The sequence below is a fragment of the Musca autumnalis genome, unplaced genomic scaffold (assembly GCF_047663935.1).
Source record: "Musca autumnalis isolate F117 unplaced genomic scaffold, ASM4766393v1 scaffold_3, whole genome shotgun sequence".
Taxonomy (NCBI): Eukaryota; Metazoa; Arthropoda; class Insecta; order Diptera; family Muscidae; genus Musca; species Musca autumnalis.
The window spans coordinates 41,615,668-41,687,756 of record NW_027411866.1 but is presented as its reverse complement, the minus strand read 5'-3'; the positions used below and the strand labels follow the sequence as shown (position 1 = coordinate 41,687,756).

General features: G+C 36.5%; 5 protein-coding genes across 6 annotated transcripts; 3 read left to right on the top strand and 2 right to left on the bottom strand.

Annotated features, from left to right (window-relative positions):
• Nucleotides 1-28,521: 28,521 nt before the first annotated feature.
• On the bottom strand, nt 28,522-33,504 carry LOC141397039 (uncharacterized). 2 transcript variants are annotated; one of them, XM_073972855.1, is made up of 4 exons: nt 33,311-33,378; nt 32,930-33,254; nt 32,365-32,553; nt 28,522-29,851 (listed from the first exon to the last, which is right to left on the bottom strand). In XM_073972855.1, exons 2-4 carry the CDS (start codon nt 33,188-33,190, stop codon nt 28,574-28,576), a joined length of 1,728 nt encoding a protein of 575 aa, XP_073828956.1. In that variant the 5' UTR covers nt 33,191-33,254; nt 33,311-33,378; the 3' UTR covers nt 28,522-28,573. The 2 variants fall into 2 exon arrangements, with proteins under 2 accessions (XP_073828956.1, XP_073828955.1); XM_073972854.1 differs by having other exon boundaries at nt 32,930-33,504.
• A 343-nt stretch (nt 33,505-33,847) lies between these two features.
• Nucleotides 33,848-36,389, top strand: LOC141397037 (uncharacterized). Its single transcript, XM_073972852.1, has 5 exons — nt 33,848-34,491; nt 34,557-34,763; nt 34,844-35,293; nt 35,356-35,376; nt 35,437-36,389. Exons 1-5 carry the CDS (start codon nt 34,153-34,155, stop codon nt 36,385-36,387), a joined length of 1,968 nt encoding a protein of 655 aa, XP_073828953.1. The 5' UTR covers nt 33,848-34,152; the 3' UTR covers nt 36,388-36,389.
• Nucleotides 36,390-36,777: 388 nt separating this feature from the next.
• Nucleotides 36,778-44,762, bottom strand: LOC141397040 (uncharacterized). Its single transcript, XM_073972857.1, has 2 exons — nt 38,318-44,762; nt 36,778-38,249 (listed from the first exon to the last, which is right to left on the bottom strand). The coding sequence occupies exon 1, from the start codon at nt 43,539-43,541 to the stop codon at nt 42,156-42,158; it is 1,386 nt and encodes a 461-aa protein (XP_073828958.1). The 5' UTR covers nt 43,542-44,762; the 3' UTR covers nt 36,778-38,249; nt 38,318-42,155.
• A 3,667-nt stretch (nt 44,763-48,429) lies between these two features.
• LOC141398157 (uncharacterized) lies at nt 48,430-65,832 on the top strand. Its single transcript, XM_073975388.1, has 14 exons — nt 48,430-49,340; nt 49,400-49,777; nt 49,843-49,869; nt 49,926-50,864; nt 52,049-52,564; nt 52,645-52,701; nt 52,806-53,186; nt 53,519-53,545; nt 53,616-54,563; nt 58,531-58,839; nt 58,908-60,181; nt 63,008-63,311; nt 64,057-64,377; nt 64,451-65,832. The coding sequence occupies exons 1-14, from the start codon at nt 48,507-48,509 to the stop codon at nt 65,726-65,728; spliced, it is 7,593 nt and encodes a 2,530-aa protein (XP_073831489.1). The 5' UTR covers nt 48,430-48,506; the 3' UTR covers nt 65,729-65,832.
• Nucleotides 65,833-68,187: 2,355 nt separating this feature from the next.
• LOC141397038 (uncharacterized) lies at nt 68,188-70,847 on the top strand. The gene is made up of 3 exons (XM_073972853.1): nt 68,188-68,669; nt 69,135-69,428; nt 69,488-70,847. The coding sequence occupies exons 1-3, from the start codon at nt 68,391-68,393 to the stop codon at nt 70,763-70,765; spliced, it is 1,851 nt and encodes a 616-aa protein (XP_073828954.1). The 5' UTR covers nt 68,188-68,390; the 3' UTR covers nt 70,766-70,847.
• The last annotated feature ends 1,242 nt before the right edge of the window (nt 70,848-72,089 follow it).

The window sequence follows — 72,089 nt, the reverse complement described above, 5'->3', positions numbered from 1 at the left end:
TACAACGACATCAATATTGTTAAACGTATCGAGATGCAGCGATTGCGTTGGCTAGGCCATATCATAAGAATGAGCGATGATGAACCCGCTAAAAAGGCGTATGAATACATGCCACATGGCGGTGCACGCAGAATTGGCAGGCCAAGGAATAGATGGCGCAAACAAGTGGATGTTGAGATGAAAAAGGGGCGGTATTCCAGAGTGCAAAGCAACAAATAGAGAGGAATGGAGATCTCTTCTTAGTTCGGCCTATAGAACAAATGTTCTGTAATGGGCCAGCTAAGTAAGTAAGTAAGTAAGTTCTGTTCTGGTTCCTTTATTAGAGACGTTTATATATTTTTTATATTGTCTTCCCATCAGTTAAGATTCCGACATGTTCTCCAAAAGCACTCCATTAAAAAACTTCTCATAAATGTACTTGCAGGGACCGCTAGCAACTGCTAATCAAATGTAATGAACGAAGTGCTTTTTCGCGACACCGGATGCTGTTAAAATGTTAGAAATGGATGTCAATCGTTGGATTGCATCCGAATACGCATAAAATGTGGGGAATGGAGTGCCTTTTTCACGACTCCGTTAGAACTGCATCAAAACATGCCGCGAAAGAACTAGTCTACATTGCACTACTTCCAATTAATTTTGCTGGGTAATTTAACATTTGAGGTTCCCACTGGTCGCAAAACATTTGGTATAGCCGCCATATAACGGTACCTCCCATTTTTATACCCTCCACCATATGGATGGTATAATTAAATTTGTCTATCCGTTTGTAACAAATCGAAATATTCGGCGGATACCCTATAAAGTATCGATCTAACCATGTCCGTCCGTCCGTCAGATAGAGCGTCAAAATTTGGTACAGAAATTTTTATTACTTCCAGGATGGTTGGTATTGAAAATGGGATATATCGGTCCACGTTTTGATATAGCCCCCATAGAACGGTACCTCCCGATTTTCGGTATTTTTGAGGTTTTAGCTTCATTATCCCACCAAAATGGCTGAAATTTGGTATTTAGTCATCGTTGGGTGTATAAAACTTTCCCCCTGAAATTTGTTGGTATAGGTCCACGCCGTCACATAGCCCCCATAGAACGGTACCTCCCGATTTTCGGTACTTTGAAGGTTGTGGCCACAATAATCCACCAAAATGGCTGAAATTTGGTACTTAGTCTTGGTTGGGGGTATAAAACTTTCCCCGTGAAATTTGCCGGTTTAGGTCCACGCCTTCATATAGCCCCCATAGAACGGTACCTCCCGATGTTCGGTATTTTAAAGGTTGTGGCCACAATAATCCACCGAAATGGCTGAAATTTGGTATTTAGTCTGCGTTGGGGGTACAGGTGCATGTCTTAATATAGCCTCCATACAGCGGTACCTACCGAATGTGGTTATTGAGCCACATTTTTAACGAAATTGCTGAAATTTGGAATTTTATCTTCTTCATACTCGAAGGAAAATTGTTCCATTTTACTTCAATACAAATCGTGGTGGAGGGTATAACAAGTTCGGCCCGGCCGAACTTAACGCCGTTCTTACTTGTTTTATTTTGAGGGTATTAACCGAACTAGCAGTACTTTGCGATTTGAGGCTTCTAGCGGTCACTACAGCCACTCAAATTTCAATATAGGTCCATGTTTTGGTGTAGCTCCTATATAACGTTACCTCCCGATTTTTGATATTTTGAGGATTTTAGCTACATTTTTTTGGCCGGACTACCTGTAATTTAACGTTTAGTGTTCCCATTGGTCACAGAACTACTCCACCAAAAACTGTTAACATATGTACATGTTTTGGTATAGCCCCCCATATGACGGTACCTCCCGATTTTAAGTGTATTGAGGAGTTTGAAATTTGAGGTTCCAACAAAAATTCTCCAACAAAAAGTTTCATTATAGGTCTATACTTTGATATATCTCCGCTATAAAAACAATTTTGATACATTTTCGGACCTTAACGCTTTTTTTACTTGTGTTTTTTTTCAGTAACATAAATTGTATACCCTCAACCTTTAGGCTAACTAGGGCCAAAATGTGTCTCATCCAAATAATGGCTTTAGACTCCAAGTATGTTTGGACGAAATCCGTTTCAGACAATTTGGAGTCGGGTACCTCCCACAAAAAACATTCGGAAAAGTGCAGTTTGGGACCTGCTCTCAAATCGTTTTGATTTTTTGCAACAACTTGTATTCGCTGTACCCCTTACTACGGTACAAGTTTTTATTCGGGGCCAAGTGCATTCTTCCTGAAAAATGGCCCGAAATCTGTAAAAAACCCCTAACTCTCAAACGGATCAACCGATTTAGTTGAACTTCGTTTAAGTTCAAAGATGGGCAATATGGGTCCACACCTTTCGGTACCTTCCCCCAAAAAGTTAAAAAAAATGTCACTAAAATAGTACGCGCTATATCTGTTGAACACAGCAACCGATTAGGTGCAAATGTTGGATCTCTTAATATTTTGTCCAAATGTAGTTTAACTTCGAAAATGGTCCATATCGGTGTTCTCCTTAGGGTACCTCCCCCACAAAACTTCAACATTTTTGTTAAAGTGCAGGTTAGGTTCTGTCCGAAGATCCTTTGGAAATGTATATCGATGCTACTCCGGTCCTGTTTACAGCGGTATTATAACTCTGTTCCTTTACGTTCAAAAATCTTCAAGTTTTACCACTTTTTACTCGAAAAGCGTTCCTTTACTTCACACGGTGCTCTTGAATCAAATTTAAATGGAAGGTGATTACACGTAGGAAGTTTTTGCGGATTCTGAAACTACAATGAGAGAAAAATCAAAAAAACTAAAAAAATCGCCGGAGCACTTTTTAAATAAATCGCGATTCAAGTTGACATTTTTAGGTGTTGTTTAGGTTTTTGCGATTTTGCTTGGAAACCGCAAGTCCTATCAAAATGGGAATAAAGAAAATGTATAAGAAATGTATAAGTAAATGACAAAAAATTGGCTTTGCATATGAATGCTATAGCATCCACGTCCGCGAACGTGTTAATATTATTTTCGTAGGTTTTACAACTTTTGAGATATAGAAGTTGAAATTGGGACAATTAAAATTCAATTCAATTATGTATCGTCTCCTTATAAAACAATGTCATGACTGCAATTTCCCAACTTAAACTTATATATCTAAAAAATGGTACAACCTAGAAAAAATTACATAAGCCAGTCTTGTAGAGAATTTTCACAGCTATAAGATTTTCTCAGGTTCCATGCCGATAAGACTTGCCGTATTCAAACAAAATCGCGAAACCCTCACAAAAAAACCTAAAAATGTAAACTGAGCTTCTTTATCTCAAAAATGGTACAGCCTGAGAACAAATCATAAGCGTCACTCCTGTAGAGAATTTTCACAGCTACAACATTTTCTTTAGCTCCATTTAGATAGGACTTGGGGGTTTCAAGCAAAATCGTGAAAACATAAAAATGTGAAATGTGATCGCGATTTATTTAAAAATCCCTACAGCGATTTTTTCTTGTTTTTGGATTTTTCTCATCGATGAACATTGCTGTTTCAGAATTCACAAAAACGTCCCCTGTGTAAGCGGTTTTCATTAAAAGTTAGTTAAGGCGCACCCTTCATGACATTGTTGTATAAGGGGGCGATACAGTCCCAATTTGAACTTCAATATCTTAAAAATGGTAAAACCTACGAAAATACCTACCGTAAAGGTGAATCTTGTAGAGAATTTTAATAGCTACCACTTTTTCTTCAGTCTCATTTTGATAGTACTTGCTGTTTCTAAGCAAAATCGTGAAAACGTAAACAACCCCTTAAAATGTCAACTTGAATCGCGATTTATTTAAAAAGCGCTCCGGCGATTTTTTTTGTTTTTTGATTTTTCTCATCTATGAACATTGTAGTTTCAGAATCCGCAAAAACTTCCCAGGTGTAAACACCTTCCATTTCAATTTGATTCACGATCACCGTGTTCAGACACAATACAATTCATATGGGAGCAGTTTACAACTTTTACTACTTTTGCCGGTTTTACCATTTTCAGAAGTAAAGGAACAGACCATATGTTTTTCGTGGGCAACTCCATCTAAGTTATACGGCGACCAACTGAAATGACTGGAGGGTATGCTATCTATCGAAAAAGAATTACTCCTTAAATTAGATCCAATTCCAAAATGGACTATGCCCATGCATTCCTTCAGGTACCTACTCAGCAACACTTTTGATCCCTAATCCAAAATTTATTTTTTCGATAAATAATAATAATAACACTGTGCGACACGAAAATTATTAACCATATTCTGACACCGCAACGTGATAGAAGACCAAAAATCAGAAGACACGGGTCTCGTCGTTTTTCCCTATCACTTCAACTTTCTCGGTTATGGGCCCCCATAGACTTAAGGCCTTGATGTCAAAAGGTATCATTTTGTCAGGAACATATTTTCTAAACCGCTAAGAAGTTTGGTTTACTCGTAGAAGAAAGGTTGTAGAAAAGCTGTAGAAAGTTGTTTACTAAGATCTAAGATAAATTTTTCTAGTTGGTTGTTTGCTTCAATTTTGATCGGTTGGATATCTGTAGACAAAAATCCGAGAAAAAATTTTAAGGGAAATTTTACCTTGACGATTTTGAGCTTCTTTAAGACGAGAGTTACAACTTTTCTTCAACAAGTAAACCCAAATTCTTAGCGGTTTAGAAGATATGTTGCTGATAAAGATATGTTGCTATCCTTTTTACATCAAGGCTTCAGGTCTTTGGGGGAAAATAACCGCGAAAGTTGAAGTGATAGGGAAAAACGCCGGGACAAGTGTCTTCTTATTTTTGGCCTTCTATCACGCTGCGGAGTCAGAATATTGTTAATAAACTATGACTCAAAAAATTACACACAGTGTAATATAATTGTTCAACAGGCCACAACCTTCAAAATACCGAAAACTGGGATGTACTGTTCTATGGGGGCTATATAACCCACTTAGCGCCGAGAATTTTTTTTTTGCGAGAAAATTAAAATTTTATATGAATTATATTTTTGAGACTTTTTAAGCATTTTCTAACAAATAACTTTTTTTCTCTAAAACGTACAATTTTCCTGCAATGGGCCCTTCTTTTAAAAGTGCAGAAAACTTTGAATCCTTACATGCCAATCCCTTGGTTTTTGACTGAGAAAATACTCTTACTGACTTTAGATGAATGTAACATTAGGTCTGTACGATAACCCAAAAGTTTGTACAAATTTGCACAAACTTTTACAAAATGCTGTTCGATAACAAACTTGTAAAGTAAAAGAGAGCAAATTTGGAGACAATTGTGAGAGAATTTTGGAGAGTTTTGTTTACAAGTTTTTGCAAGGAAAATTTTTCTTGTAAGAATTTGCAAGTTTGATCAGCTGATTTAAATTCGAATGCTTTGTGTCGGACTTCTTGGCAAAAACATAAACAAACGTTTGGTTATTGAAATAAATAGAAATAAAAAAGGGACAAAATATTAAATAAATTATGAAAAACGTTAATGTAAGTAAAACAACTTATTTTGTAGTTTGTGGTGACTATTTTTTATCTTATTATTTATTTTTTAATCATTTCCGCCAACTTCTTCTTCATGTTTATCAAATCAGCTGACTTCTTGCAAGTGTTGGCAAATTGCTGTTCGATAACAATCTGCAAATTTTTAGCTTCGAGAGAGTAAAATTAGTGGAGAGAGGTTACTGAGAACCTGCTGAGTATTTGCAAGTACTTTTCACTTGCGGAGTTATCGTACAAACCTATTTATGATCAAATTTGTATCGCATATTTAAATTTTCCCTCAAAAGTCGAAAATGACAAAAAGTCGATTTTTTGAATTGCTTGCGTTTTAGGCCAATTGCGTGGAAATACATAGGCCAAATAAAGCTTTATGGAATGAAAGATAACAGACAATACAATAACGATGTGTTACAAACAAATTTAATTATACCTTCCATATTATGGTGGAGGGTATAACAACAGGGTAGGAGGGGAGAAAGACAGTTAAGAGGTCTCCTTCTACCTTCTAGATGTAATAGAGAGATGGAGAAGAGAAGGTGGTTAGTTGAACTTGCTTAATCTAGGATGACTCGACCCATAGCTATTTAAGGCTCCTACTGTAGGTTAACAGGGCTGCAGGGTCTATGGAGGAAAAATAAGAGAGAGATGCAATATCATGCACAGTCCTCGGCAGAGAAGGTACCCGTTTGTTTCGCTCTTTCCACATCCTCACATAGCCTGCTATACTCAATGTTGTTGTCCTCCCACTTACTTGTCATAGAGCTGACGCCGCAATGACCAGTAATGACCCCTTCTATGATTCTGATTTACGTAGTGTGGGAAGGAACGTAATTCTGCGCCCTGAGATTGCCGGTCAGATTGACTTATATACCTTACTGAGTTTGTTGATGAAGAAGGAAAGCGGAGGCTTGACACAGTCATCCTCCCGAAGGTCCAAAGACTGGGAGCCTTGTCTTGCCAATTCATCAACTGTCACATTTCCCTCAATATTGTAGTACCCTGGTACCCAATAAAAATTAACGTCTATTTTATACGTTTTTTAAGATAGACCTACAACTTTGAACATTCTTAGATTTAATAGTGTATAATCCTAACGCCTTTAAAGCAGCCTGGCTATCCACGTATACCGTGACTGTAATTTCCTTTAGGAGTTCAAAGGCTTTCAGCACTGCAAAGACTTCTGCCTTAAAAAAAAACACTGCCATTGTCGTTAAGTTTGTACAAGCGTCTGATGTTCAGCTCGTACACACCAGATACCGCACTTCTTTCATCTTTGACCCATCGGTGAACTCTGTCACTTAGTCCTAGCTGACTACATATCCGCTGTAGAACGCTAGCGTGTCCAAGCCGTGAACAACGCTAAAGATTGAGCTCCTTAAGCTCCTTGAGAATAACCAGGGATTGGATATTCAGTATGCCATTTTCTGTTGCCTGAGGATTGTTGTTTGGTGCTCCAGTAGTGAGAACTAACGCAGCTCGTTGCACAGTAGCTAACCTATACAGGTTAGAATTATTGCTCAAAGGGCTACCTCTAGGTCAATATGGGACAGACCACTGTGCTATACAACCAGTGAGTGTACTACATGCAGTCTGAGACCCCAACTTTTGCCTATGGAGTTCTTACAGCAATAAAGTGCATTTAAACCCCTCTTGGTGCGCTCCTCAGTGTTCCTCTTCCGTCCTAGCCGATGGCCATCCAATATAGGTGACACAAAATCAGCAATATTTGTTTTCCTGGCGAATAATACCAACTCCATCTTTGCTGGATTCACATCAAGACTATTATGATGTGCCCAGCGTCAGTTCAGACAGCTCTAGAGCCGAGTGTATGGATTCGATCTTCACATTATTGAACGCTCCTTATATATCTAGAATGGTGGCCAAGGTATGATTTGAGGTATCCATGTTATTTTCTATATAACCCACGACCTTGTGTAACACTGTTTCTGTAGATCTCCCCATGCTCCGAGTTGCTTATAAGGTCACGATTTATATAAAATCGAATCTCCAAGTCGAGCAACCTTATTATTGATTTTAGTAGAAAGGAGGAAAGACTAATCTGTCTATAGGCCTTCGGTAATGAGTGGCTTGGTTTCCCAGCCTTGGGAATATGAGTAGGTGCATCAAAAGCCCTAAAAAACTTTGATGTTCGGAAGTGATCCGGACAGCTTAAGACTACCGGTTTTTTATCTTGATTGACTTTGGTCTAGTCAACGCTGTCTTTGAACTGGTGACTGGCTCCGGGTCAGGGAGCGGAATCCGTTCGTTGGGTAGTGAATCCTTCTCAATGTGAGGGTACTTCATTCCAAAGCGCGTCAAGAAGCGAAGCTTCAACCCTATCTCCCGGAAATCGACCTATGAAATTTTCTCCTGGGGGTTTATCCACAAATTTGGAGCAATAAATCACAGCTCTTTTATAGCCCTGTCTGTACTTTCTCTCCCGGTCCATATTATTCTTGGCAGTTGGGGATGTAAGAGAATGACGCATTTCTTCATCCATAGCTTTCCGCTGAGGCTATTAAAATCCCAACCCCATATCATTCAGGAATCCACAAGACTATCTATAAGGAAGCTGCTCATGGTGAAGGGGCACTTGATAAACACGCTTTATCTGGAGAAGTGGGGAATGTTCTTTGACGAAACACACCTTGATAGATTTGAATATCAGACCATGTTCCTCCATGGGGGTGTCAATTTTGTTGTTGTTGTAGCAACGCAAATATGTTCATTCGTATATTTTATTCAATTATCTGGATCGGGATCCTCTGTGCCCAGATTCAAAAATTCTGCAAACTGGACTGGCAGTGTCCATAAAAAATCAGAAGACAGGTGAGTGCAGTTAGCAGGGCAGCTAAACACATGCGGGGAATGTGTTGGGTATCGTGACATTAATACTGCCAACGCAACTGCACCAGTGTGAATGAAATTCAAGACTGCCTCATAGGTTCATTGATGTTAAGGTTCTCGGTTATACCTTTGAAACTATTTGTACAAATCATGAAGGTCTCTCCTGACGTGCCTGTGTGGGGCAAGCCTGTCCATTAGATAGTGGCAGGGCTGCTCACGGCGGTACTGCATCGACAAAATTTTGTTGTGTTGATGTACCGGTAAAATCTTAATCTCCCCACTGGTCCACTGGTGGTTTTGAATATTCGTCCACTGCGTAACGCCATCATTTACATGCTACACTAGTGCCGCATAACTTACCACATACCGGCCTATTGACTTATAAGAGGCAAACAAAATTTCTTTGTCAGACATGAGAACCCTGTTCCTACTTCTGATCTTGTCGTAAATAGCTGCGCCATGTATGGGCGACTTACTCGTAAACATGCTGTTGAACGTTACACCCAATATTTCGGGGTAGTTAGTGTTCGAAATCAGGACAAGGAGGGCTTCATTTTAGCCGTCCGGTGTGACAGTGGATATAGCGGCGCATATTTTCATATTCCTCAGATGGATGAACTATACTAAATCAGCTATGTAAATAATATGTAATCGACAATAGGACTCGACGCCAAGATTGTACAATCCTCCGCATACATCGCAATATCTATGCCGTCTGGAGAAAGGTAGAGTTTAAACAGTTCACCCGCCTAGGGGATCTCCCTGTTTAAATCTACGTATTTTCGACTTCTTCTCGAATTCCACGTATATAACTGAATATAAACATTTCAAACACGGCTGGAGGTAAGTATTTTCTATATTCTCGAACAGTTTGGAATAATTGGTCGGACGATCTGTTCAGTCCTTATCCGATATGTGTGCATATGGCGTGTAATGCTGTTGTGCTGCTGGGAATTTTCCGCCGATGTTGGGCAACTGTAAAACATCTTCTAATCATGGGGAGGAGTAGTGATTGTGGAATCGTTCATACCGGCGTCTGTACGATTCATCTCTGCCGGCATCTTTGTTGTTGTTGTAACAGTGTTTTTATTATGTTTATATGTTCGTTCCTCTGTTCAATCTGGCTCTGGGTCTATCTCCAGTTCCAGAAAAATGGCTGTTTCGATGGGATGTAGCCACAGATCCACTGGAGTTAGATGGGTAGGTTTGGCGGGGCAGTTAAAAAGGTGTTGTGTGTCGTGCGGGCCCATGCCGCATACTGGGCATATGTCTTGCACGGCGCGATCGATTTCCGCCCAATACGAATTTAGGCGACTGCAATATCCCGAGCGTAGTTGAGCCAAAACTACTTTGGTTTGTCGTGGCAGCTGACGCTCCTCAGCTGCGATAGATGGAGGATGTACTCCGAGTACTTTATTCACACTATAATTGCTTAAGGCCTTGGCAACTGCGTCCGTGTGAATGCTATTCAATCCTGCTTGATATGCTTGTTGATCTAGGGGTTCTCTCCTATATTGTTGGACCGTCGTCTCTAGAGTATGGATATCCTTCCTGATCTCCCTGAATGGGCCGGGCCTACCCACAAGATGTTGATTGGGATGGCTCACACGATAATATCCAAGCGGGTACTGCAACGAAAGCATCTCATTGTGTTGCTTTACAGGAAGAATTTTTGCCTCCTCATGTAGATGGTCCACTGAAGATTTGAGGAGGCACCCTGTCGCTGTTCTCAGGGCGGCATTCTGGCAAGTTTGAATCTTTTTCCAGTTCGTGTCACACAATCTCGGGGACCAGACTGGAGCCGCGTAGCTTACCATAGACCGACCTATCGCGTTATACGTGGCCAACAAGGTTTCTTTATCTGCACCCCAAGTGCTGCCGGCCAGGGTATTGAGGACCTTGTTCCTACTTTTCAACTTGTCGCAGATAGCAGTGGCGTGTGCGCACGACGTGAATGTAGTGTCGAATGTGACCCCTAAAATTTTAGGGCAGTTTGTGGTCGGAATTCTGCTACCGTCGACCACGACATTCAACTCACGTCCTAACTGCGCTGTCCATGTGGTGAACAGAGTGGCTGTAGATTTTGTGGCGGAAATGTGCATATTCCTCGAATGGAAAAAGGTGTTAAGATCGGTTAAATAGTTGTTCAGTCTCTCACAGATGTCATCAGGATAGGTACCTGACGCCAGGATTGTGCAATCATCCGCATACGTCACGATCTCAATGCCGTCTGGAGGGGGTGGAATATAGGAGAGGTAGAGGTTAAACAGTTCCGGAGATATCACCGCACCTTGGGGAACTCCCTGTTTCACTCTACGGGGTTTGGACTTCTTATTCCTGAATTCCACTGGCGTCCACACATATAGTTGACTATCCAACGTTTCAAGCTTGGCCAGAGGGTTGTCTGCTCAATGTCCTCAAACAGCGTGGAGTGCCTGACTGTATCAAAGGCTTTTGATAAGTCAAGCGCCACCATCTCTGTTTGAGTCCTTTACAGATATATGTGGTAATGGCGTGCAGCGCTGTTGTCGTGCTGTGCTGCTTACGGAATCCATGCTGATGATCGGCGACTTTAAAGCTATTTCTGATACTGGGGAGGAGCAAGGCCTCAAGTGTCTTTGCTACGGGCGACAAAAGCGAAATCGGTCTGTACGATTCACTTTTGCTGGCATCCTTGCCTGCCTCCGGAGTGGGACCACCCTGCCCATTTTCCAGACTTCGGGAACAACGAGGGTGGCTAGCGACAAGTTGAAGACTTTGGTGAGATACTCGACTCCCGGCCTCGGCAGGAAGAGATCTGATGCGAGGTAATACTCTTCTCTTCGCCCTGTCACTCTCGGGATGCTCGATAAACTGTCGATTGAAATTACTTGCGCACCTATTCGGGTCAGTCAACGTAACGTCGACGAGCGTGACTGAGGTCCTATCTTCCCTTCTTCCAGGGTTCGAGAGTGACTCAACCGTTGCCCACAATTCGCCTATACCGGCTCCAATGTTGCAGCTCTTCAGATGATTTAACCATTTGTTCTGCTTATGCTCGCCGACCAGCCTGTTAACTTCCAGTGTCAGCTCACTGACTCTGGGGTCATAGGGGTTGATACGACGAAGCTCATCACGCTCATTTGCTAATCCCGTCGCCTCTGCTGGGAAATTTGGTCTTACTTCGGGTATTCGACCAGCAGGGATATGGCGAGCGGCTGCAGCATTGATGATGTCCCGGAACGTCCTTTCCGCTACCCGAACATCAGAAGGATTGGGCAATTCTCTGAAGCGGTGATTGGTGAACTCTCTGAAACTCGGCCAATCAGCTTTTTTATGATTGACGAACGTGCGGCGTTCAGAGGTGATGAAGTCAGGTGGTCTGCTAATGGAGACAATTATGGAGAGATGGTCTGATCCAAGGGAAATGACAGGTTGCCAGGTAACGTCATTTGTCAGACCAGGTGACACGATGGTTATGTCAGGCAAACTGTGACACTCTCCTCTAATTCTGGTAGGAGCGTCCTCATTGACCGTGCAAAACGTAGAGCTATCAATCTGCTCAGCCAGCGCTGTACCTCTCTGGTCGTTTCCGAGGGCCGAATGCCACATCTCATGATGCGCATTAAAATCCCCCAGGACCAGACGATTATGACCTTGCAAGAGCGGGCTAATGTCAGGCCTATAATCAGGGATACAGCTATTTCTCGGCGGGATGTATACATTCAGCAACTCTATCTCGGCAGCTCCACACCTGACTGCTACCCCGATACATTCCATGTACGGGTCATTAGAGACAGGCTCAAGCGAGATAGGTCTGTATTGGACAGACTGGAGCAATAGGAAAGCCAATCCCCCACCTCCACTTCTGGTGGGATCTTTCCTCAGAACATTGTAACCATCACAGTGCTCTAAGCTGTGGTTGTTGTTCAGCTTGGTTTCCTGCACCGCCGCGACCATGATGTTCTTCCGACTCATAAAATCTACTATCTCCTCGATCTTACCTCGGAGTCCATTGCAAAAAGGCTGCATTTTCGGGGATTGGGGCAACAACGGCTGGTGTTAAAGGTTGTGTGTGCGGTTGTTGCCGAGGGGACTGCGGGGGAGTTTCGTAATTCGTTTTGTGCTGTTCCGGGTCAATCCGGTACGAAAGAACCCGCTGCCGTGGGATTGGTCGGCATCCTTGCCTGACTTAGTAGCGGGACCACCCTACCAACTTTCCAGGCTTCTGGTACAATATGGGTGGCTAACGATAGATTGAGGACACTTTTCAAATACTCAAGTAAGGATTGTTCCATCCAGTTGCTTAAGCATTACCATTGAGATTCCGTGTGGGACCAACACTTTGGATGACGTCTGCAACATCGCTCATTGTAAACTTTGGTGGTACCTCCTCGGCTCTTATACGGCTTAGCAATCTTTTCGTTACCATATGACTATCGGGGTGTTCTATAAATTGCTGGTTAAAATAACACGCGCAACTCTTTTAGTCAGTTACTGTCACGCCGTTGAAACTAACAGCCGTTTTTCCTGGTTTCGAGAGTGATTTAACCATTGCCCACAATTTACCGATGTAGCATTGCTTCAGGAGATGTGCCTTCTTTTGCGCTTATGTTCGCCTACTAGCCTGGGTTTAACTCTTGGGTCTTAAACGTTCGTACGACGAAGCTCATCACGTTCATTTGCCAGTCCTATCACATTTTACTGGGTAATATGGTCTAATTTCGGTTGTTGGACCAGCTGTTACATAGCGAGCGGCTACTGCAGTGATGATGTCCCGGAAAGTTCTCCCAGCTATCCGAGGATCTGAGGGAATAGACAGCTCTCTGAATCGGTGATTGGTAAATTCACTTAATTCTTGCCAAACAGTTTATCCATGATTCAAAAAAGTACGATGGTGGAAGTCGAGTGGTCTGTTTACGGAAACGATGATCGGAAGATGGTCTGAGCAATAGTTCAGAAAAGTACGGAGGTCAGAGGTTATGAAGTTGGTGGTCTGTTTACGGAGACAATGATCGGAAGATGGTCTGACCTAAGAAACATAACGGGTGCCAGGACACGTCATTTATCAGACCTGTTGTCAATTTGGTGAGTGCTGGCGAGATGTAGCAATCTCCGCTTATCGTCGTAGAAGCGTCTTCGTTCTTCGTGTAAAACATCGAGCTATTAATTTGCTCGGTCGTCTATCATTGTGGATAATGTTTATTCGAGCGCCTCAGGAATGTGTGTGGAATATTGGAAAGTTTATTTTCTAAAAACCTGTTCGTTCGCTAAGGATTGCGGAAACATTTAATGGGCTTTGCTTCTTCAGATATGTTGAGGAGTATCCAATTGTGATCTGAAAAATACTTCTACTTGTCGTACAAATGTCGGATACTATAGTGCGATCAATGAGCTTGGAAATAAAAGTTGGGTTAGTACTTCCAATGGAATTATTTACGTCCTTGGACGTCTTCACGATAGCACATGGAGTCCTGGCGGATATTTCGGGGAGGTGGATCTTCCATCACACTGTGATGGCTGGGCCGTTGGTACACGACTGTCTCCGATGAATACATCAAGTTCTAGTTTACTTCTCGCGTCCATGAAGAGAAGAGTGACGCGGATGCTTAATCTAGCTCTGGGCCAATCTCTAGTTCCACTTTGAGCACTTACGTAGTGAATACTAATGCCTGATGCAAAAATGGAGCAGTCAACAGCGTACGATACCATCGGTATATTTGCTAGTGGATTGGGGAGTTTCGCAAGATAAAGATTGAACAAAGTTTGAGAAAGGATCCCGCCTTGCGGCAATGGAGAATTTTCTTTACATTCAAACATTTGCATTTATTTTAATTGCTGAACGTCAATCAACACACAAGAAAAAAACAAAAATATTGAAATTCATACGCACCATAGTACATGGACAAATTCCAATTAATATCAATTATACGCAGTATGATACCCAGAAGAATATGACCTATTGCTGACCAATTAGATCTTAAAGAAAATTAAACGCGTTAAAATACATGCAGTTTGTCAAGCCAAGAATTGCTCGTTTTGTGGGGCCTTTAGCTGTTTGCTTCACTCACCGAGTGCAGTGACGGTACTTCTTCCAGCGAGAAAGTCATCTTGGTGATCGCCAATTTGGAATTTTTCAGTGTTTGATGGTAATAATATCGCTTCTTGTACCTTTACGAACCCAGGTTTGGGTATGGGAATTATCTTGCCCATCTTCCTCATGCCGGGGATTTCAAAAGAGCTGTGTCCCTCTGGTCACTTCTCTAAGTGACACCATTAGGTCCAATGCGTTTAATAATTTTAGTTGCCAGGCAGTCCAGAGCAATTGTTATGCACATTTTCTGTGTTGTTGTTGTAACAGTGTTTATTATTGTATGTTTGTGTGTTCATTCTTCTACTCAATCTGGCTCTGGCTCTATCTCCAATTCCAGGATAGTGGCTGCTTTGATGGGATGTAACCACTGATCCACTGGAGTTAGATGAGACGGTTTGCCAGGGCAGTTGAAAATGTGCAGTGTGTTGTGCGGGCCCATGCCGCATCCTGGGTAGATGTTTTGCACGGTGCAATCGATCTATGCCCTATAAGAATTTAAGCGACTACAATATCCCGAGCGTAGTTGAGCCAAAACTACTCTGGTTTGTCGTGGCAGCTGACGCTCCTCAGCTACGATAGATGGGGGATGTACTCCGAGGACATTATTTACACTATATTTGCTTATGGCCGTAGCAACTGCGTTCGTGTGAATGCTATTCAAACCGGCTTGATATGATTGTTGATCTAGGGGTTCTCTACTGTATCGTTGGACCACTTCCTCTAGAACGTGAATATTCTTCTTGATGTGCCTGAGTGTGTCGGGTCTATCCATCAAATGGTAATTAGGATTTGTCTCACAGTAAAACCCGAGCTACTGCAACTGTGTTGCTGTATTGGAAGAACCGTTGCCTCCCCATGTAGATGGTCAACTGAAGGCATGAGGAGGCACCCTGTTGCTGTTCTCAGAGCGGCATTCTGACAAGTTTGAATCTTATTCCATTGCGTATTACATAAAATCGGGGACCAAACTAGCGCCGAATAGTTTCCTTAGATCCACCTATGGCGTTATATGTGGTCAACAAGTTTTCTTTATCTGCAACCCAAGTTCTGCCGGCTAGGGAGTTGAGGACCTTGTTCCTACTTTTCAGAACGTAGTGTCAAATGTGACCCCTAGATTTTTGGGGCAGTTGTGGTCGGAATTTTGATACCATCGACAACGACATTCAACTCTCTTCCCACCTGCACCGTTCTTTGGTGAACAGAGTAACCGTAGATTTAGTGGCGGATATCTGCATATTCCTCACGTGGAAAAGGGAGCCGTCTGGAGGGGCGGAATACAGGAGAGGTAGATGTTAAAGAGTTCCGGAGATATCCCTGTTTCACTCCACGGGGCTTGGACTTCTTGTTTCACGTATATATGGCGTCCACATATATAATTGATTATCCAATGTTTCAGACTTGGCCGGAGGGTTGTCTGCTCAATGTCCTCAAACAGCGTGGAGTGCCTGACGATATCAAAGGCTTTTGATAAGTGAAGCGCCACCATCTCTGTTCTCTCACACGGCTTATTCTGGTTGAGTCCTCTACAAATATGTGGGAAGATGGCGTGCAGCGCTGTTTACGGAATCCATGCTGATGATCGGCAACTAAATAGCTATTTCTTACGCTGGTGAGGACTAAGGCCTCAAGGGTCTTTGCTACAGGCGACAAAAGCGAAATCGGCCTGTATGATTCACTTTTGCTGGCATCCTTGCCTGGAACCACCCTGTCCAGTAGCGGAACCACTCTGCCCATTTTCCAGACTTCGGAAACAATGAGTGTGGCTAGCAACAGGCTCAGAACTTTAATGATATACTCTACTCCCGGCTCATCCAGCTGTTTCAGCATTACCATAGAAATTCCATCAGGGTCGCTTTGAATGATTTAGCGCTCCTGATGGCATTCACAACATCATCCTGTAAACTGTGGTAGTTCATCCCCGGCAGGAAGAGATCTAATGCGACGTAGTACTCTTCTCTTCACCCTGTGTCGAACACTGTCGATTGAAATAACTTGCGCACCTCTTCGGGTAAGTCAACGTAACGTCGCCAAACGTGACTGAGGTCCTATCTTCCCTCCTTCCTGGGTTCGAGAGTGACTTAACCGATGTCCACAATTCACTTATACTTCACTTCAGACGATTTAAGCACTTGTTCCGATTATGCTGTTAATCTACAGTGTCAACTCCTCGATTGTGGGGTCACTTGGGTTGACCTGGCGAAGCTCATCACGCTCATTTGCTAATCCCGTCACTTCTGCTGGGAAGTTTGGTCTCACTTCGGGTATTCAACCAGTAGGTATGTGGTGAGCGGTTGCCACTGTGATGATGTCTCGGAATGTCGTTTTCGCTACCCATACATACATATGTACATTTATCGTGTTGTTAGTGGCACTGTACCTGTCCGATCTTAAGGCGCATGAAACCCTGCGTACCTCGTGATCTGGTAATTGGGGACGCTCCACAAATTGTCTGTGCAATGCTGCTGCTGTGCGGGATGGAGTTTTAGGTGCCCGGTGTCCAAATTATATGGCTATGTTGTAAGTAAGCCTGAGATTTGAGAGGTTTGTTGCTTGTATTCCACAGCTTTTTGGATCTGATGCATCAAGGTGTTTGCGCCTTTCCTTATTGAATTTCCTAAATGTTCTGTCTTCAGAGGCTATGTATGTTTGTGCCGGTTTGATTTCGACAGTGATCGGAAGATTTTTTCTAGTTTAATGATATGACCACTTACCAGGAGGTATTGGCAACCAGATCTGCGCTGATCATTGTGACATCAGAGAAATGACGACATGTTGCCGGTATGGGAATTCGTTGATCCTCATTTATGGCTACATACATACATACAGTTACATAGTTTCACCTGGCGTCATAACCAAGTTCGGAATATTAACAATCGTGTTGTGAAAACATGTCTCGTAGTATGAGGTAATTGAAGCAAGTTTGGCACAAGATGAACAAACGTAGCTGAATGTGTGCGTCCCGTTCCCTCGTAATTTCAAATGGAACAACTTTGAATTACAAATGGATTGTAACGAATTAGAAATGGAATTCTCGAATTATAATGAAAATTGTTCGAATTACATCTGAAAGAGGTGTAAATCTCTGATCAATTGCTGTGATATATTAGAGAACTACCGTGCCTGAGATTTCTCTACTGGATGCCGCCAAAGTCTTTCAACGATTTGGCCCATATCGGGTTGTATAGAAGAATCCATTCGACCGGTATGATCATCTTAGGCATATTTGGAAAACATCTCCATTTTGCTATTCGACCTTCATCGACTATCCGATTTATCAGCTTTTGATAAGGTTATAATTCCGACTACCTCTAACCCTCTGGGTTTACTGACTGGCTTAACGTTGCAGCTGAGAAATTAGGTCTAATTTTTGGTTATTCGACCAGCAGGAATACGTCGAGTGGCTGCAGCTGTGATAATGTATCGAAAATTCCTCTCTGCTACCCGTACATCAGAAGTATTGAGAATTTATCTGAACCGTTGGATGGTGGATTCTCTTAAAACTTGCCCCAATTGTGGTCGTTAAGTGATGCTGGTGATGATCGTGAAATATTTAGCGGGTGAAATGGACCAAAAACATAATTTTTATCCGATTTTGTAGCTGCTCTGTAGGTCGCAATAATAGTCCGATCGCCTCAAAATTTTAAATAAGGTAAGAGAATATGACAAAGTAGAAGCTCACAATTTGAGATGGCGATCAGATAATATTTAGATGGTTAGATGGACCAACAATTTTGTGTGAAAATTGTGAAAAATTTTAATATACCGATTTTATCTTTATTTCTGGAAGAGACATTCCGGGCAAGTAAGCTATACTTGGAAGAGGAACACTTGACCTTTTTATTAACGTCAATTGTGTTGGCGTACATGTTAAGATAACAGAGTTACAGGCTAATATACCCTGTTACTTCTTTGTAGTGTAATCATAAACACGCTAAAGGTCGCAATTATAGCTCAAGAATCACGAAATTTTGCACGAGGTAAGACTTTAGGTCGAAGTAGATGCTTACAATTTTGGATGATGATCTGATAATATTTAGCGGGTAAAATGTACCATTACTATTTTATTACTGGAGGACATATACCGGCAAAGTAGACTACATATGGAAATAGATCTACTGATCTTCGTGTCTGCTATATAACGGGCCTACTGCTTAATATATAATGGGTTTTGTGTAGAGGACCACATTTGCCCATCCCATATTGCAAATTGCAAATTACATGGTGCCGTAACGTTGTCCAATTGGACAATGGATTTTTATACATACATTGCAGCATGGGTCGCTTTGCACCTTTTTTTCAAAACGAATCCCCAGCCAGCCAAATATCCTTCAGTAAGGTTTGCGACATTTTCCGAGTATTTCAGCCCTGTAAAACTTCTCTACAAGCGGTGTCTTAGGACACGCCGTTCGGACTCGGAGATAAGCTGTGGGTCCCATATCATTGAGCGAATATGAATCGGGGTACACTCACTCATTGATATGAGAGAAGTCTCCCTTGTCCCTTCTAGGATGTTTGTGAAACAATTATTATACTATTAAGCTTGGTGTGATACGGTACCAGAATGCACAAAGTTACTTCTTACAATAAGTTTATTTGTTCCATAAAGAATTTTATATGTGGGAAGGTAATTCCCAGGGGTAAAGGTGTAGGGTATCACATGGTCGGCCCCGTCCGACTATAGCCTTTTCTTACTTGTTGTAATTAATTTAGTAGATAATCGTTGCCTTATGCGGCCCACACATTTACTGCCAAACTGCTGCTGCCGATGAACCCTTTGTGTACGTGTGAGATTGAGTAGTGTGTGGCATTCCTTCAATCAACATTCGAGAAATGATAAATTTTCCTCCAAAACACGGGTTCTAGTTGATGTTTTCAAAAATTGTTTATTTCCCCACAAACAATATTTATTATTTTCAATAATTATTTTTTGATTAATTCGAAAATAAACAAAATTCATCGAATTGAAAGGGTTTCATTTCCAAAATCAAAATAGTTTTGATTTCTATCCTGCAAAAAATATTCACACATACATTGGAAAATGCTTCAAAATTTACTAATGCTCTGTTCCAGAACCTGCAAGAAGCTACTACTTTTTACTACGATAAAATTTTTTCCTTTATGTTATCGGAAAAGATAGTACAAATTAGTAGATTCTTGCAGTACCGGAACAGACCATAATACTATTACAAATGCCGTCCTGCATACCCACAGTGTATGGACCGTATCAATAATTAAAGGCGTCTACTCCCCTATCAATCTGCCCGACAGCATTTGTGATAGTATGTGTAAATTTTCGAAAATTTGAGAATGTATGTGTGAGTTTTTCAAGACTGATGAAAATCAAAATAGTTTTGATTTCAAAAGGAACCCCCATCAGTCTAGTTTATTTTTAAATTGTCAATATACAATTTTCAAAAACTAATAATTATTGTTCTGTTCCAGAACCTGCAAGAAGCTACTATTTTTTACTACGATAACATTTTTTCCTTTAAGGCCCCCACTCATTTATCAGTCTGTGCCGTCAGTCCGATGAACCCTTTCTGTATGTGTGACTGACAAGTGTGTAGCACGAACCATCAGTCAAGTCTAAAAATCTTGAATTTCTCCTCCAAATATGAATGAATTCTAAGTTTTTTGTGTTCCAACACCAACATTATTTTCTGTTTTTCAAAATTATTTATTGACAATTTGAAAATAAACACAATTCACCCAGACTGATGGGGGTTCATTTTGAAAACAAAACTATTTTGATTTTCATCAGTCTTGGAAAACTCACACATACATTCTCAAAATTTCAAAAATTTACACATACTACCATAAATGCTGGCAGTCAGACTGACTAATGAGTGGGGGCCTTTATGCTATCGAAGAAAATGGTAGAAATTAGTAGATTCTTGCAGTTCTGGAACAGACCAAATGTTTGTGAAGGAACAAAGAAAAATTTTAAATTAATTTATTTTTGTAGTAATATGTATATCAAGATTTCGAGAATTGACTGAAGGCTTTGTTACACACTTGTCATGCAAACACATACAAAAAGGGTTAATCGGCCCGACAGCGTGACTGATAGGTGAGTGGAGGCCTTGAAACAAAAAAAGATCCGAAATATAGTTCGATAGAGCTGCCAGATTTTTTATATTTCATACTATGTCATATGGCATAGATTTTTCCCAACGGAAATGTTTCACTTTGTTTGACTCCCAGATCTTCTATAGTAAAAACCCTAGATCTTCTACAAGAAGACCTCCACATCTTGTATAAGTAGACCTCCAGGTCTTCTATAGGAAGACATTCAGGTGTTTTTTATAGGAAGTCCTTCAGATCTACCATAAGAAAACCAGATCCAGATCATGTATAACAATTCCTACAGATTTTCTAAAATAAGTCCTCATGATCTTCTATATGGCCCCAGGTCTTCTACAAGATCACCTCCAGCCCTTCTATAAGAAGGCATTCAGGTGTTATATAAGAAGTCCTTCAGATCTGCTACAAGAAGACATTCAGATCTTCTATAAGAAGTGCTCCAGTTTTTCTAAAAGAAAGCCTCAAATCTTCCTTAAGAAGACCCTAGTTCTTCTATAGGAAGACCCTAGGTCTTCTATAAGAAGCTTTCAATGTTCTAAAAGATAACCTCCAGATATCCTAATAGAAGACCTTCTATGTGAAGACCACCAAATCTTCTAAAAGTAGACCTCCAGATCTTCTATAAGTAAACGTTCATGTATTCTATAAGTAGACCTTCTGGCATAGAATAATTAATCGTATAGACAGAGAAAATTGTAGTGTGCTTGTTTGTTGTAGATGGCGCCATTCCATTCAATATGCTCTCGATATCCTGAAGTTGTCACTCAAATATGTCGTGTAGTAGCTCCATAGAAAAAATAATCTATAGATCGAGAATTTTAATGTGTTTATTTTTTATAGATGTTGCCCTTCCACTTAATATGTTCTCGATATGCTATGGTTTTCGCCCAAATATGTCGTGTAGTAGCTCAATGTTAAAAAAAATACCACTAACGCCATCTAACTATTACAGAGCATACTAAGTAACATGCTGAGAACAATTCTTCGTCTACACCTTCATTAGTCTATGCTTCTGGTCTTCAATGAGAAGACCTTATGCCTTTCTATAAGGAGGGCACCTGTTCTATTAGAAGACCATATGTTTTTTATAAGAAGGTCTGCTACTTTTCTATGAGATGAGCTCCTGCTTTTCTATAAAAAGATCCCACCAGCTCTTCTATGAGAAGGCCACCTGCCCTTCTATGAGAAGACCTCCGGCTCTTCTATGAGAAGACGTCCTGCTCTTCTATAAGCAGAACTCCTGCTCTTGTAGAAGAAGACCTCCTTCTTTTCTATAAGAAGACCTCTTCTCTTCTATAAGGACTCTTGGTCTTCTATAAGATAAAATTGAATCAATAACTTGAATATTTTAGTTTTGTTTCTTTCCTTTAAGTACATTCTATGCCATATGGCATAGTGTCTAAAAACCACTTTTTCAAACAAAATGTTAAAAAATTAGGGGTCGATTATCGATAGCAATTATCGTTGAGTGGAGTTGCCAGTTGTCAAAATTACTTTATGTATGGCAACCTTCAAATGAAGTTGCGAATCTCAGTTGACGAACCGGCTATTTTGCAGCAAGCAGTTATTTTCACTTGCAGTGAATATTTTCGAAGAAACAAGAAGTAAAATTGAAAGGAAAAAATATTTTGTTAACAATTGTTGATTATTTGCATGAATATTTGTGTATCAAAAATATGGTGAAAATAACAACAAAACAACATTTTGAAATATTAATTAATAAATTGAGTGCAAACCAATGTACGCATGGGTTCCATCTATACAGCCGACTACACCAGGGAATTTCGTTTCTAAATAAAAATGATTTTTTTTATCTTTTTTCCTCCTCCGTCAACTTCGAAACGATCCAATTCTATCTAGTGTACAACTTCCTTCTTTACGTTCGACAATGTAGATTTAGGAAACTTCCCTCCGCAAAACATCTCAACGCAGCGCACACTTTTAAAAGTGGGGGTATTGCTGTTGATCTCTAACTTACTTTGAAGTCATCCTTTAACGTTTCCACAATGTAAACTACGGCATGCTTTGATCCTTTACTTATTATACAGATCTTTCCAACATGAGCTTCAACATACAGCGCAGATGTCAATTCCAATGGATTCGACTTGTTCCTCAAATTTCTTCTAATAGATGCAGCGTGACCGTTGTGCCACTAAAGTATCAATTTTGATACTTTTTATCGGCATTGATACTTTTGTGCCACCTTTTTATATTGATACCAAATGTGCCACTTTTTGATATTTTGTGCTACTTTTTCATACCTTGTGCCACTTTTTAAACTACATACATTGTAATGTAAACTTCCCGGCAAGCATTGATGAATGCGATTGTCGAAATCTTATCCAAAATGATGAAGCCCACGGGAAGAACTGTGCCACAATCATATGAGTGGCTCAGTGGGCTTGATCATTTTGGATAAGATTTCGACAATCGCATTCATTGATCCTTGACGGGTTCTTAGTCAAATAACAATGACTCGTAGGTGGTCTCTAAGTGTGTGTTGCTGTATGTGTGTGCGTTCGGCTATTGAAATTTTTCCATTAAACGCCTTTTAGACAAGGGATAGGCGAGCACACAAATGTAACTATCTTTACACTTATACGGCGATGTTATCCCGATTTATTTGACATATACTGTATGAAAATAACAATTTAAATCGTTTGGATTTGCTAAAGACTTAATGTACTATTACCAACATTAATGTGATCAAATTTTATCAAGAATTAAATTAATTAAAATTATCAGAATGGAAGTCAAATATATAGAAAAGAAGTGTTTTTTGTAACCTCTGTTCCTTTACGTTCAATAATCTTCAAGTTTTACTACTTTTTACTCGAAAAACGTTTCTTTAATTCAGACACAATACAATTCATATAGCAGCAGTTTACAACTTTTACAACTTTTGCCGGTTTTACCATTTACAGAAGTAAAGGAACAGACCATTAGAAAGCGGTGCCCACTGTAGCTTGAAAACAGATGGTCCGATCGTCGTATGTTTTTGTGGGATTATTATTATTGATATAAAAGTAGAGCGATATAAAAATTGACGAAATCGACATTTTCCGTTTTGCTTAAGAACAAGAAATGTATCCCACTAAATATATGCTTATCGGTGCTTAATATAACCCCTTAACAATAGTAAAAAACTGTGCCACTTTTTGTGCTACTTTTTCAAAAAACTTGTGCCACTTTTTTCCAGAAATGATACTTTTTGTGACACTTTTTCAAAATTTCCAGCGGTCACACTGAATAGATGTTATGTCCTGTACATTTTATTCGTCATCTTCATATCTTATCATTTTAAAATAGTTTTATTTTTGGCGAATTGTGCCTTTTGGATTTAATAGAGGTCACAAGTTTGAAAAAACACTGATCGATAACACGTTTATCGACAACCCAGTTGGGTTCACATCAATAATACAACATTTCATCTGAGTTGTGCTGGCAATTGACAACGCAACTCAAGTTTAGTGGAAATGCATAATCGACTCCTTAGTTTTGATTATTCATATAGTAGTGGGCTTAATGCGGGCATGCACGACAGCATTTGTAATAGTATTAGTAAATTTTGAAACATTTGTCAATGTATGTGTGAATATTTTATGCAGGATAGAAATCAAAATGATTTTGATTTTGAAAATGAACCCCTTTCAATCGGATGAATTTTGTTTATTTTCCAAGTGACAAACAAATAATTTTTGAAAACAACAACTTCTATTTGTGATAAAATTAAACAATTGGAAAATTTCAACTCAAAATCGAATTTTTGGAGGAAAATATGTATATATTTTTTTGAAATTGGATTGAAGGGATGCCACACACTAGTCAATCACACACGTACACAAAGGGTTCATTTGGCAGTATAGTGTATGCCCGGCATAAGTACATATGTATATATGTATATATAAAATTGGAAAAATATATTTTTCAGATCAAAAACAGAAAAGAAGCACCGAAAGGGTTAACAGACCTTCATGCACATACATAATTAGATTCCAATATTCTTTTTGTAAACAACATCCCGTTAGGATTTAAGATTTAGTTTAATGTGTTTGTAAAGGAAGATGAGTGTCAAACTTTAGAGCACAACCCAGCAAACATTTTAGTGATGTCCCATAATAATTGAAATTAATGGGAAATTTTTCAAAGTAGATTATTGAGCTCAATCATCAGGCTTTCCTAATTTTTCGTTTTGGTTAGTGCTATTGCACGAAATGGGGTTTTGTTTTAAACAATATTTTTAACATTTAGTCTTTCATATGTTTCCTTTTAATTTTTTTATGTTTAATTAAAATGTAATAATTAATGCAAACATTTAATTTTTTCCCCAAATAATTATGAATTATGTTCAATAAAATGAATTTTGTTATGAATATGAAATGCTATACTCACTTCGCATTTAAAAGGAATGTTGGGTAACCAAAGCTTTTAGGTTTTCAAGGTCACATTAAGGGACATTGTTAAATTAAAGGTACATACAATGTAATAGGTGACAGAGTGGGACAAGTGTACCTCGGTATGACATTAGACCTGGTCATACTAGAAATGGTCACAGGTAAGATGCATCAATGACTCACAATTGACTTTATGCGAATTGATTTAAAATCAACTCTACTTTTTAATAAAAGTTTGGTTTCCGTGGCCTGGAATGTTTATTTTAATATGTTCGCGAGCTGAAGAATACCGGGTTGAGAACTTACCTCCTGCATGAGCTACCCAAGCAAATTTTTAATCCTGTGTATTTTTCATACATTTTTATTCGATTTTATGCTTTGAAATTATTCAGGGGATAGCCGGTGCGTAACAATTTCCGCATTAAAATTCAAACATTTTACATTTAATGGTCTGCTTCAGAACTGCAAGAATCTACTAATTTTTACTATTTTTTCCGTTAACATAAAGGAAAAAATGTTATCGTAGTAAATAATAGTAGCTTTTCTTGCAGTTTCTGGAACAGACCATAAATTAATAGCTGAAGCTTCAAAACACTGATATTGAATGAATTTCTCAAAAATTTCTGTCGTTTCACTTATTTTAATTGTATAAGTTTATCTTTCGGCAACGAAACTACCGTTGAGTTGCTATCCATAATCGACCCCTTAGTAATATACATTTCCTCATTTTTACAATTAAATTAATTACCCTAATTACGGTTGGCGTAGTTGTATGCGTTCAAACGTCGTAGACGTAGTCGTAATTTACATTTTTTATATGATGAAAAATTATATACTACTAACATTTTTGTTTTATAGCATCATAGATCCATAAAATTTCGAAAGAAACACATTCACCATTCCCCGGACGGATTTCTTGAGTTATAAATAACATTTATTTTTTTGATACGACAAATCGGTATCACGTTTGCCGTTGAAATACGAGGAAATAGTAGTGACCGATTTTGTTAACGACTGCATATAAAAACAAAAACAAATCAATTTCAAAAGAATTTGTTGGCTATGATTAATGAAATATATTGGAAAATAACTAAAATAAATAAAAAATTTTACTTATTTTATTCATTGACAAATTTCGTGTTTTTATCAGATGACAAACTTTCTATTGAAAATCGTTTAGAGTCCCCGTATAACGATTCAAGCAATGCAAATTTCTTAGTTCTTGTTCAAAAGATGATTTCGAACGAATTATTTTACAATTAAAAAAAAAAATATATATATTTTTTTTTAATTTTGTATGAGAAAAAAATTGTTGTTGTCGTAAATTTTTCGTGACACCATAAAATAACCCTACGACGACTATGCCAATGACTATAAAAACGCCTAAACAATTATTTTGATTGTAAAAACTTTAGGGTTGGTTTTTCTTCTGGATTAAAAGTTTAAACATGATCTACTAACAATTCTATCATTTTTTTACCAAAAGAATTCTTTAAAACTTGATAATTTAGCTTTTTAGGGACGAATATATTCATAATACCAATCAGTCGTTTCGACACGTTAACTTGCAATTTTGGATACGACTACGCCCACCATAATAAGGCTGAATAGCTAAAGATTCAAAACACTGATATTGAATGAATTAGATAAAAATCTCTGTCGTTTCACTTATCTTTTATTGTATGACTTTCTCTTCTAGCAAGTCAGCTACAGCTAGTTGCTTTCCATAATCGACCCCTAAATTATTGCGTGTGCGTTATTCATATTACAAATTTTATTGTTTTTTTAATAAATACACAATAGATTTTAATATGTTGTTGATACTTATAATTTGGAGTCATATAAAGTTAAATGGGCATCAATTGAATACTCTCCCGGATGGTAAAAAAATCTGAAATTCTTGCCACAGGTAGATATGTTCGTCCTTCTCGAGATATGGGCCTCTGAAGTTCCGAAAATTTACCTGTTTAAAGCATTGCCGTTCTTTGGTATTGTTGAAGTTACGAAGTTTTTCTGCAATTCAAACACACGACCCGAACAAAACGAAAGAGCACACAAAAGAGAGCAAATGTTTTGATTTGTTTTTGTTTTGCAGCATGCGGGCGTACAACCTTACTAACACACTGTTAAATGTTGCCAATATTCAGAATTTTGTGTGCTCTCTCCTTGGTCGGCAGTGGTTTAAAGGCCGGCTACTTGGAAAACTCCCGAAAGTTTGAAAATACTAATAGACTTACACATGTGACGTGCACACCATAGATACTCAATAAGCCATTTGCATCCATAAGCCACTTAAGCACACCCAAGTGTTTTTGGGTCTTATCCTTTTTAATACAGTGTTTTCTTGCACTCAAGTTTTTTTTTTGCACCACCACCGTTGCTTGTTCATAAAGAGTAAAATAATAACGTAACGTAGCCCGGTGCCTGTAGTACGTGCATTATTATTAACATGGGATTTTAATTCATTACCTTTCATTCTTTTTGCCTGAGGAGCCGTTTTTCTAGTTTCCTTTTCTTTTAATTTTTGTGATTATTTTTGCAAACTATATTTTTTTTTTATTTTTGTATAATGTTATCTTAGTCATGGATTAATCAGCAAGATATTTTGTATTTATTTGTAATGCGCACTTTGGTCTTAAAGACTTTTTGCATTACTATGTATGAATAATAAATAAATAAATAATTCATTATATTTTGCACTTGTAAACTCGCAATCTTAGATAGGCTGACTTCTGTATTGTCAGTTGCTTTATATTCGTGCATGAAACTAGGGGTTCTTAAATCGAGTTCCATACTAGAGTAATTTTATGAAATTGCAGCAGTGGGGAAATCGATTTAAGAATACCTAGTTTCATGCACGAATACAAAGCAACTGACAATACGGAAGTCGGCCGTAGTTTACCAAGTGACTCAATAAGTGTAGGCACACACAACTACAAACATTTTCCTTACAAGCCACATTTTAATCTTTGCTCTCAGTTTCTCGGAGACCATAGTGGCTAGCCACACTTGTGCTTATTTTTAGAGTGGCAAGCAACACTTATAGTACATATATATTTGCTAAATCCACACGATGTCAACTGTCAATTCCATTGTTTAAACGTCAAATAAAATCCAATGGATTTCAGATGATATTTAATTTGACGTATATGCAAAGGAATTGACTGTTGATTCACTCGATTTCGTAAATGTAAACGCAGTATTAAAGTAATAAGTGCTATTCCGTATCAAACGCAGAAAAAAGTTATGTTTCTGGCTTTTCACGAAATTAATGATTTTCTGATCAATTTTCCGATACTACTATGAAAAATATGTGATAAGACAATCATGTTATTTTCGCGAATTGTTGAGATATTAACGCCGAATTTTCCTTCAGTCGATCTTTTCAAATCTACAAAGTAAATTTCTAAAAATAGCAAACGTTTAGATTTTTACAGGTTCTGGAATAAAGCTTTAAAGTTTGTCAAAAATGTTTTTTTTTTCTTTTGCAGTTGTGTTTCTTTTTTTTTTTGACTCTTAGGAAAATAAACGAATTTCCATTCACGAAATATACCTCCATGACTTTATGTAAAAAAAACCCCTACGCCATATCTCATTCCATCCATTGGCACAACAGATTATAACATTAAAAACACGACTTAAACAAATACAAATTTATTAATAAAATGAAACACACATTTCAAAAATTAATTAATGTTGTGCACCATGTGTTCTCATGTGCTGCAGAAGGCCCACTTTAAGTTTAAACGCCTTACCACACAGTGAACAAACATGCTTTCGTACATCTTCGTGTATGACTTCATGCTGCTTCAACGTTTTACGTGTTTTAAAAGCTTTTCCGCATATTTTACATGCAAAATCTCTTACGTTATTATGGGAACGAATGTGATCGTTCATGCGATCCTTCTTATAGAAACCCTTCGAACAAATTGGACATTTGTGTAAATACTGTTTTTCATGGCGTCGTCGATGGACATTCAAAGATGTACTATGGCGAAATGATATACCACAAATTTCACAACAATATGGTTGGACGCCAGTATGTGAACGCATGTGTATCTTCAAATCACTAGCCACTAAGAATTTTTTACCACATTCTTTGCATTCTTCACTTAGGTCGTTCATGTGTCTTCGCGCATGGGCTATATAAGGACCTGGATTACTATACTCTTTGCTGCATATGGAGCAGCGAATTGCCGCCGAACCATCATGTTGTGCTCTGTGAACTTTAAACGTTAAAGGACTTTTAAATATCTGCGCACATTCCTTACATTGAAAGGGTCCAATGTGTTCACTGAGGAATTGCATGTGTCTGTAGTACTTGTCTGGTTTTGGTTTGGCCTCCATGAGATGGCAACGTTTAATTTTACTATAATGATTGTGTATAAATTGTAGATTACTTTGCAAAGCTTGTTCGCTTATTTCAAGTTTCATTTCTTCTTTGATTACTTTCTGCATTTGTTCAATGGCTTCCAGGCGTTTATTTTTACAGACATGCTCTACTATATCAGTATTCCAAAGATGTGGGAAACGTTCGTATATACCCAATACTTGAATAATTTGTTCAGATGTTAAATTACAATCCTTTGTTGTTGTGGCCGAAATTTTTGGTCTTAAACTCTTTTCCACTACAGGCTTAAGAAATTCCAAGTGTGGGAAAAACCATGCTGGCTGATTTTTTATGCCAACAGCCATTAGTTTTAAATGTTGCCTATATTTACGACACAAATATGTAATGACGGATGCAATTTGTGTGCAGGACATTTGTAGATTATGTTGTTCTTTTAAATCATCTTTGATTTTGTCCAAATATTTGTCATGTTGCTTCTTCAGTCTACATTGCGGAGATTTTTGGTTCCAAAGCTTTGAGTGTTTTTTATATTGTTCGATTAGGAAGAAAACATTTTCCTTCAATTTTATGAAATTGTGAACAAATAATGGTGAGTTACTGTCCTCAGATTCCACTGACTGTAAAGAGAGAAAAAGAAAGCAAATTAGAAAAAATAACCTCCTCCATAACAATTGAGTTGATATTAAAGGTTTGCAAAATTTACCAGCCCTATTATGAACGGCATCTCACCGTGAGTTTTCTCTTTCTCGCCTCCTCCCCTATTATAAACATCATATCGCCGTGAGTGCTGTTATGTTCTCACTCTTCCCTTATTATAAACAACAAGAGGGTAAGCAAAACTCACGTTCGTGAAAAAATTAGCTATTACAAATGTAAAAAAAGTGAGAAAAAGAGGCAAATTTGTGCTGAAATTTCTCACTACCGAAATCAAAGTGAGTTGAACAAAAAAATTTAAGTGTGGTCATTTATTTTAAAAAATACGAATATTTTGTGTCTGTAATGATAATTAATTGTATTTTAGGTTGAAAGCAACAAAAAATAATTAGAAATTTTTTATGTTTTGAGGTTATTGTTGACCTTTGGACGCTTTTTTCTTTGGTTTTAATTTTGGCTTGAGGTCAACTTAGAATTAAAATTTTTTTGTTTTTATTCTTATAAAAAGAAAGAAATATTATTGTTATTATAAATTTCTACCATATTGTTTATAGTTGCATAAAACAAATGTTCTTGTTTTTGAAAGCCAATCCCTGAGGATGACCATCAAAGATGGTTGAAATATTGGAAATGGAATAGATTCTACCTTATTGTGATAAGAGTTTCTTTATATTTTTAATCGCAATATGTTTTCGACAAAAACAAATATTAGGACATTTACCGCTAACATTTTTTCAGAGTTCTTTACGAATTCGGTCTGAATCTCTGAATTCTTTCAGAATTTGGTACAAAATTCGGTCTAACTTCAGTTCCAAGAATGGGATGTAACTATCCACTGAAGTTAAATGACTAGGTTTGGCATCGCACCTTTAAAAGACGAAGTGTGCTATGCATGGTGCTATCAACATTTGCCCTATAAGAATTTAGACGACTGCAATATCCCTAGTATAGTTGAGCAAAAACTACTCTGGTTTGTGGTGGACTTTATTCACACTATATTTGTTTACATTAGAAACTGCGACTATGTGAAAGCTATACAAACCTACTTGAAATGCTTGTTGAGCAAGGGGTTCTCTCTTGTATCGTTGGGCTTTCCTCTCTAGAAAGTGAAGATCATTCTTGATGGACTTAGTGTGTCGGGCCAACCTACTAGATGGTGATTGGGATGGCTCTCACGGTAACGCCCAAGCAAGTACTGTAACTAAAGCGTTCCCCGTTTTCAGGTATGGACAGATCAAAAAGGTGCATACTGTATAAAGCGGTTCACAAATATACAAGGACCCAATCTGGAGCAACCCATGTCTGCGATTGTTGTTCCTAGAGAGAGTAATGTACACGATTTGGAACTTTTGGGGTCGCAGTCTTGGAAAAAATGGGTGCTGGTGCTAAAAAGATGACATGTCCAATCACTTGCCCTCAAGCTTGAATAGAATCAAATATTTTGATGGAATATAAGTCCAGACCGTTGCCCCAAAAAGATCCAAACCATTTTGAGATCTTAATCACGTCATCGTCGATAACCCAGTGGAATGGTATCTACACCAAGCAATTTCCTGGAATAGTATTTTAAGTACCGGTTGTTATATGCCATGAACAAAAAAAAATTGGAATTACAATTGAAATTTATTGAAATTGTATTTAAAATTCATTAAATTGGTTTAAGTGTTGAAGAAAGCATTAGGAATTATACTTAGCATTCATAGAATTGGTTCTTATACTGGAGAAAATATCGGATGTTTCACGAATTGTATTTACAATTCTTGGAATTGGCTAAATGCTGAACCTCATTTGAACCAATCATTGATCTCCTGTGATGTCCTAACATCGCTGGTACAGCTTCCACTCCATTTCCTTGGTATTCCTCAGAACTTGCCATTTCTGTTATCACCCAAAATGCAACATTAAACATTTACTTATTGTAGCCATTTAATGACGTTTTTAAACGACATTTGTTCACTTTTTTACGATTTTCCAATAAATTTCACGAATTCTTCAGTGTAAATAAACAATTTTCACATATCTGTCAAAACAAAAGAACAGCTGTTCAGATGTTGCCATGTTGTTTCAATGTTGTATTTTCTTTTACCAATATTCATGTTCTTTTACAGTGGATTTTTAATAACCGACATTTTTCTTGCTAGAAATGTTTATTAATTTGAAAATTTATTTACTTTTTATGCAAAAAATAAGAATTTAATAATCCCAAAGTTATTTGTGCAAAAAATGACGGTATGGTAACACAAATTATTATTTCAAGGGTTCACAAGTCGCGCCATTATTTTCCATTTTCCGACTTGTCAACCCTTGTTCACTTTTTGTGCTCCTCCCTGCCCAATCGTAATAGCTCGAGCAGGTGAAAGTGAACTGCAACTCACTTGTGAGTAGCTCCCTACGTGAAGATTCATAATCGCTATGTACGAGTAGAAGTTCTCTTCTAAACTGTGATGTCACATACATAAGATATTTTACTTTTTACCTCATTATCGGTTTCAACATTTTCCCAGCTCGCATCATCTGAACCAACAGACAGCAGTTCGTCATCTTGTAGATTATCAACTGGGTCACTAAAATGTTCTTCAGTTTCATGTAAGGGACTTTCTTCTTTAATTTCAGTATCCTCTCCGTCTTCATGCAAATTACTGATCTTAATAAAGTTTAAAGGATACTTTAAAAAAAAAATAAATAAGAAAGTATGTTTTATGTGGAAGTACGGAGCAAGTTGAATGTAGTGTCTGGATTTGGAACTTTTTCCACAGAAAGTTTTCAAAAATTAAATTTTTGTGGAAAATAGGGATTTAAGACTTTCTGCTATGGACAGATACTAAACAGGGCTAACGCGACCAAAATTTTTTTCAAAATTATTTTTTGTCAAAAATCATAGGGTTTTTCGAAATTTTCAAAGCCTTTATCTCGGGAAATACGGACTTCCCGCACATGATTTATATATTGGCGTAATCAGCATTCCAAGACCTACCTGTGGACAAGATTTCAGAATTTTCTGAGTCCAGCCACTACATTCATCTTATGCCGGAAGTACTTACCACTCCGTCGCCCGATATGTTGGTTTCACATTTAATGGATATATCGTCGTTTACGGCTTTGTTCGACTCATCGACATTAGCGGTTTTATGCTTGTTTTCATCGATTCGTTTAGAACATGGTGGCAGCACAAAAGATTCCAGTACAATATAATGATCATCCAAGCATCCGCAACGGAAAATAAATTTTTCCTGTTCGTTGATTGTGAGTGAAGGTGATTTTAAAATTTCTCCACAATTAATATAGTTGCTGTAGTCAGGCATATTCCAGATTTAATTTATTCCAAATATGCGGCAGTTCCTTAATTTCCAACAGCTGCAATGTTTTCTGTAAGTTACATATTAACAATATCAATTAATTATATTACTTATCAATTTATTAACTTCTTGCAAAATAAACAAAATATTTGAAAAGAGTATGTTCAGTGAATATTTTGTTTACATTTTTCGTGAGGGATATGTAAAGAGCGATAGAGTATGTTCAGTGAATGCTACTAAAGCGCTGAACATATGTAGCTTTGTTCCTTTACTTTTTTAATGGTAAAAGTGGTAAATTAGAAAAGTGTCAAAATTGCTCTCTAATAAACATTTTTACCAGAAAAGTAAAGGAACGGAAAAATGGTAGATCTGGTAGCAATGTCAAAAAGAAACATAAAAAATCAATTTTCGTCTTTTATTTCACAGTTTTTAATTTAGTTTTGTCAGCGTTCGACTTTTTCTTCTGTTTTTCGTCCATTTTTTCTTCATTGTGAAATAATTGTCAAACAAAAGTCGAAAAATCAGTTCTACCATTTTTTACCTGAAGAAATTTGTCGGGTAGCCTGTGGTAGAAGAGAAAGGCATATGTGCTCTCTCTCCTCTCTCACTCTCTTAAAAATTGCTGCCAGTTTTAACCCTTTTTGGGGTTAAGGAACGCTTTGCAGTTTAAAAATGGTAACAGTAAGGAACACAGCTTTTATGTATATATTTCAAATATTTCTGCGTGGAATGTAGTAAACGGTTGAAAAATCTCAATTTTTAACACATTAAAAACAGGTAAGAACAATTGGTCCAAAAGTTATCGTACCAATTTTTGCCTTACGTTACGTCTTTCAGTCTTCACTAATTGCACTCTCTATCATAAAACATACCCATTGAATTTTAAGTTTCAACTGAACATACCTCAAAAAATATAAACATTTTTGTTGAAGTTTAATTACCCAAGGAACAAGGAAGAAATAATAAATATGCCTCCTTTAATCGAATTTAATAGTGAAATGATAAATAAAAAATGTGGTGAAATTGTAATAACAATGAAAAAGAATGCAAAATATGTTTATTCCTTTAATTGTTCATTTTGTGATACTACCATGATACCACAAATGAAAAAGTTCACCCAACATATAGAAAAGGAACATGATTCACAAATTAATATTGGAACAGAGGATGTAAATAAGACTGAATGTGGTGTGGAAGCTGCTGATGATGTATGCTTAACAGAAATAAAAGTTGAAGATTGTTTGGTTGATGTCAAGGTGGAGCATGATGAAGACGAGTTGAATGTGGTTACAAGGAATTTAAAGAAGGTAAGTTTGATTGTGTGTGCGCCTGAATTATGATCGTAATTATTTTGATGTGCGATTTCTTTTAGTCCGAAGCTGCACAATCATTTGATGATCCTTTGGAAACGAATGAAAGTGCTATTGAAGAAATTGTGCATGTGCCAGAAAAACAAAACTTGAAAGGTATACTTGCCGATCAAGAAATACCGCCAGTATTAACAAATTCCTGGCAAAATGAAGTATATGAAGATAAGGAGGACTTTGAAATACATAACATTTCGGATGATAACGATAATGTAAGTGGCCACATGGTCCACATGGTATAGGTATATAATTCAGCTTTGCTTTTAATATCAAACACATCATTGTCCTTTAGGTTAACGATGATTCCGATTCGATGGCTGATGATAATTTGTCATCCAGTGAAACAGATGAGGATAGTGGTGATGAGTTGAAAACAACAAATCGGGTTAAAAATAAAATTTCCAAGCCCGAAGAAGAAAATAAGGAAATTATTATAGCCCTAATCGAAGCCTTCAAGAATACGCCTCAACTGTGGGACACAACACATCCACAAAAGTGCAACAGTCTTAAGGAAAAAGATGGGTTCTTTAAGAATATTACCGATAGCATAAACCTACAGTTTAAGGATTGTCAGACATTGGAACAAGTTAAAAAAAGAATCAACGGTATTTGCAAGGAATATGAAAAAGAAGTTGAAAGGAAAATATACGGTAAAAGCAGAGGTGAAAAATCAGATGTATGGTTTTTTGAAAATATGGAATTTATTAAGGAATCGATTGAAAATAAAGTAAAGCTCAAAAGGGTAAATAAATGACTCTAAACATATCAAGGTGATCATTTTTAAACCATTTTCCACTTTTTCAGAAACGATATCACCAGAAAGTGGTAAGTTTAACGAAACGCCAGCTTTGTTGGAGACTATTTTGATTAAATTATTTTTTCTAGAAACCGTTGAGTGATAAACTAATGGAAGATCTAATAGATATTTACAAGAACTATAACAGCTTGTGGGATGTCAATCACATGGCCTTTACAATTAAGGACAAACGCCATGAGACCTTGAAGACCATGTCAGACGAAATCAAAACTAAAATGAATCTTACTATGGATATTTATAAGCTAGAAAAACATTTGGCCCACATGCATAAAACCTATTCTAAAGACAAACTGCAACGTTTGGAGTGCGAAAAGGCCGGAAAGGAATTCCAACCTTCCTGTGCGTACTACAACAAATGTGATTTCTTGGATTCAAATCAAGGCCCATTTTGCTGTTCAGACTGTAAGGAAATTATTGAAACTTATAATGATTTACAAATCCATAGATCGAATCATGACGGCGAGGCTCCCTTCAAGTGCCAGGAATGTGGTATGGGTTTTAAGAAAATCGCCAATTTCACCATACACGCCAAACGACATTTGGGTGTTTTTAAATTCTTTTGTAAAATTTGTGGCAAGGGTTATCCTTTTAATGCTGAACTTGATTTACATATGCGTTCTCATACCGGGGCACAACCTTATTTATGTTCGGTTTGTGGAGAAAGTTTTCGCACAGCCATAAGCTATGATAATCACATACGACGGCATGAAGAACGATTTAAATATTTTTGTCATATCTGTAAGAAGGGGTTTAATCATTTAACGCGCATGAATGATCATGTTAAGGCCCACTTGAATGTTCGTGATGTAATTTGTGCAGTATGTGGGAAAGGCTTCACTAGTCGTAAATATCTAAATCACCATAAACGTATACATGAAGGCAAGAATTACATTTGTAATATATGTGGAAAAGGATTTGCTCAGGATGCAGGTCTGAGGGCGCACAAAAAGTATCATGGTACACCAATTGGTGTGAGTAGTATACAAAAAGAACAAAATAAATATAATTTAATGTCATAATATGTTATATGTGTGAAACTGAGCATGCACTTTATTGTTGTCGTATTTGAAATCAGGTGGTAGGCAGGCACGACTTATTTAATTTGCTCCGGCTCCATTCAGGGGGCATACTGATTCACTAACAAAAAAAATTGTGTCACACATCAAAGAAACCATGATCATAATATTCAGGTAGATATATATAGCTGTTGTTGTTTCCAATGTCGTTGGTACCTAAGGGTGTAGTCTAGGTACCCAATCGCCCTCCCTTTGGATTTTGTAAAATCCCCTTATGAGTTCACATTCACTATGTGAACTCCCACTAATTCCAGTTGGCTAAACCTCCTTCTTATTTACATTACCTTAAAGTGAAACCTATTCGAACATCTTCATGTTCATTATTTCACACTATTTTTCATTTCAATTTGATTCATTTATTTAAATGCACTAGATATAGTACTTCGACCTTATAACTACTCAGTCATATGTTGCAATCATATATATCATAATTCTTCAGAATTCAATAAGCAATTAAAATTCAAAAATATTTTTATGTATTCCCTTTGTAGGGTGAATCAAAATATATACGGCTATATTACTTGGCTTTGAAAATGAATTTCCAAAAAAAGAAAAAAAAATGGATGTATATCCCAAAATACTGTAGTGCTAATTCGCACTCAATCACTAATTTTACTTTTATCACACCTATCGAGCTCAATCGGTTGACTGTAGTTTCAGAAATATTAAATATTACACTCTGAAACAATTTTGTTTTAATACCAAAAATTGTTGCTGAAGTGTAATGGGATAAACATTTACAATTTGGTCCAAACTAGAATATAGTCTGGATTTGTAGTAAGTACGATGATGAGGGAATAGGGTGACAATTTTGGGAGTTAAAGGTTGTGTATCGGGTAATAAATTTAGGGAAAAAAATAAAATTTGAATAAAAATTTAAATTATGTATAATCTGTAGTATGATATAGATTGATATAATAATCCTGATACTAATAATTCACAATAACTAACCGTGAGAACACACGTGCAAAAATCCCGAGAATTCACTAAAATTTTAATCCGAACGAGAGTTTTGATAACCGGTCAATTAGGCCAAAAAGAATTTCGTATGCAAAGGAGTAAATACTTTGCCAACTTTTAACATTCAAATATTTGTATTTAATCAGACTCTCTTTACCATCACAAATTACCACATGTACTAAGATACCGTTATTACTTAAGGGTAGAAACAAATGGAACCCGCAGGGAATGTTGCACGTGGGCTATCTGACTCTTATGAACAAACACTTATATTACTTATTAAAATATGCGGCAATAGTTTTGATTTCACGGGCAAAATTAATTTTTTTAATATCGGCTGACCGTCGATTTAATGATAAAAACTAGGTCTCGATACCCCTCGGTCTGTGACTGAGAGATATGAGAACCTAACACACGTGGGTGTTCACCTAGGCAGCCGTACTGTACTCGTAAAACGACACTAACTATGGGGTGAATGACGGAACTAATAGATGATGGTAGTATGGAACGGTGGGGCTGTGTGGTGATGCTGCCCTGGTGGAATTTGTTAAGTGTCCTGTTAGCTAGGTGGTGGTGCGGTTCCTCACGGTGGTAACAGTAGCTGACGCAGCAAATTTTCCAATAAAAATTTGTAGCTTGTTGCATTAAAATTGTGTGCAATTAAATAACGTCGCACATTTAATTGCTTAATAAGAATCACACATCCTTTTGCCCGTACAGAAATTCGCACACCCAAAAGAATATTCCAATTGGGAAACAGCTTGAAGGCACTTGTCAGGTAACGGTACAGATACCGCGTGTTTTATGGTACAGCCCCACACAGTTGCAGAAAGTTCCAGAGAAATCTGTAAAATCGCAAATAAAATTCTTTGGATTTTGTTCCAAACGATTTTCACCGCCAAAACTAACTCACCCTTTGTAAGATATCATCAACAGCAAGGCCTCACAATTAATTCCCAATTGGAATTAACATGCAGATTTTCAGCAATGAAATTATTGCGCAATAATGCACCGCTCTACTTTGTTGCAAACTTTTATCTCAATATTAAAATTGAGATGTTGTCGCTGCCGGTAATTGTTAAAAATGAAATGGAATATGTATTCGGCGGCATTCAGTTTGACGTTTGGGGTCGGGCGTTGCCACCCCAGAAGAAAAGAAAACGAAAAGGATCAAAGCGGAACAAACGATAGTCGGTGTGGCCACCCTCAATGCGATCCTCATAGTACGTTTACATTTAAGAAATCTAAGGTGGCCATTATGTTAAACAAGGTTAACATAACAAACCCGAACACGTGGGCGTAGGCCTGCAGAAGCCTCACTGATTCGGGAAGTTAACCGAAGTTAGTAGAGGTGGAGAAAAACTACGACCCTGATAATAGGAGAATCAAAAACAGCATAGAAGCAAACAAAAACCGATTAATTATTTCTTAGGCACCATATGTTGAAGATCTTTCGAGTGATAGACCCCTATCTTTCTACCTTGTAGGTCTTCAACTTCATAGAGAGAAGTTCCTACCCTTCTGGCAACTCTGCACCGGACAAATTTTTGACATAACTTAGAATTAATATTGCGCGAAGCGTCACTTAGTACAAAGTTCCGTCGTAGTATTTCCTGTCCGGGTTGAAACGTGATTTCGCGAGATCGGGTATTGTATCGTGTAGCTGACTTTTCATAACAATCGTGAATTTTTGATTTAATCGTGTCCCGTACTATTTGCAAAACATCGTGTTTCGGAACCAATTCAACTATGCCGTCCTCTAAAACGCCTAATTTACGTGCCAACTCGTATTCACTCGCGTGCGTAATCATATGAGTGCCAAAAAGTGAAAAATATGGCGAACAGCCAAGTGAAGTGTGCATGGTGGATCTCAAAGAGCATTCGATTGCGGATAAATATCGATCCCAATCTTTTTGATCCTCCGAAACATACGATCGAATCGCCGCGATAATGGTCCGATTGACCCTCTCGGACGCATTCGCTTGTGGCGCGTAGACCGCGTTTCGGATCGGGGTGCAACCATATTTGTTTAAAAACGATATGAACTCTGAAGACACAAACTGTTTTCCATTATCGGAATGGATCAATTGGGGCACGCCGAATTTGTGGAAAACTTCAGATTCTAAAAACTTTATGACATTTTTCGAATTGGCTTTCGCGAGTGGTTTTAGAAGTACGTATTTTGTTAAATGGTCCAAAACGATGAGAATATATGCATTACCTAGTGTAGATCTCGGAAATGGCCCAAGAAAATCTATAAAAATCTTTTGCCATGGTCTATCAGTGATAGTTTCTTTACCCATCTTGGCTCTTAATATTTTATTCGGGGCTTTAGTCTGCCTACAAACGATACAACCATTGATAACATCACGAATCTGTTTGGCCATTTTGGGCCAATAAAAATATTGCCTAAGAGCTGCTAAAGTTCGTCCAATGCCGCAATGACTTTTTACTGAAGACGCGTGGGTATTCTCTATAAGTGCTTGTGTTAAACCTGAGGGAACCCAGAGTTTCCATACAAAGTTCTCGTGAACTAGTGTTCCATCTGAAGGAACTGTTTTCTTATAAACGAAACCGTCGGAAATTTTCAAGTCCGGAAGACTCTCGTTGTTCTCTTTAACCATTTCTACTAGCTGTGTGTATTCCTCGCTTCTAAAATCAGGCGACTCTAAGTCTATCAACGGCTTTTCATCGGCAAACATGTTTATTTCATCAGCATGCAATCGGGATAAAGTGTCGGCGACAATGTTTTGGGATCCTTTGCGATGCTGCATATCGAAATTGAAAGCTTGGAGTTTGAGGCTCCACCTTGCCAATCGACCGCTGAGGTCCTTCTGCCCCATTAACCACTTCAAAGCACTATGGTCCGTTACTACCGTGAAAGGCATCAGTTCTATAAAGGGTCGGAATTTCTTTATAGCACTGATAACGGCCAAGCACTCCCGCTCAGTGACGCTGTAGTTCCGTTCAGCCTTGGTCAACTGAGCGGAATGAAAGGCAATGGGACGTTCCAGACCTGCAGCGTCTAATTGGTACAAGACCGCACCAATGCCGAGGTTGGAGGCGTCACATTGGACGTAAAACCGTTTGTCGAAAACCGGATGACTAAGAACGGGGCTAGTAGTCAGGGCTAGCTTGAGTTTATTAAAAGCTTCTATGGCGGTAGCGTCAAAAGAGAACGCCTTGCCCTTCTTCAGAGTGTTTGTGATTGGAGCTGTTATTTCTGCGTAATTTCTAATGAAGCGCCTAAACCACGATGCCATACCGAGGAATCGGCGGACATCACGAGTGCTCTTCGGGATAGCAATATCAGTAATGGAATTGATTTTCGTAGGGTCTGGCTTAAGCTTTCCTTCACCCACGATGTATCCCAAGTATCTCAGTTCGCGACGACAGAATTTCGATTTGCTCAAGTTTATGGTCAGGTTCGCCCCAGACAATAGTTCACCTACCTTGCGAAGAAGTACGATATGCGAATCGAAATCGGGTGAGACCACCAATAAGTCGTCAAGGTATACGAAGACTTTGTTCTTCAGTTCCGGTGAGATCACTTTATCCATTAACCGACATAACCGTTGGGCTGCGTTGCACAACCCGAACGGCATGACGGTGAATTGATAATGTGGTCTCCCCGGTACAGTGAACGCAGTCTTCGGACGGCTTTCTATCGCTAGGGGAACCTGCCAGAACGCATCCTTGAGATCGATACTAGAGATAAAGTATGTATCCTGAAGTCTACCAAGCAAAGCATCGATAAATGGCAAGGGGTACGCGTCTTTAACGGTGACCTCATTAAGCTTGCGCGCATCTAAACATAACCTGTTCTTCTCCCCTCTACGAACTAAAGTAACTGGGGAATTCCAGGGGCTGGTGCTGACTTCTATTACGCCTAAGCTTAACATCCTGTCTAGTTCCTGGTATATTAAAGACTCTACAGCGGGTGACACCGGGTAATGGCGCTGCTTAACAGGAACCGCATTGCCCGTATCGATAATGTGTTCTTCAATGCTTGTCTTCCCAAGACCGTACTTCCCGAAATCCCTGAAACTTTCTTTGGCTTTCTCAAGGGCTTCAATTTGGTCTGGAGACAATATGTGCATATCCGAATCGACATTATTATGAAGCTCAATACTACTGATAAGTTTGGGTGCTATATGGAATGTTTTCCAAAAGTCAACGCCGCAGTACATCGCGTTTTCTAAACCAGGGATCAGATAAACGTCCATGGTATTTGTTTGGCCATCATAAGACAGTTCAACTCTAACTTTGCCTTTACAATGAATACGTTGGCCGCTAGCTGTACCGACGCTGCATTTAAAAACCGGTGTAACATTCAATTCCAAACGTTCAATGAGGGAAAAACAATCCTTACCTAGACAGGTGATGGTGGCACCGCTATCAAACAAAGCTAATACGGACATACCATTCACCAAGACTTCTCGAAAAGGACGAGGGTCTTTTGATTTAAAATCAGAAAAAGTGCAAGAAGAAACTGAATTTCTCTTAAGGCGTCTCAATTTATAACGTTCACGAGCTTTAAGGATTCGTTTGGAAACAAAAACATCAGATTTACAAGAAATTTCAGAGTTGAAAATACGCTCCCTAGTCTTCAGATAATTCGCCATGCGAATATGAAAAGGCAAAGTCAAATCAGGTTTGGTTTTGACTAAGTCATTGGAAAGTCTGGGTATCACTCTACATGGATCAGAAAGAAATGGATCTGTAGAAGTGGAAACATCAGTAGAGGCTAGTCAATCCACAGTCTGAGTAGCTATGGATTCTGACTTAGAAGGATTAGAAGGACGACTAACTTGTTTGCATTGGTTGCATTGTGGAGTAGTAACCCCTGGTGATCCACAACGGAAACAAAAGACTGAACGATGAGAACTAGTGCAATTCTTAAAAATGTGTCCATTGCTACCGCAATTCCAACATCTTGAAGTCTCATTTTTGGAAACACCAGGTGCCTTCGGCCGAAGCCTCAGCTCCTCAACATCATGTACAAAATCATCAGAATCGTTAATTTCATTTATCATTCGAGAGGGTTGGCCAGTCCTAAATCTCAATGACGATTCCCTTTCAAGAAACTCTTCAGCTTTCCTAACTTCATTTCGGAATTGTTCAACAGAATAAAAAGTGCCACTAAATGTTAAATGGGCAAGTCTGGGTTTCAATCCAGCTTTGAGGATGTCTATAACTTCAAAATCTTTCAAAGGTTCCCTCAACTGAGTACGCAGGCTATTTATGGCATCTATATATTGAGTAGCAGATTCATCCCTACCCTGCTTTCTGTCCATAATCTGCCTCATCACATCAAGATTTGATTGAAAACGCTGGAATTCCCTAACTATACACAGCTTTAACATCTCCCAGTTCAAATTTGGATATTGACGGATCAGACCCCAGTACCACTGACAAGGACGGCCTTCCAATAAATGATGAAATTCATCAACCAATTCTTGTTCTGGGCAGCCATAACTATTCCGAAGTCTTTCTACTCGAAAGATAAAATCTTCAACATTCGGTGTCTTTGGGGTAGCATCAAACTTAATGCCCCACTTACTGAGATATGGATACCTGGGCCTACTAAAATCTTCCCTATTTCGATTTGGAACTTCCTGGTTTCTACTACCCGATCCGGCATGTCTGGTATCGGTTTGTAGTGGTGGCAAATCATGAGGCCAATCTATGCTTTGAGAATGTGGTTCTTGTCTGTTAATAGGATTAGCTGGAGGAACAGAAGATTGAGAAAAAGCAGCTTGAACTGCAGCAACAACCGCTTTCTGCATTTCCTTTTTCATGGTTTCAACCATTGATGCTTGGGTGGCCTCTAAGGCGGACTGAACTACCTCAAGAACTCCTGTGCTACTAAGCCTATCAACCTGATCTTCATCATTGCCACGAATAGTCAAAGGGCTAAAAGAAGGTCTAGTAATTGTGCTTGGTTGCTCATTTACTTGCGAAAGAGTAGGTGGACTTGCAAATTCGTTTGGTGTAGGCGGATCATTGCCATCAGCGCTAGCTGGGATGCCCGATTCGGTACCTGGTTCAGTTCCAGCAGCTTCTCCCACTGCTTGACTTGTCGACCTAGTCATAATGCCGTAAGTTTTTGGCTTAGCACCCGTAGCAGGCTGCATGTTGTTCAAATCAAAACCAAATCTCAACAAAAAAATGTTGAAGAACTTTCCAAAAATGTACTTTTATTACTCAGTACAACAATAAATCTCAATAAAAAGCTCAAGAAACAATTTCCAAAAAAATGTGACTTTTCAAATGATCAACAGGTTATTCAAAAGGTAGGTATGATACCATATATTCAAAAGAGAAATAAAGATATAGATATGTATCGCCGAGATAGTCAAAGTCCAATAGTGAAATTTTAATACACAACAAAACTCGATCAGACTACTGAATGGTTACAACAGGTCTGGTACTTCAAAAAGAATCGAATCTAAAATCAATAAATCATGAAAAGTTTCTCAAAAGCAGAAAAAACTCAAAAATCCTGTAAAACAGAATAAATTGAGACAATAGATTATCTAGGCTGTGGTAGATCAAGGTAAAAGTTTGTAAGTCCGGGTAAAATTAATTCGAATAATATTCGAATCAGAAAAAGAAAGGTCTTAGCTGGTGAAGAAAAAAAAAATAGGACTTCGATAGGCTCTTCAGTCCTCTTCGCCTACCCCTATTGTTCTATGAGGTAGACTGTCAAACGTAGGAGTGATTGTTGTCAGTTAGAATGTCCTCAAAAAGTTACTCGAGGCCACTTCAGTGTATTTTTAGATAAGCATAGAACGGCTTTCTAAAAAATACACTGAGAAATCGCCAACCAGACAACAATCAGTCCTACGGAAAATGCTCCAACTCAAGGTTGAGCGCTGCCGTCCGAAGGCTCTCCAGACTAACCGCCCCTACAACCTTAAGGTACTTCAGTAGACCTCGAGCCTAACTGAAGACCAGTCTTCGGGTACAGTTAGTCCAGTTCTGTGTACACCCTGTGTGTACGTGAAAACAAACAAAAATATACTACTACTTAAAGCCTGTATATTTTAAGAGAAAGAACTAACAGTCAGTAGTTTGAGCCTATCAAACACCTCCTGTCGTCTTTTAATAGAAATAAAAAAAACAACAAATGTCTTGAGGGCGACGACCCTATGCCTCACGCAATCGGAAATAGAATGGTAACTACCACGGAAAATGTAAGCAAAGTGAATAGTAATTAACTATCACAAAGTTTTGAGAAAAACTGACTAAAACTGATGAACCACAGATCCAAACTAACGATCGGAAAAAATTTTCAAAACATCCCACGACGAAACTCTATAATCAAATCTCAAACCAGAAACAGGAAAAAAATTGCCAAAAGAAACTCTTAAGTCCTTATCAGTGCAGGTGCCAGATAAAAATGAAAAGTGCTAAGTTTTTAGATGCCAACAATACGACAATTTTGAAGAAAATCTGTATGCAATCACTAATGAATATAGCAGGCAGCAGTAACATGTATCAGTTAAAATTATAATTTTGCCAACGAAAAAAAATTAATAATTGTCTATAGCCGGACCTTCTCTCTCAAAAGCTTCAAATAGAAATAATATAAGCTGTGAGCTTTTTGAAAAAAATTCTAAATTTCCTAAAATGCGTCGTTCCTCACAAAAACAAAAATATAAAGTATATAGATATTCGTGTATCAGGTAAATGTAAATAAGTTCCGGTTTTAGCCAACATAAAAAACAACAACATTGAAAATTACACAACATTACGCTATAATACTAATAATTCCTAAATTCTTCCTGTGTAGGAATTCTATAACTTTTATCGATTCAAAAGTTGTTAAAATTTATTTTGTTGTTGTAACAACTACAAAACAAACAAAAGAAATTGTTGTAACACAAACAATGAGCGAAGTTGTTAAAAGTTAGAGAATAGGCCTACTAAATCTGAAAAACCCATAAAAATATCTTTGAATAAGTGACACAAAAGAGAGCATATCGGGTATCGCTAATTGCGTGTTAATCATAAAGGTATCAACAACGAATGACTATATACCGTCAATGTCTATAATTGAAACGAAGAATTTCCAAATATATTACTGCAAAATAGATTTTGTAATAAAACAATAAATCTATGACAAGTAATATAACTTTCTATACGTTGTAGTTCCAGAAAGATTATAAAATCTATTAACTTTTCTGAATCGCTATTGGGTATCATCATAGACATCACACCCAAGACGAAACGAGAAAAAAAAATAAATTGAAATTCTTCGGGAGTGTACCAGGTTGAACCTGGCCTGCACGTTGGGGCGCCATTTTGTTATATGTGTGAAACTGAGCATGCACTTTATTGTTGTCGTATTTGAAATCAGGTGGTAGGCAGGCACGACTTATTTAATTTGCTCCGGCTCCATTCAGGGGGCATACTGATTCACTAACAAAAAAAATTGTGTCACACATCAAAGAAACCATGATCATAATATTCAGGTAGATATATATAGCTGTTGTTGTTTCCAATGTCGTTGGTACCTAAGGGTGTAGTCTAGGTACCCAATCGCCCTCCCTTTGGATTTTGTAAAATCCCCTTATGAGTTCACATTCACTATGTGAACTCCCACTAATTCCAGTTGGCTAAACCTCCTTCTTATTTACATTACCTTAAAGTGAAACCTATTCGAACATCTTCATGTTCATTATTTCACACTATTTTTCATTTCAATTTGATTCATTTATTTAAATGCACTAGATATAGTACTTCGACCTTATAACTACTCAGTCATATGTTGCAATCATATATATCATAATTCTTCAGAATTCAATAAGCAATTAAAATTCAAAAATATTTTTATGTATTCCCTTTGTAGGGTGAATCAAAATATATACGGCTATATTACTTGGCTTTGAAAATGAATTTCAAAAAAAAGAAAAAAAAATGGATGTATATCCCAAAATACTGTAGTGCTAATTCGCACTCAATCACTAATTTTACTTTTATCACACCTATCGAGCTCAATCGGTTGACTGTAGTTTCAGAAATATAAAATATTACACTCTGAAACAATTTTGTTTTAATACCAAAAATTGTTGCTGAAGTGTAATGGGATAAACATTTACAATTTGGTCCAAACTAGAATATAGTCTGGATTTGTAGTAAGTACGATGATGAGGGAATAGGGTGACAATTTTGGGAGTTAAAGGTTGTGTATCGGGTAATAAATTTAGGGAAAAAAATAAAATTTGAATAAAAATTTAAATTATGTATAATCTGTAGTATGATATAGATTAATATAATAATCCTGATACTAATAATTCACAATAACTAACCGTGAGAACACACGTGCAAAAATCCCGAGAATTCACTAAAATTTTAATCCGAACGAGAGTTTTGATAACCGGTCAATTAGGCCAAAAAGAATTTCGTATGCAAAGGAGTAAATACTTTGCCAACTTTTAACATTCAAATATTTGTATTTAATCAGACTCTCTTTACCATCACAAATTACCACATGTACTAAGATACCGTTATTACTTAAGGGTAGAAACAAATGGAACCCGCAGGGAATGTTGCACGTGGGCTATCTGACTCTTATGAACAAACACTTATATTACTTATTAAAATATGCGGCAATAGTTTTGATTTCACGGGCAAAATTAATTTTTTTAATATCGGCTGACCGTCGATTTAATGATAAAAACTAGGTCTCGATACCCCTCGGTCTGTGACTGAGAGATATGAGAACCTAACACACGTGGGTGTTCACCTAGGCAGCCGTACTGTACTCGTAAAACGACACTAACTATGGGGTGAATGACGGAACTAATAGATGATGGTAGTATGGAACGGTGGGGCTGTGTGGTGATGCTGCCCTGGTGGAATTTGTTAAGTGTCCTGTTAGCTAGGTGGTGGTGCGGTTCCTCACGGTGGTAACAGTAGCTGACGCAGCAAATTTTCCAATAAAAATTTGTAGCTTGTTGCATTAAAATTGTGTGCAATTAAATAACGTCGCACATTTAATTGCTTAATAAGAATCACACATCCTTTTGCCCGTACAGAAATTCGCACACCCAAAAGAATATTCCAATTGGGAAACAGCTTGAAGGCACTTGTCAGGTAACGGTACAGATACCGCGTGTTTTATGGTACAGCCCCACACAGTTGCAGAAAGTTCCAGAGAAATCTGTAAAATCGCAAATAAAATTCTTTGGATTTTGTTCCAAACGATTTTCACCGCCAAAACTAACTCACCCTTTGTAAGATATCATCAACAGCAAGGCCTCACAATTAATTCCCAATTGGAATTAACATGCAGATTTTCAGCAATGAAATTATTGCGCAATAATGCACCGCTCTACTTTGTTGCAAACTTTTATCTCAATATTAAAATTGAGATGTTGTCGCTGCCGGTAATTGTTAAAAATGAAATGGAATATGTATTCGGCGGCATTCAGTTTGACGTTTGGGGTCGGGCGTTGCCACCCCAGAAGAAAAGAAAACGAAAAGGATCAAAGCGGAACAAACGATAGTCGGTGTGGCCACCCTCAATGCGATCCTCATAGTACGTTTACATTTAAGAAATCTAAGGTGGCCATTATGTTAAACAAGGTTAACATAACAAATATAATGTGTATATTTTATTAAATGTCGGTAGAAAACTTTATAAAAGGTGAAACGCTGTTTGCATTAGAGCTTTTAGTCGAGTTTTACGTATACGCAATAGCGTTGACATTTTAAACCAAGTGGATAAAACCGTTTATTTGCAAATTCAAAATAAGCAACGTTATAAAGCATAAAAAGAGTATACTGCAATAAATACGGAAAACAGATTTCTCTCGAGAATCACAAATTTATTCAGTGTGGTCCACCTGATATGCAAGGATACAGACCATCAAATCACACAGTGATCCAAGATTGCAAGATAGACTCCTTATAAAAAATATTTTTGAGTATGTTCAGTGACGTTTTGTTTACGTTTTCTATGTATTCTGTACTGGCGTACGTTTAATCAAAAGTAAATGATTTGATTTACATACAAACACTGAACATGCGCTTTCGCCAATAAACAATTTGGTGGGTGAAAAAAAATTAAGAAAAAGTACATTTTTGTTAAAATGGGAGCGAATAAAAAAACAACAATAAACACAATAAAATGTGGAGACATTTTTACAAACCTGAAGTCTACCCATAAATCCAGAATGTTCATATTCAGCTGTGCTTTATGCGATGTGAGTTGTGACCAGTTAAAGAAGTTTTCACATCATTTAGAAGAAGTGCATTCCAAACTAAAAGATATTGATGATGATGTGTTAAGCGAAGAAGATGGTGAAGATAAATATGAAGATGCAATCCCACAGAGGAATGAAGATACTACATCCATTGGTGATATTAAAGAGAACATGGAACACTTTCTTGATGAAATTACTAAGATTGAGGAACCTGTAGTAACAACATATTCCAATGAACATGAGGAAAAAGAAGTAGGTGCGCCTTTTCAAACATACAATACTGAAGAAGATGTAAATTTTCTGGAGAATAAAAACATTATTTTAACAGAAGATGTCAAACAGAACATGGAAGAACTCTTACTAGACATTAAAATAGAAGAAAATCAAGTGAATGATTGTAATAAAGTAAAAAACTTGATTCCTCTAGAAGTGGAAAGCACGGATCCTTTGGAGACAACGAAAGGAGTTAAAACAAGGTCTGACACCAATAAGAAAACGTTTCCACCAGATGTAGAAATGAAAGTTGAAATTAATAGTGAAGATGACGAAGGTGATGCTTATAGAAACTCTTCATCCGAGAGTGATGATAACAATGAATTCAAATGTGAGTCTGATACTCAGGACAGTTCAGATGATTCAAGCTCACACAGTGAATATGGTGAAAAGAAGAGTATAAAAAACAAAAGACGAAAAATTAAAAAATCTTTAACCAGTAAAAAGGTACATTTTTTGTTTCACTTCTAAAGAGGGTGTGTGTAATAGTCTTTTATATTAATTAGGTTGAACAACAACAAGACATTAAAACTAAACGAAGGAGACCCAGAAGATCTAAAATCATTTGTAATATAGATGAAAAGGAACTCACACTGGCGATAATAGCTGCATTGCAAAAACGGCCCATACTTTGGGATGTAAAAACTCGAACACATGATGCAAATTTACGTGAAAAGGAGTTTCAAGAAATAACCAATGAGATTAATGAACAATTTAAGCTAGATATGAGAAGTGCAGATATACGTAAACGTATCAAAGATATTCGTTCTGGATCTGCTCTTGAATACGACAAAAAATCTAAAGGTGAACAATATCAGTTGCCTTGGTATAATGAGCATATCCATTTTCTAAAGGAAAATATTGAAGTTCTTATCAAAAACCAGGTATGTACATATAGAACTTTTGCGTAAATAGCGAATTTTCCAATATTTTCCTTTCTATCTTCCAGTTCTTTAAAAAAACGTATGCTCCTATTGTAAGTAAACATGGATAATTTATTTTAAATGTATGCATAAACATATTTTATTACAGAATTCATTAAAAGAATCGGAAATATCAATGTTTATTGAGTACTATAGAAAACACAACGCACTTTGGCAAGTGGACAATATTAGCTTTGTAATAAAATCTCACAGACAAGAGGCTTTGGAATCGATTGTAAAGGAATTGAAAGAAATACATAATATTGATTTCACCACTGGCAGATTAAAACAACATTTTAAATATATTAATCGACTTTATTCCACTGAGAAAGAACAGCAACTAAAATGTGAAATGGAGAATAAGAAATTTATACCATCGTGCAAATACTATAATGATTTACAGTTTTTGAGTGAAAGTCAAGGTCCATTTAAGTGTTCATATTGTAACCAAATCATTCAGAAATATGATTTGTATCAAATTCACTTGGCAAAACATACCGAACAGATCCCCTTCAAATGTCCACTCTGTGATGTACGTAGCCGAGACATATATCAATATAGAAAACATGCCACAGGTCACTTTGAAATAACAACAACATATGAATGTAATATGTGTGGTAAGAAATTTATACGTAGATACGAATACCATCGCCATCTAAAACAACACACCAACCCGTATCCATTTTTGTGTGAATTGTGTGGTCAAGGTTTTCGTTTTTACGCAAGCTATACAGCTCACAAACTACGTCATGAGAATCGTGTACTTTATAGATGTCACATATGTCAACGAGGTTATAGTCATAAACCCAGTTTAGAATCCCATATTAAAGTCCACCTAAATGTCCGTGACATTATATGTAAGATATGCGGTAAGGGATTTACAAATAAGAATAACCTTTCACGTCACCTAGACATTCATTCAGAAGTAAAACGCTTCAAATGTTTAGTCTGCGGTAAAGCATTTGCTCAAGATACTGGATTAAGAGCTCATCGTAAACAACATCCCAATTATAATGTAATAGCAAAACAGATGGCGAATAATGGTACATAGGTTTTAAAACATTAGTCAAAATATGTTAGTTTAATACTTAAAAATAAATAAATTTAATGAAATGAGACATATTTTTATGGACGACTTTCATTGCCATTGCATACTTCCTAAAGTTGTGGAACTTCTACCAAGAGCTTTCTTCAACTATGGTAGAAGTTACCACAACTATCTTTCAATTCCCTGAAGATGATTGGAGAGTCCAATCGAAATCTTGGAAAATAAAGCTTTAAAATCAGAAAATTGGATTTATATTTATGAAAAGCCTACAGCCAAACAATTCTCAACAACAAAAATCTTATTAATAAGGCAAACAATACTCTCATCAACATAAATAATAATTATAAATGAACACATGTGTTCAAATGTGCACATTTTGATTCAATTTTTTCAACTTTAGAGGCTTTTCAAAATGTATTTATGTTTTTCCTGAAAACATTTTTAGAATGACCCTATTATTCAATATTTTCTTTGGGATTTAATTTTCAATAACAATGTTGTTTTTGTAAATTTATTAGTTGTTGTAATTCATGCATCTACCTTATACATATAAATGTGCATTGATTGATTTCTTTCTATGACAATCAGCTGTTTTCATACATTTAAAGGTAAAAGAAACAAAACTCGTTTATTGAAACCGTATATACGAGTGAACATTTGTGATTTATTTGCCGTCATATCGACGTTCATTTGTCCTTATTGTGGGATATTTTTAATCTATGAAAATGCCCCACATATTTGTAAACATTTCCACTTAACAGCAAGTTAAAGGTTTTTTAACGGTAAGTTTTTTCCTTTTTCGCCGTTATGTTAATTTCGTTACGTGGGGTTTGTTTAATCAATGACAATATTTCCTTTTTCTTTTATTGACGATAAACGCACAGACATTTTCATTGTGTTCTATCTCAAAAGATTTTATTTACTCCACTCACTGAACATACCACTTACTAATATAAACAATTTTGTGGATGTGAAAAACACATATCCTGCTATGTATTACTAAAAGAGAAAAACTACTGTAATTTTAAATAATAATGGGTGCAAATAAAAAGGCAATAACAAAGAAATGTGGAGAAATATTGTGGAGCTTGAAAACCAACAAAAAGACCAAAATGTACATTTTTAGCTGTGCATTTTGTGAGGAAAATTGTGACCAATTAAAAAAATTCTCCCTCCACTTGGAGGAAAAACATTCCAAGTTTTGTGACACCGATGATACTGATCCGATAATTGAAGAATGTCCTGATAATAAACCCGATGAAAAGTATGAAGTATCAAATGAAACTCCCACAAAAGAAGATATTAAAGAGAATTTAGAAATATTTGTACCGGAAATCAAAGTAGAGGAACTAATGGACATTACCAATGGTGAAGAAGAAGACGAAGATGAGGACTATAAGAAAATGAAACTGCCATCAACGGCAAAAAGTGAAGATGAAAATCAAGATCCTTTGGAAACCTCAACAAAATGTCTTACGATTAGTATTAAAAGCTCCACAGATGCGGATATCAAGAATGTAAAAGGTGAAGATGGCATCGAGCATGATGAAGATTATGCTGAGGATGCTGATAATAACTATGAATTCAATTGCGAGTTGGATTATGAGGATAGTGCTGGTGATTCGGGTTCAGAAAGTGATCAGAGTGAAAAGAAAGCAGAAATCACAAAAAATAAATTAAGGAAACGGAAGCCCACACGGGTATGTACCAATAGCGAGATAGATACTTTGCTTTTGGTTCTTTGTTGTAATTTGGACTTTCTATTTCCTTTCTTCTTTAGAATAAAGAAAGTGGAACTGAAGATGATACAGACGATTCACAAGATATGGATTTTAATGTGAGTGTAACTACAAGGAGTTGTCGCATATAGTTGGAGGCAGAACATTTCTTTAATGAAAACTAATGTTTCTCACCTCTGATTTAATAACTTATTGTTTGCAGATGGAAAAAGAAAAGGCTAAAAACAAAGTCGGTCGTAAAAAATCCAAAAAAACAAACAACAATCCGCCAGTCGATGAAAAAGAACTAACTCTAGCTGTCTTGGCAGCTTTAGAGAAGCAACCTGTGCTCTGGGATATTAAGAATCGTTCACACGATAAGATAATACGTCAAAATGGTTTCCAAGAAATAGCCAAAGAAGTCAATGAAAAGTTGCAGCTGCATATGAAATGGGAAGATATACGAAAACGCATTACCGATATACGTTATCAATATTCCCGAGAATATGATAAACAATTGAAAGGTGAAAAGTGTGAGCTGCCTTGGTATACGGAACATATGAAATTTCTAAAAGAAAATATTGAAGTTCTAATCAAACATCGGGTAAGTATCAAAACAGACACTGTCCGATTTAAATCTAATCTGCAGATTAGATCTGCAACCACCTCTCGAAAAGGAGTTGACAGGATTCTTGTAAATTCGGTTCCCAAGTCGGAACCTTTGTTCGCAGTCGAGACCGCTCTGAAAGCGGCGACATAAAGCGTTTGCGTCAAAACAATTAGTTTTTGTCAGGGGGTCTGTAGTCAGCTAATAGCTCAGCCGAAGCAGGTCCTCGAGATGTGAAAGGAAGGAACCACACTCGAAATCTAACTAATCATCTATTTCTTAAAATGTTACTCAATGATTTTTATTTAAATTTTCATTTTTTATTTCAGTATCAAAAGAAGAAGTACCGACGATTGGTAAGTAAGCCTATCCCATACCTATTCTTAAATGTCTCACTTTTAAAGTCTAACTTTGTTCTTCTAACAGAGCTCCTTGGAAGAATCTCACATACCAATTATCATAGAATATTATAAAAAATGTGAAGTCCTGTGGCAGGTGAACAATATTGGTTTTGTGGTTAAACCCAAGAAATTGGAAGCCCTTAAACCCATTATACAGGAGCTAAAAGAAAAACACAATATTGATATTAGTATACAAGATATGCAAAGACGTATAGACTACATCAATCGCATATATTCCGCAGACAAGGAACAACAGCTAAAATGTGAAATGGAAAATAAGGAGTTTGTGCCATCCTCGAAATACTATGAAGAATTAACATTCCTAAATGAAAGTCAAGGACCATTTAAGTGCTCACATTGTAATGAAATCATAGCAAAATATGAATCTTATCATATTCATTTATCGGAGCATACCAAGCAGGTACCTTTTAAATGTGCACTCTGTGAGATGCGTTTTAATAAATTAGTTAAATATATTGTACATGCCAAACGTCATCTGCACATAAACAACTATCATTGTGATGTCTGTGGAAAGGGTTATCCCTTTCGAGCTGAACTCGAATGGCATGTTAGGGAACATACGGGTGAGGAGCCATATTTGTGTGAAATATGTGGAGCTAGTTTTCGTTCCAGACATGGTTATGACAACCATATACGTCGCCATGAAAAACGGTTTCGATATGAGTGTCACATATGTAAATACGGCTTTAATCATTTGCACGCCCTTAACGCCCATGTGAAGGCTCACTTAAATATACGTGATATTCTATGCAATGTTTGTGGGAAAGGTTTTACGGCGAAAAAACACTTACTGCGCCATCAACAAATCCACTCGGACACAAAACGTTATAAATGTTTGGTATGTGGTAAAGCATTTGCCCAAGATGCTGGATTGAGAGCACATCGTAAACAACATGCTGACTATGATGCAATAGCAAAGTTAACAAAAAAAGATTTTCGTAGAGGAAGATATAATTATGATTAAGAGTTTAGATTATATTAAATTGATATTTATTACAAATATTGTTTGTGTTTTATTTTAATCCGTATAAAAGGAAATCACTACCTCCCTAGTCTTTCGGTTTTTTTAATTATAGATTTTATTTATAGAATACCTATGTAGTTGTTGTTATTGTAGCAGTGTCCGTTTTTCTGTTCCACCTGAATCAATTTCCATGCCCTAAAATATGATTGCTTCAAGAGGCCAAAAAGTTTGTGTTGAGTAGTTGAGTAGATTTGTCTGTGCAATGTATCGTGCAGACCTGTACCGTATGCTGGGCAAAACTTAAATCACAACATAAGGTTCATTGTCTACATTTAGCTTATGTTAAAAGGAAGGGCGGGCTTTATTAGTTTAAATCAAACATTTTCCATATATAGGCGGCATTCATCCCCGGATTTAAGATTTTCTCCTATGGACAAGAACACATCTCGCCATACGAACATTTTCGTTTAAATCGATGTTTTTTATGATCAATCCGAATCCAGTTCAAATTTGTCGCTCTTATCAGAAAGAATACATGTGATAGGAACTAATATATCGTCACCTGAAATGACCAAAGCCGTAACATACAACACCATAAAGCCGTAAACACATCCAACGTTTCAGTAAAGTTAGGCGTCAATTCTAAAAGATCGGGGGCAAAGTAGATCTAATTTTTCTTTATTCTTTTATCAGAAATGCCGCCCAACCTTCCTAAAACGATGGATGTGTTTTCAGCATTACTTAGATTATGAGTAATAGTACGGTTACACTAGAGTTTTTGCCGGGTTAACCCACTTCGAGAGGATTTATTTGACGTTTGTGCTATGTAATTGACATTTTAAATCTAAACCCACTGTTAATCCGTTTAAGTGTTATAGAATTCCACTACAGGTTAAAACGTATTTTATACTTGCTCTTAAAACTGCTGTTTGGGAGTAAGAAATCCAATCTGCCAATTCCATTGCTTAATCGTCAAATGAAATCCAATGACATATACGCAAAGGAAATGACAGTTGAAATCGAGTGGATTTCGTAAATGTAAACCAAGCATAAACTAGTCTAACTAGGCGTTTACACCAGACAGTTTGTCTTCAAATACAACTCTGATTTACTAACACATGCATACATTTGTCGTATCTCTTGTGCCAGACACGGAAAATAACACATGAAAATGTTTTAGCTTTTAGGAGAGAGCGGAGGTGAAGGAGCTCCCTTCTCCCTTCTTACCCAAAAGCTCAAAATATTTTCATGAAAATTTTCATAGTCTGGCACAAGACTTAGTCTCTCAGCTGTCCATCAGTTTTTCACAGACAGCCGGGTTGACAAATTTTTGACATTTTTGTGAAAAAGAATTGAAATGATAATTAAAATGTGCTGAAAACAAAATATGTAAACGGAAAACAAAAAAAAATCGGTGATTTTCATTCATAATTTTACAACTGTTTTCGCAGTTGTCTGGACGCCTACGTCACACAGGCAAGTTGTGGGATTTTGACAATCAATACATGAAGTCAACTGTCCTGTCATTTGTAAACGCAGGGTTAAACCCCTTCATCGTCATTATAAGTCTGTTCGATAACCCAAATGTTTGTACAAACTTTTACAAAATGCTGTTCGATAACAAATTTGTTCAGTAAAAGAGAAGGGGGGACACATGACTCGTCTTTGGAAATAAAAAGCTTCAATTTGAAATTCACAAATACACATTTGCAATCTTGGATGTATAACCCAGATATTCCCAATGTCCTACATATATGGGACATAAAAAATTCTTGTTTTCGTGACATGCCAGCTTTATCAAAGTAACGTTTTTATTTCTGGCCTCAATGATATAGCTAGAAATACATCTGGACACCATTTCGGAAGGGCCCAGTACAAAAAATTTTAATTTTTGTGAGACAAATATAGAAATAATGTGTAAAAAATGATCATGGTCAATATTAAGCCTTGGGCATATCTGGGATAAATAGGGGCTCCAAATGGCGAAATTTGTCTAGCAACAACAACATCTAATATGCCTGAGAATGTTAACCTAACCAGTTAACGAAACGACCGTCGCATAGCGATTGATGTGTGTGTAGGACTTCGCTAGATCCCAATTTTTCAATCTTATCTCCTTAGGTCATAAAGCTCGATTAATTAAATTATTTAAAATGAGAAGTAGTTGCAAGTATTTTTTACTTGCGAATTTATCGAACAGACCTAATATAACATCACTGAACATACCCTTCTGTAGCCATGTCTGTCGATCCATTAGTCCAAATTCATCTTACAGATCCCTATATATTGAAAAACAAGAGACGCATCCATCCTTCTAAAATAGGTGAACTGCGCAGATATCATTACAATTTGGAAGAACTTTATATTTTGTAATTAGGACGAGAAGATCTACCTGTGGTAAAATTTTCAGATTTTTCCGTCAGCTGGTTAGAATAACCAATTTGTTCCCAAATCTCTTCCTAATACAGTACTCTATATACTCTATATATTCTATATTTTCGAGTGCAAAATGCATTCCACTACCTTCTTAAATAAGAATACAAATACATATCTCTTAATTCTACTGCATCTTACTTTCTCTCAGCTCATCACTTTCCAAGACATCATGGGCATCATATTGTACACCATGCATACGTAAGATTTGCACGACAGCATTACTGAAACCACAACGAGGTGCCTCCGGATTGCCTTTCATAAAAACATATGTGAACGGAAAACAAAAACAAATCTACGATTTTCATATTAATTTTACAACTGTTTTTGCATGTATATTCATTCATTTATGTATGTACCTTTTGTGGTGAATAAAATCGTATACATACGCCGTGTATTGGGTAGGTACCTAATGTGGCGTATGATTCTGGTAAGTTTTTCCATAGAATTTACCAAGAGAATTTATCAAGAATTTACCAAGGAAATTTAACCAAGGGAATTGGCAACGCGCTATCTATTAAATTTACCAAGGGAATTTATCAAGAATTTACCAAGGGAATTTATCAAGAATTTACCAAGGAATTTAACCAAGAATTTACCAAGGAAATTTAACCAAGGGAATTGGCAACGCGCTATCTATTAAATTTACCAAGGGAATTTATCAAGAATTTACCAAGGGAATTTATCAAGAATTTACCAAGGAATTTAACCAAGAATTTACCAAGAGAATTTATCAAGGAATTTAACCAAGGGAATTGGCAACGCGCTATCTATTAAATTTACCAAGGGAATTTATCAAGAATTTACCAAGGGAATTTATCAAGAATTTACCAAGGAATTTAACCAAGAATTTACCAAGAGAATTTATCAAGGAATTTAACCAAGGGAATTGGCAACGCGCTATCTATTAAATTTACCAAGGGAATTTATCAAGAATTTACCAAGGGAATTTATCAAGAATTTACCAAGGAATTTAACCAAGAATTTACCAAGAGAATTTATCAAGAATCAAAATAAAACAATTTTCAATTAATTTTTTTATTCAATAAATTTATTTAATATTTTAAATACAATCTTCTTCACACATCATCTTTGTCATTTTTTTTATTTTGTATTTTGGTTGATTTATTGAGGTTGATTTTGACGACGTCGTCTTTTGCTCCTTTTTTTTCAAAAACTTTACCCGAGAATTCAATGTTGAATTGTTTACATGATACGTTTTAGCCGCTCGCGTGACGCTGTAATTTTTTTTAAGAACCAACTCTACGGCCATTTCCAACCTTTGATCGTATTCCTCAATGGAACCCGATATTTCTGCAAAAAACTATGGGGTGTATGTATCGGAAATATAGAAGGGAACATCATTGGGGGGTGATAAAAACTGGATATCTTGGGATTATAACCAAATCCCAAATGGCAACAAAAGTTTGTCCAACGTCAGAAGTAGTAGGAGGTACTTTAATCTAAATTTTAGTTATGTTAAAATTATATTTATTCGTTTTAACGTAATGTCTTTGTATAGGTATCATTTACGGAGCTAGGAGAGCAGAACATCGATGATTGTGGTAATAATTTAGATGCTGATGTGGATGACCAATCTTTTTATGATCCGGACACAAATATGTTTACTGACAATGATGACGTTTTTGATATGGACGAGAAGGAGAAAGAACCTGTCACTGAAGTCAGTTCCGATAAAGAAGTTCAAGAAGATTGTGATGAAGAATATGAGATAGAAGATAGCAATAGTAATGATAGTGACGAGGAGGATCCTATAAAAGATAATGGAACAAAGAATTTCAGAATTACTTTTAAAAGAAACCAATATAAGGTAATATTATGGATAATACCATATTTCTTACCTAGTACCTATTTAAAATAAAATTTGTTATTTTCCAGATTAATTTTAAAACTACAAAAAATGATGTGGTACGCGATTTTTTCAAGTCCAGACCAAAGTTATTGACTTTCATAGCTTCTTATAAAAATCAACCAGATTTATGGGATATTCCAGTGAATGCACAAGTTTCAGCCGAACAAAGAGTCAAATGTCAAGAACAAATTGCTAAAGAAATTGAAGAGAACCATGAAATGAAATTGACATTGGATCAAGTTCGTGATATTATATCACATATGCGCACCAGGCATAGAGTAGCCGCCATGAATGCAGCTGATTACGGCGAAGATAAACCAAAACCAGAATGGTTTGTTGAACTTTTAAACTTCTTGCCGTGCACTTTTAATGTCACACTCAATGAACTAGGTTGCCATGACTTAAAGAAACTTCAAATTATACAAATTTTGAAAATCTACGAAGAATATCCAAGTCTGTGGAACAGCGATTTAGTTGAATACGTTTGCAGTAACAAACGAGATGAAGCTTTCCAAGGAATGCTAAACACTATACAAACGAAAATGAAATTAAACATTGATTTAGAAGACTTGAAGAGATATATCCATAACATTAACCAGTTTTGTAGTAAAGAAAAACGTTTGGAAATGAGAAATGTTGACCCTAAAAATATGTCTGAATACTATAAGTGTATGGAATATCTACGCGACCATGTTACCCCTTTCAAATGCGCTGAATGTAAGAAAAAGTTCGTACATGCTCTAACGTTTAAAATTCACCTAAATAGCCATGGAGGAGATGGGTCTGTAAAATGTAAAATTTGTGGAAAGTCCTACAGCACTGTTGGGCCGTATATATGGCATTGTCGACGTCATATGTCCGACTTACCATCAGAATGTAAGGAATGTGGAAAACGTTTTATACGAGATGCCGATTTAAGAACACATATGCGTACTCATACCGGTGCCAAACCATTTTGTTGTGAAATATGTGGTCAAGAATTCAGACATAGTAATTCCTTGGTCTTACATAAAAGACGTCATAATAAAGAATATCTCTTCAAGTGTCCCATGTGTCCCTTGCAATTTTATGCAAAAAGTTCACTTACTAATCACTTGGATAGTCACAAAGAAGAACGAACGCATATCTGCAAAATATGTGGAAAGGCTTACAGGACAAAAAGTACTTTAAAAAACCATAAATTAACACATGAAACAGAGCTAAAGCATCCATGCCAACTTTGTGGTAAATTGTTTAAGAATCGTCTTGGTATCTATCATCATATGAAAACACATCGACGTAAGGAACAACAATACGATTAAAAATGCAAAGTTTAGTATTTAAGTTGTTTTATTAAATAAATTATTTAATAAAATTAGTTCTCTATTTCTCTTTGTTTAATATATTCGATATTTATTTTAAATCAATACCAAGGCGAATTTAACCAGGTGATCCAAAAGGCGAATTCGGGCGAATTCAGGTGGTAGTCTTCATTTGCTGTCAACATTTTTTGCGCGAAATATCCACAAAAGGTTAACGTAACCTATGCTTCGGGAAGCTTAAATAAAGATGTTGTACACAAACATTCTTTGTATAAATATAGCTCTGTTCCTTTACGTTCAAGAATCTTCAAGTTTTACCACTTTTTACTCGAAAAGCGTTCCTTTACTTCAGACACAATACAATTCATATGGGAGCGGTTTTAAACTTTTACTACTTTTGCCGGTTTTACCATTTTCAGAAGTAAAGGAACAGACCATATATTAGAGGCCCAAAAAGTCTGCGTTCACTTTGTATGTTGTAATAATACCGTTAGTTTTTTTGAAACTTTTTGCAGTTTTCTCCCATTTTTAATCAATATTGTCACAACTGGTCATTCTATGAGCTCATTTGCTCACTTAACTTAAAAAAGTAAATTATTAAAAGAATGGCATTAGCACTGATAAAAGGAAAGTTCTAGTTAAAATATGGAAGAAGCTATCTAAGTCCCGGTCCACACTAGAGTGATTTCATTGATAAAATTGAATGAAATTATGCGTCTCTAGATCGACTTCCATAGTAGAGTAAAATCATAAAATTGCTGTAGTGGGGAATTCGATTTAAGAACGCCTAATTTCATGATTTTCAAAGACGTATAGCAATAAAGACCCGAACAAATGCATTTTCCAAAAACATATGCTAATAGTTCCACATTTTGGTTACAGATTACACAACTCACTGGAATTGATAACAGCAATGCCAATCGTTTTTGATTCTTATTTCTCGCGGCAGAAAACATTATATGCCATTTAGATATGACACCATTAGCCGGATTTAGCCCATTATCAGGTTTTATTTGCTAAATCCAGCCAAAATCTACCAGATTTCTCATACAAAAATAAATCCTCGTACTGAGTGGATTTGTTTTAAATCTGGCATAAATCCTCGTATACAACTCTGTTTTTTGCAACATGTTGCTAGAAAATACAAAAAGTTGCAAGCTGGCACAATAAACAAGGTAGATGCATCGGTGAATTGCTACACTAAAAATAATTTAAAATGTAAAAATTTGTAAACAAGGCGGAAAAATTAAATTTGTTTTGATGTACAAAGTTGATTTTAATCAACCAAGACTAATATTTGTGATGTCTAAACGATAAAATAATTCTTTATTTGCTCTTTAGTTAGCATTAGTAGCATAATGTGCTAACATTTTCAGTATTAAACAATAAATTTATAATTTGACGTATGCTTTTTGAGATGAATTCGATTTACAAAAAATTCTTTTGACGTTTCAAATTCGTTCAGATGGGCTGATGCATCTACCTTGGTAATTGTGCTACGAACAAAAATCAGCTGACTGCCATTTAAATCCTCCAAAATGTATATCTAAATGCAATGGGATTTGTACTGGATTTATTAAATCCAGTCGAGGATTTATGGCTAGTCTAAATGAGCTATTATGGCAATTCTGACAGAATAAGCAAATACACCCAGGCCTTGTTTTTCACAATTTGTTCGAACCTGACCTACCTTCCAAATAATTGTACCATGGATATCCGGATTTAACCATGTGTTTCAAATGTCAATTCCTTTGCGTATACGGCAAATAAATCCTCATTGAGAAGGTTAACCCAGCAAAAAGGCTATAATATAAACATGGTCTAAATCGAAAAATGAGTTACAGAATTCCACTACTGGAATCCGATTCTCTTAGAAAAAACCTGGGGAATTTGAATATTGAATAAAATATAAAGTTTAACAACAGAATTGTTAATGACCTTTACAATGCGGTTGCATATAGCCGGATTTAATAAAACCACTTGGTTTCAAATGTCATACCCCGGTTACACTTAACCGGATTAACCCAGTGGGTTTGGGTTTCTAATGTCAATTACATAGCGCAAACATCAAATAAATCCCCATAAAGGAGGTTAACCGACTAATAGTACGTTTATATATAACCGGATTTAACAAACCCAATGGGTTTCAAATGTCAATTTCATTGCTTATATTTCAAATAAATCCTCACAAAGAAGGTTAACCCTGCAAAAGATATTCTATTAGAACTGATTCTTATGAAGGATTCGGAAAACCGGCGAAGACTGTGCAGAGCCTTTAAAATAGGCAGATGAACATTATACATAAATATGTATGTCAGACATCTATCACTGAACATACCCAACAATAGATTAGGATAACGCCACTTTGCGCGCGCAATATCTACGTTTATTTTATTAAAACATATATCTAGAAGTAGTTATATTCTTAAATAACAACTAAAACAAAGTCACTGTTCCACATCCTGGAAAAATATTAAAACAAAATAATTACGAAGATATGTATGTATATCAGCCTAGCCGATTGAATATGAACATTAGGGCCAAACATATAGCTCTGCGTGTTGCGTGTGCGTTTAAAAATACAAAAACAAAATACATGTATTTCAAATTAAAATACATGTATTTTGTTTTTTTATTTATTTTTAAACGCACACGCAAGACCCAGATCTATAGGTTTGGCCAAAGTTGTTGTAAACTGAATTCGTTCTCATAAAAGTCGAAAGTCCAGAATTCGACTTTTATAACCCTATCTTGTATCAGCTGAAATTGATAAACAAAATTGGAGCAGTCTGAACATTATATTAAAAACAAACACATTAAAAAAGCGGCAAAGTCTCTATGGAAATGTATGACTACGATGATTATATTAAATGTGGAGAAATCCTATTATCACCTTCAATAACCGACAAAGAACAATTCATATTGAAATGTAGTGATTGTGACAGATATTATTGTGAACTACAACTTTTCATACCACACTGGCAGAGGCATTACAATGATAATGAGTCTGAAGTGGAAGTAGAAGAGGACGTGCTTCATAGAACACACCACAAGGATGAAACCAAGCGACAATATGTCGGAAAGGATAACGTCAAACATGAACAAGAAATCGGCGAAGATGAACATCAGGTAATAGTTAAACACCTCGTGAAAACTATGTGTAAGGATTTGTTTTTGTACACATAGGGTGTACTGATGAGAGTGATGAGAGTGATAAGCTGTAGTGTATAAATCTGAGTACCTTTGGAAAAACATACGGTGGTGATCCAAAAACATTTCTCAGCAAAAGTTGTTTTGTTCAGGATCCACATTAGGTCTGGAAACGCGTTGATTCCAAATAGAGTTTATATTAACATAACGTTTTAGTTTAAGGTTTTGGCATAAGTTGAATATACGGACTGGATTTGGATCGATGATATAAAAAAGTTTCGATTTAAAGGAAAATTTTGTTCGCGTTAGCCGAGATTTGTTCCTGTCCATAGGAGAAAGTCTTAAATCCCCGGCCGAAGGCCGGCTATATATGAAAAAATTTCGATTTAAACTAAACGGCTTAAGATGAGTTTAAGCATTAAGCTCGGATCGGGACCAAATTTTTTCTACATATAGGACTCGTTACCCTGATCACAAATATATATAACATTTATTGCGGAAGTTCATAATTCCTGAGATATGGGCCAACTTATCGTCAAAACCAAGAGATTTTTTGAACTTTCGGAGCCTATATCTCGGGAAGTATGGACTTCCTGCCCATCATATATACATTGGCGTGATCAGCACTGCAAGCCCTACCTGTGATAAAAATTTCAGATCGAATCCAGTCCAAACATTCATCCTGGTCCAAGGTTTTCAATATTTTAATTTTATTTTTGCAAAGAAACCTTTAGCCGAACTGGGAGAAAACAATATCACTGAATGTATTAATGAATTTGGTGCTAAAGAAGAAACCCCATGTTCCAATGATCCAACGATGATAAATGTGTTTGTTGACAATGATGACAATTATGATATGGAGGAGGAAAATTCTGCAAGCGAACACCCTTCGGAGAAAGAAATTCAAGATGATTGTGATGAAGAATATGAAGTTGAGGAATATGACGTTGAAGATAGCAATAAAGACGATAGCGGTGAAGAAGAAAAGGATCCAATTAAAGATTCAAAGGATTTAATGAGTAAACTTCAGAGGAACAAATTTAAGGTAACATAATGGGTGGATATGTGCACATGATAAATAAATATTTAATGTACGTATATATACTTTGTTTTTACAGGTTAAATTGAAAAACTATAACAAGTTTTCTTTACGAGAATTTTTCACGTCCAGGACAAAGGTATTAACATTCATAACTTCCTATAAAAATCTACCAATTTTATGGGATGTTGGAGTTAGTGGGCAACTTTCGACACAACAAAGAGTCCAATATCTAGAACAAATTGCTAAAGAATTCGATGAAAAGCATAACACGAAACTAACACTGGATCAAATACGTGAAATAATATCTCATATGCGTACTCGGCATAGAGTAGCGGCTAAGAATGAAATTGATTATGGCGAAAATAAACCCAAGGCCGAATGGTTTGTTGATCTTTTAAACTTTTTGCCATCATGTACCTTTAACGCCACACTCAATGAATTGGGTAGCCATAATCTAAAGAAACCTCAAATTAAACAACTCCTAAGAATCTATGAACAATTTCCAAATCTATGGAATAGCGATTTAGTTGAATACGTTTGCCATAACAAACGCCAAGAAGCTTTACAAGAAATGTTAGATGTCATAAAAACTAGTTTGAAATTAAATATAGAATTAGGCGATCTAAAGAGATATATCAATGACATCAATCAGTTTTGTAGTAAAGAAAAAAGTTTCGAAATGAGAAATGTTGACCCTAAAAATATGTCCGAATACTATCAGTGTATGGAATATCTACGCGATCATGTTACACCTTTTAAATGCATTGAGTGCAAGAAAGAATTTTTTCATTCCATTAAGTTTAAAATGCATGTGAATAGTCATGACGGTGATGGATGTGTAAAATGTAAAATATGTGGAAAGCCTTATAGCAGCTTGGGGACTTATTTACAACATTGTCGTCGTCACATGGATGATTTGCCCATAGAATGTACGGAATGTGGTAAACGTTTTATAAGAGCTGCTGATTTAAGAACACATATGCGGACTCATACCGGTGCCATGCCATACTGCTGCGAAATATGTGGTAAAGAATTTCGTCACAGTAATGGCTTATTGATGCACACAAGACGTCATAATAAAGAATATGCCTACGCTTGTTCAATATGTTCAAGGCCGTTCTACACAAAAACTGGACTTAATAATCATATGGATATTCACAAAGAAGAACGAAATCATATCTGCAAAATATGTGGAAAGGCTTTCAAGGCGAAAAGTACATTACGGGCCCATATGTTGACGCATGAAACGGATTTAAAGCATCCGTGTGAACTTTGTGGTAAATTGTTTAAAAATCGTATTGGTATATATCATCATATGAGAACACATCGACGCAAGGAAACCAAACAGAATTAACATTTCAAGTAGTGTTTATGTTACAAATTTAAGCGTTTTGTTTTTTATTTAATAAACCAGTCAATGAATAAAATAAGGTGTTGAAAATGGTTTTAAAAATTAAATACTGCTTTTTTTATTTACCATAATAGATTTCTACTGCAGAAAATGTAAAAATACGAAGGAAAAATTTCGAAATTGCTAGAAGACGTTTATTTGGGGCAATGTTTTATCATTAGACCCTTTGTCAATAAATCGTGTTTAAATGGCAGCACCCTAAGTTATGTTGTGGATGACTCGGCCCATGATGTTGTGCCTCTCATCATTTGCAGGTTTTTTCTTTATTCATCGTTCGATAAGAAATTTTAAGATATAGCATCGATTGCCTGTAAGTCGATATCAATGTCATCCATTCGTTGCTCTAGAATTGGGAACAGTGGCGATACCAAGGTACAATGTGCCTTGGCCAATACGAACAATTGGTCGGATCCAGAACTGCAGGAATTTACCAATTTTTACTATTCGATATCATAAGCATCAGCTAGTAGTATCCCATTTAACACCACTGCTTGTTCAAACGTCACAAAAAATGGTCCATATATACAGTGACTGCAATTGAAAATGATGCAATCTGAAATTAAAAATGTAAACGCTGATAACTTGGAGTTAAGATTTTTTAACATTTCAAAAAACAATTTTGTAGAGTAAAAAAATGTCTTTAGGATGGCATACAAAAATTTTCCGTTTACAGTACCGTTATACTAAAATTTTTCGGGAAAACAGAAAATGGGCTATTTTAAACTAAGCATTGAAAATGATGCAACACCGAAAATCGATTAATAATTTCCAAATTTTTTGCTTTTTATGCCATTTTAGTAATCAGAATGTTCGAACAATTGGTTCCCTATTGTTTTCAGTAGTTTTTTATTGATTCCGATAGAAGAAATGATGTTCCTGACGTATTTTTGGCATGATTGTAATTAATGTCCTTTTGTAGACAATTTGACTAGAAATTTCTAGTTATTTTCCAAAAAATGACTATGTCAGAGAATTGCAAAATCAGCCACAAAACATTCGAATTTAAATCAGCTGATCACACTTGCAAATTCTTGCAAGGTCTGTACAATAACCCAAAAATGTGTACAAATTCGTACAAATTTTTTCTGAATGCTGTTCGATAACAAAATTATCAGGCAAAAGAGAGCGAGTTTGGAGAGTTTTGTGACTGAGAACTTGCAAATTTTTGCTGGGAAAATTTGTCCCGCAAAAATTTGCAAGTCTGATCAGCTGACTTTTAATCACCTGTTCAATGTAAACAACTCGAAATGTAAACATTTTTGACCAACAAAAATTTAACAATTGCATATTTTTTTAGATTCTAAAGCGTTGTGGATAGGAATAAAGCATTAAATAAGTAAACTGCAATTTTAAAATTTATGTTTATGTTCCGTTTGGTTTAAAATATCAATAGAAACAAAAACAAATTTCATACATTAGGTGTGTACGATAACTTTCCCAGCAAAAATTACTCAGTCAATTCCAGCAACCTCTCTCAGTGAATTTTACTCTCTCAAGCAAGAAAAATTGCAGAAAGTTATCGAACAACAATTTGTAAAAACTTGCAAGGAATCAACTGTTTTGAAAAATAAGAAGAAGAAAAGTTTTTGCATCAATTTGAATTTCTTGTTTTCCATGATTTTGTTTTATATTTTTCAGCTTTTAATGTTTAATTTTTTGATATTTCAATGTTTATTTATGTTTTCGCCAAACAAGAATAAAAAATAAAACAAAACAAATCTTTTCAAATCAGCTGATCAGACTTGCAAATTTTTGCGGGACAAATTTTCCCAGCAAAAATTTGCAAGTTCTCAGTCACGAAACTCTCCAAACTCGCTCTCTTTTGCTGGATAATTTTGTTATCGAACAGCATTCAGCAAAAATTTGTACGAATTTGTACAAATTATTGGGTTATCGTACACACCTATTTTCGGAAACAGCTGACTTTAAGTCTGTCTGGTTACTCAAAAGTTTGCAACAATTTGTACCAATTGTTACTGAAAGTTGTCTGTTAACTCACATTGTCTCTGTTAACTCTCTGTTATTCATTGAGAACTTGCAAGTTTTTGCTGGAGAAATTTCTTCTAGCAAGAACTTGCAAGTAACCAGACACACATTTTCTTGCAAGTTTTTGCAAAATGCTGTTCGATAACATTCTGCAATTTTTTTTGCTTGAGAGAGTAAAGTTCACTGAGAGAGGTTGCTGGAACTGAGTAATTATTACTGGGAAAGTTATCGTACACACCTAAATTTTGCTTGCAAAAACTTGTAAGTTCTCAGTAACAAAAGTCTCCAAAGCTCTCCAAAATTCTCTCACAATTCTCTCCAAATTCGCTCTCCTTTACTTTACAATTTTGTTATCGAACAGCATTTTGTAAAAGTTTGTACAAATTTGTTAACCCGACAAGCTATAATGTAAACAGGCTATTAGATCAACCTTGTCGGTTGCATCTACTTTGATTATTGTTCCATTGATTGTTTTGTTCTGTCCTTGTAAAAGTCGATATGTCAAAATTCAAATTCCATATCCCTATCTTTGTATCAGACGAAATTGAAAAACTACTAAATTATATCTGTCTGAACATAATATTAAAAATAATTAAACAGCGCCTTAAACTCCCTCAAAATGTGCGACTTCGATGACTATATTAAATGTGGAGAAATCCTTTTATCACCTTCAGTAACTGACAAAGATCAATTTATATTGAAATGCAGTGATTGTGATAAATTTTATTCGGAGCTACGATTTTTCATTCCACATTGGCAAAACCATTATATTGATGAAGAATCGGAATTGGACGATGTATATGAGGAAGATGCATGGATTGATGGACCACTTCACAAGGAGGAACTCAAGGAAGAACTAGACGTCAAACAAGAAGAAATAGAAGATGAACATCACCAGGTAAGTGGTATATGCCTCGTGAAAACTATGTGTAAGCATTTGTTTGTGTGTATATAGGGTGTATTAAGAAGGGTGATTAGTTGTGGTGTAGATGTTTCAAGTTTTTGATAAAACATCGAAGCGATGATTTTTTTATAAATGAGCTGTTTCTTTCCTTGTTGAAAATGGTAAAACTGCCAAAAGTAGTAAAAGTTGTAAACTGCTTCCATATGAATTATGTGGTGTCTAAAGTAAAGGAACACTTTTCGAGTAAAAAGTGGTAAAACTTGAAGATTCTTGCGCGTAAAGGAACAGAGCTAAAGAATCCAACTATCGAATGACACTTATCTCAAAGTGTCATGGGAACATATCAAGGGTACATATTAGATTAGTGAATAATTTAAACTTAGATGTAGTTTTTACTAAAATACGTTAAGTTTAATAATAATTGGAATAATTACTATGTTCCTTGTTATCTTCCTAAAGGCATCCATAGCAGAGATAGGGGAACAGTTCATCATTGAATGTAGTAATGACTTAGATGCTGAGGAAGAAACCACATATATTCCAGCTGTTTTAACTGACAATGATGAAGATGCTCATATGGAGGAGGAGGAAAATTCTGAAAGCGACCACCCTACGGAACAAGAAATACAAGAAGATTTGGATGAAGAATATGAGGTGGAAGAAGACGATGAAGAAGGGGAAGACGAAGATGATCCAATTAAGGATAGTGAAACAAAGGATTTTAGAACTATTCTTAAGAGAAACAAACATAGGGTAACATTATAGGTAAATAATATCTCATTTTTTAAATACCTATTTGCTTTATATTGCAGAAAAGACAAAAAATTGAGAAAAGTAATGTCTTAATCGAAATTTTCAAGTCCAAAGCAAAAGTATCAACATTCATAGCTTCCTATAGAAATCGACCAAATTTATGGGAAATTAGAGTTAGTGTACAACTATCGGCAAAACAAAGAGCCGAATATCTAGAACAGATCGCAAAGGAATTCGAAGAGAAACATAAAATGAAATTAACGTTGGATCAAGTCCGTGAAATCATTACTCACCTGCGTACTAGGCATAGAGTAGCGGCTAGGAATGCATCTAACAGTGATGAAAATAAACCAAAACCAGAATGGTTTGTTGAACTTTTAAACTTCTTACCATCATCTACATTTAATGCTACCATCGATGAATTGGGGAGTCACAGTCTTAAAAAATCTCAAATTATACAAATTCTAAAAATTTATGAACAATTTCCATTTCTTTGGAATAGCGAATACGCTGAATACGTTTGCAATAACAAACGTGATGAAGCTCTACAGGAAATGCTAAATGTTATACAGGCAAAAATGAGATTAAAAATCGACATAGCCGACTTAAAACGATACGTCTATGACATCAACCAGTTTTGTAGTAAGGAAAAGCGTTTGGAAATTAAAAACGCTGATCCCGAAAACATGTCAGAATATAAACCATATATGGAATATCTACGAGATCATGTAACACCATTTAAATGTGTGCAATGTAAGAAAAAGTTTTTACAAGCTTTAACATATAAAATACATTTAAACGGTCATAGTGGTGACAACACGATAAAGTGTAAAATTTGTGGAAAGCCCTATAGCAATGTGGAGCCTTATATACAACATTGCCGTCGTCACATGGATGATTTGCCAGTGGAATGTAAGGAGTGTGGAAAACGTTTTATACGAGATGCCGATTTAAAAACACATATGCGTACACACACCGGTGTCAAACCGTATTGCTGTGAAATATGTGGCAAAGAATTCCGTTACAGTAATGCTTTGGTATTGCATACGAGACGTCATAAAAAAGAATATCGGCACACATGCCCCGTGTGCCCAAGACAATTCTATTCAAAAGATGGCCTTAATAATCATATGGATATCCATAAAGAAGAACGAAATCGTATCTGTAAAATATGTGGAAAGGCTTTTAAGTCGAAAAGTACATTAAAGTCTCATATATTGACACATGAAACAGGACTAAATCATGCGTGTGAACTTTGTGGTAAATTGTTTAAAAATCGTCTTGGTATATATCATCATATGAAAACACATCGACGCAAGGAACCGCAACAAAATTAACCCTATTCGTGATAAATTAATCTGTAAATCTATGTTATGTTACAAATATTAATGTTTTTAATAAATAAATGACCAGTATAAATGTGTTTTAATAATAATTTAACTTTCTAATGAAATAGATTTTGTAGCTGTTTTTCTATTTCTTCCTCATATCTCATAGTGCTGAGGATTGGTGCGTGTACGGGTCCCTTGTTTTCTGAACATTTTTAACATAAATTGCTCTAGTATTGTTAGACTCTTGTTGGTTCTGGAACAGAGCAATTGCCGCAAGTAAACTCGCCTAATGTAAATTGGGACTACGGTTGGCGTAATCGTAGGCATGCACGTGTCGTATGCGTAGTTTACATTTTCTACGTTATAAAAAACCATTTAGATCCAAAATTGTTGAATTTTACAGCAGCTTAAATCAATAAAATATGAAAAGAAACACATTCATCATTCTTATCATGAATTTTTGGGTTAAAAATAACATTTATCTTTTTGGATACGCAAATCGGTATTACGTATGGCGTTGAAATACGAAAAAAGAGACGTGACCGATTTTGTTTACGACTATACAAAATAAAATCAATATAAAAATAATTTTTAGGCAATAATAATAGTTCTATAGCCTAGACAGGAGGCAGTCTTACAGGTATGTGATGGAAATCGATTTCGAGTTCAAAACGAGTCAAAAACTACTGTAGGTGTGATGCATGTACATTTTCCGACATCGAATTGTTTTCAATATCGTATTCATATTCCATTATGTTCTATGGAAAAATTGATCAAAAATACGTGTGATGCAATTCGATAATCGTTTATTTTTCTCGTTTTGAAAACCGTCATTTTTTTGTGGTCGATTTATAAACGATGTAATGAATTTTGATATATTTTAGGAAAAAAACGCTTGAAATTTAAACACGGATATAGAATAGGTAAACTTACATTTATTTGCCATATATTTAGTATACATATTTTGTTAAGAAAATATTTGATATTTCGATAAAAAAAACACGGATCAAAAAATCTACTTTGAACATGTTTCCTCTAGATCAGTGAAAACATCTGCTTAATATGTTGTTTGGGCTATTTGTAAAGTTCTCCTCATGTAATTGGACAAGAATTTCCAAACTAAAACCAAACAAGAACACAAATTTCTTTGATTTGTTATTACATTGTTTCGGCTTTCGCCAAGACTAAAAAATTGTTTTTTATTTCTATTTTTCTTCTTTCAACTGCAGATTAGGGATTTTGTTTGTGGGAATTTAATGAAATTGAAACAACGTGGAATTGAAATTCGATGCGGATCCCATCACATCTAAAAACAATTCACTCGTTTTGG

Bases quoted from the DNA above. Each gene is read 5' to 3' on its own strand.
- LOC141397039 (XM_073972854.1), bottom strand. From the start codon at position 33,190: ATGCCTGACTACAGCAACTATATTAATTGTGGAGAAATTTTAAAATCA. The intron at 32,554-32,929 runs GTAAGTACTTCC...TTTTTTTTAAAG, and splicing joins ACATATCGGGCGACGGAGTG to TATCCTTTAAACTTTATTAA. The intron at 29,852-32,364 runs GTAAAAAGTAAA...CTCTCTTTACAG, and splicing joins ATGTTGAAACCGATAATGAG to TCAGTGGAATCTGAGGACAG.
- LOC141398157 (XM_073975388.1), top strand. From the start codon at position 48,507: ATGGGAGCGAATAAAAAAACAACAATAAACACAATAAAATGTGGAGAC. The intron at 53,546-53,615 runs GTAAGTAAGCCT...TTCTTCTAACAG, and splicing joins AGAAGAAGTACCGACGATTG to AGCTCCTTGGAAGAATCTCA. The intron at 60,182-63,007 runs AAAATGCAAAGT...ACATTAAAAAAG, and splicing joins AAGGAACAACAATACGATTA to CGGCAAAGTCTCTATGGAAA.
- LOC141397038 (XM_073972853.1), top strand. From the start codon at position 68,391: ATGTGCGACTTCGATGACTATATTAAATGTGGAGAAATCCTTTTATCA. The intron at 68,670-69,134 runs GTAAGTGGTATA...ATCTTCCTAAAG, and splicing joins TAGAAGATGAACATCACCAG to GCATCCATAGCAGAGATAGG. The intron at 69,429-69,487 runs GTAACATTATAG...TTTATATTGCAG, and splicing joins TTAAGAGAAACAAACATAGG to AAAAGACAAAAAATTGAGAA.
- LOC141397037 (XM_073972852.1), top strand. From the start codon at position 34,153: ATGCCTCCTTTAATCGAATTTAATAGTGAAATGATAAATAAAAAATGT. The intron at 34,492-34,556 runs GTAAGTTTGATT...GATTTCTTTTAG, and splicing joins TTACAAGGAATTTAAAGAAG to TCCGAAGCTGCACAATCATT. The intron at 35,294-35,355 runs GTAAATAAATGA...CCACTTTTTCAG, and splicing joins ATAAAGTAAAGCTCAAAAGG to AAACGATATCACCAGAAAGT.
- LOC141397040 (XM_073972857.1), bottom strand. From the start codon at position 43,541: ATGCAGCCTGCTACGGGTGCTAAGCCAAAAACTTACGGCATTATGACT.